The sequence below is a fragment of the Tamandua tetradactyla genome, chromosome 4 (genome assembly GCF_023851605.1).
Source record: "Tamandua tetradactyla isolate mTamTet1 chromosome 4, mTamTet1.pri, whole genome shotgun sequence".
NCBI classification, from domain to species: Eukaryota; Metazoa; Chordata; class Mammalia; order Pilosa; family Myrmecophagidae; genus Tamandua; species Tamandua tetradactyla.
The window spans coordinates 1816225-1885512 of record NC_135330.1 but is presented as its reverse complement, the minus strand read 5'-3'; the positions used below and the strand labels follow the sequence as shown (position 1 = coordinate 1885512).

General features: G+C 53.7%; 4 protein-coding genes and 1 long non-coding RNA gene across 6 annotated transcripts in view; 1 reads left to right on the top strand and 4 right to left on the bottom strand.

Annotated features, from left to right (window-relative positions):
- Positions 1-15761, bottom strand: part of LOC143680106 (uncharacterized) — a 15824-nt gene extending 63 nt beyond the window's left edge. The window contains 9 exon segments of the mRNA XM_077156731.1: positions 1-410; positions 412-517; positions 1208-1326; positions 4262-4439; positions 6065-6223; positions 7141-7259; positions 10360-10467; positions 15038-15652; positions 15712-15761. The exon segment at positions 1-410 is cut by the window's left edge and continues 63 nt beyond it. Coding sequence (XP_077012846.1) covers positions 341-410; positions 412-517; positions 1208-1326; positions 4262-4439; positions 6065-6223; positions 7141-7259; positions 10360-10467; positions 15038-15652; positions 15712-15761 — 1524 coding nt within the window. The 3' untranslated portion in view covers positions 1-340.
- A 2217-nt stretch (positions 15762-17978) lies between these two features.
- On the bottom strand, positions 17979-26504 carry LOC143678685 (uncharacterized). Its single transcript, XR_013173402.1, has 3 exons — positions 26193-26504; positions 20158-20310; positions 17979-18119 (listed from the first exon to the last, which is right to left on the bottom strand). It is a non-coding gene; the product is annotated as an uncharacterized LOC143678685 (long non-coding RNA).
- Positions 26505-26620: 116 nt separating this feature from the next.
- PGLYRP4 (peptidoglycan recognition protein 4) lies at positions 26621-34509 on the bottom strand. Its single transcript, XM_077155656.1, is given in 7 exon segments — positions 26621-27716; positions 27718-27823; positions 28852-28880; positions 28882-28968; positions 32320-32518; positions 32806-32958; positions 34229-34509. Coding segments are annotated over 7 exon segments (867 nt in total). The 5' UTR covers positions 34452-34509; the 3' UTR covers positions 26621-27646.
- Positions 34510-45072: 10563 nt separating this feature from the next.
- S100A9 (S100 calcium binding protein A9) lies at positions 45073-47685 on the top strand. 2 transcript variants are annotated; one of them, XM_077155654.1, is made up of 3 exons: positions 45073-45206; positions 45568-45735; positions 47323-47685. In XM_077155654.1, the coding sequence occupies exons 2-3, from the start codon at positions 45586-45588 to the stop codon at positions 47563-47565; spliced, it is 393 nt and encodes a 130-aa protein (XP_077011769.1). In that variant the 5' UTR covers positions 45073-45206; positions 45568-45585; the 3' UTR covers positions 47566-47685. The 2 variants fall into 2 exon arrangements, with proteins under 2 accessions (XP_077011769.1, XP_077011770.1); XM_077155655.1 differs by having other exon boundaries at positions 45080-45206; positions 45508-45735.
- An 11627-nt stretch (positions 47686-59312) lies between these two features.
- LOC143678682 (protein S100-A12-like) lies at positions 59313-60875 on the bottom strand. Its single transcript, XM_077155653.1, has 3 exons — positions 60774-60875; positions 60026-60183; positions 59313-59570 (listed from the first exon to the last, which is right to left on the bottom strand). Exons 2-3 carry the CDS (start codon positions 60161-60163, stop codon positions 59418-59420), a joined length of 291 nt encoding a protein of 96 aa, XP_077011768.1. The 5' UTR covers positions 60164-60183; positions 60774-60875; the 3' UTR covers positions 59313-59417.
- Between the last annotated feature and the right edge of the window lie 8413 nt (positions 60876-69288).

Here is a 69288-nt window from a genome sequence, read left to right as displayed (position 1 = left end):
GATCGGGGCCATGCGTGGGGGCTCGGGGCTCCGGGTAGAAAGCAGGGGAGGGGCCCCAGGCCGGGGCAATTGCAAAGGGAAAGAGAAGTGAAGTGGGACCAGCAGGGGCCCCCCTGGCCTAAGAGGTGGTGCCCAGGGGAGAGGAGGAAGAGGAGAGAGGAAGGCCCCAGGCTCAGAGGCTGTGGGTTTGGGGGCCACTGGAGGACGTGAGCAGGAGAGGATGTGACCATGGGACCCACGGGAAGGGGGACAGGACGGGGCTGGGGAGGGACCAGCAGGGGCTGGGCCAGAGCGGAGGGCAGGGCGCAGGGGGCCCGGCCGGGGAGCAGCAGAGGCCCCCTCAGGGTTTGAAATGCGGCCAGGTCCTGACGATGTTGTACAAAGCCTGCCCCGGGGACAGGGTGCTGCTTGTCGCTGTGTCCCTTCAGCAGGTAGCTGGGCGCCAGGTACCCCTCGTGCACGGCACACTGGATCAGGCTCTGGGCCGCCTCCAGCGCGGCAGCGTTCGGTGGGGTGCCTGCAGGACGCAGCCAGCCCGGCCGTCGTTAGGTCTGGGAGCCCCGAGATTCCAGTCTCTGTCCTCCTCCCCTCACCACCACAGCCCCCAATTCACACTAATGGTGGCAACCGGGCACAAGGAGAATGCAAGGTCGTCATGTCCCCTGATTCCTTTTTGCCCAGGTTTCTTCTAGAAAGTTGCAATCTGCTCTGGAAGAGAACCACAGCATGACACACCAGACCTCAGCAGACACAGCGTCCCCGGCTTGACCATCACATTGTCCTAACAGCAGGGGATGCTCCACGGCACTGTCGCCATGGTTACCAAGGACGGGGGGGGGGGGGGGGGGGGGGGGTGCATTTGCTGATTGGGTCAGAAGGGCACCAAGGTTTGCAAAAGATATTTGTTTTGTTTTGTTTTGTTTTCTCTCTTGCGTCATGTTTGTGCCTTGGTCGTGGATAGAAAGACAAATGGGGCTGGGTAGGGACGAGGGTGGATTTGGGATAAACATTCTGTCTGAGAGGAACCCCTGGCTATCCTCATCCTATAATGAGGGTCCAGTTTAAGGCTAAAACGTTCCACGGACACCTCTTAAAATGTGCCACACAGAGTGGCAGGCCCCACAACGTTGTCTCTCCCCACAAACTTCCCCATTTTCCATATAAAACTTCATCACTTAGAACCCTTCTGCCCACACTCACTCCTTACCTACAAAATTGCCTATGAAGGCGATTCCGAGGGCAATGTCGTTTTATCTATAGGTGTGAGAGCCTTGCACATGCCAGCCAACCCCTTCATATACGCCACCGTCCGGGCCAACGAGGAAGCTAGAGTTGGGCAGAGTGCGACAGAGTTGAGCACAGAAGTCACCACGGAACTCAGGATTTGCTTCGCTCACTCATCCTCTCATCCATCCACTGAACCTGCACCGAGAAAACACAAACTACAACGTCTGATCCCCAAAACTAAAGACAGTGACAAGCAGTTGTATCAGCACTTTCAATCCACGGCAGTACGCTCTGTCCCCACTGCACCACCAACCTGACCCCTCTGAGAGGACCGGTGATCTCCTCGACACCAAAGGACAGTGGACACTCTACTTCTGAGTTACGCTGACCTGCTGACATCTCTCTCTTGAAATGATCTCTCCTAGGCTTCCACAAGCCACGCTCTCCTGAGTTCCTCTTCTCTGGCTGCTTCTCCTTAGGCTTCACTGCCTCCCCAACTTCCTGGGCCCCTTCCGTAGATGGAGTGTTCCTTGGGACTCTGATTTAGGCCCTTCTCTCTTCCCACTAGACACATTCTCCTCGGACAAGCCATGCTTTCCTATGGTTTCATCTGCCACCCATAAAAGTCAACATGTCCAAAGCAACCCATCCACTTCCCCCAGTTTCCCCAGGCAGAAAACTGGGCATCTTCCTGAGCCTCTCTCCTTCCCCCACGCAGCCCCAGACTGCTTGTCCACTGGATCTCTACGGTAGCGTTTACGTTCCTCTGCTTCTCTCGATGCCAGCTGCCACTGCCCTGGTCAAAGCTGCCATCTTGTCTGAATCACTCACATAGCTCCCACACGTGCCTGGCCTCCTCCCTGCCCATCCCTGAAGCAGCAGTGTGACAGGGAGAATGATGGCCTCATAAGGAAGTCCAAGTCTCAATCCTGGAATTTTGAACAGGTTAGGTTGCATGGCAAGAAGGAATTAAAGCTGCAGATGGAATTCAGGTTGCTAATCAGCTGACCTTGAACTAAGGAGGCCGTCCTGGATTCCCGGGCAGGCCCAGCGTAATTGCAAGGGCCCTTATAAGTGGAAGAGGGAAGCAGAAGAGAGAAACAGAGAGTGGCAGTGTGAGAAGCACTAGACCCTCTGCTGCTGGCTCTGAAGAGGAAGGATTTGGTCATGAGTTAAGAACGCGGCAGCCCCTAAAAGCTGGAAGAAAGCAAGGAAGTGGATTAACCCCTGCAGCCTCCGAAAGGAACGCAGCATTGCTGACCCCTCGACGTTTAGCCCAGTGAGACCCATTTTGGACTTCTGATCTCCGGAACTGTAGCAGAATAAATGTGGGTCATCCTAAGCCACTAAATCTGTGGTAATTTGTTGCAGCAGCAAAGGAAACTAAGACAAGCAGCCAAAGTGGTTCAAAAAATACAAATTCTATCATATCAAATAAACTCCCCTTTAGCCTCCAGCCTTTCAAATGGCATCTGTCAGGATCCATTACCAAGTCCTTCATGACGTGACTCCTGCCCGTCTCTCCAGCCTCTCCTCACTGCTCCTCTCTTCCAGGAGGGCGTCTCTAGGTGTGAGATAAACCTCCTTCAATTCCTTGGAGGCCTTTGCTCTGTGTGGGGCCAGGCCTTGCCGTGTGCTGCTCCCATTTCCTATGGCACTCTTCCCCCGTCCTTGCCTGACTCACGCCCACTCCTTCTCTACGTCCCCACTCAGAGGTCCCCTGGAAGCCCGGATTCGAGGCTGCATTGTGCACACCGTGTACTTCCATCACATGACCCAACAGTCATTACTGCTTACTTGTCTTCCTCTCCCAATTCCACAAAGGGGCCTACCTACCTTGTCCAGCTCCAGGCACAGAGCAGATAGCCAATCAATACTGATTAAAAAGTTAAAAAAAAAAAAAACAGTGAGTGCTTTTTCCCGATGGCGGTGCACATCTGGGTTAGAGGGGACCCGCCACGGCGGGGGAGGGGACCCCATCCCAAGTTTCAAAAGTCAAGAAAAAGGATGAAGCCCCTAAAGACTAAATGAAGGACAACAGATACACCCTCAGCTACTGGCGTTTTCCATCTAGAGCTTACACATTTGAGGTCAGTTCTCTATTTTCTGCACTAGGTAACCATAGCGATGCTGGGGAAATCTTTCAAAGCCCTCAACAATGTCCTCTGTTTGCAAAAGCTGCTTTTAAAATGGGACTCAAGGGGAGAGAGGCAGCCAGCCCAGAAAGACACAGAATCGGAAGCAAATCCACCAGGGGTGCACGGGTGGTTCTGGGTAGAAGGCTCGCCTTCCAGGCGGGAGACCCGGGTTCGATTTCTGGACCATGCACCTCTCCCCCAAAAAAAAAATTCACTCAAGACTTTATAAAAGCATGGTGATTAAGATACAGATGGGTCATTGAAATGTGTCATCCTCTTTCTCCCACCAATTCTATAAGCATTACCAAGTACCGTCTGCTGGCCCTTTAGTGTAACAGGTTTCCTTGTTAGAATCTCGGCATAGACGGCACCAATGCGAATACTCTGAAAAGGTGCTGCTGCCCACTTAGAGATCAGACAAGTGAGGCTCAGAGAAACTGAAAGTTCCTGGATTTATAAAATGGGATGAGTAATTCCGAAAGTATAACAGGATGCTAACAGCAGAGAGCCAGTTTGGGCGAGGCAAGGTGCAGGCAGGGGCTGAGCTTCTGATTAGCTGGAAGAGATTGCATAAATAAAGCACCACCCTCTGGCTCATTCTCTAAGGTTCTCAGTGCCCTGCTCTTCCACTCCTGTCTAAAAGTCTTCTTTTCCGAGTCTCCCCCCCACCGCCCCCCACTTGTGGAAAATACACCCAGAAAGGATAGCGATCCCTTAGCTGTGCAGGGAAAGGACTCAACCTCGAGTCTTACCTGGAGAAAATGCCATGTCTTATGTCAAAGCCCGGGCATAAAGGAAGGGCCAGTGCCCACGGGTCCCTCCCCCAGTCCGACTTTCCACAGCCTGGTTTCTGTTCCTGAAGGAGAACGAGGGTCACGTTCCCCAGCTCCACCTACTGATATGCAATGTCGCAGAAGTTCTGCGTGTCCCAGAAGCGCGCCTGGCAGTCCATGGAGATGTTGTAGCTCATCCCAGCAGTGTGGATGACAATCACGTATCTGGCTGGGAGGACCATTTTAGGGCAGTGCGTCTCTCTGGCTTCCCACGTAGACCGAGGGATGATGTCGGGACAGGCTGTGGTGAGGTGAAAAAACAGGGAAATGGGAATTCACCTCTGCCCACGCGTGGCCAATCTCACAGCTGCAGGCTGGGTCTCTCATCAGTCTTTTCCCACCTCCCGGCACCCCCTGGCACAGCCCAACATGAGCTCGGCTGCGAGGCTCGGGGAACTTCCTGACGAGGCCCTGGTAACTGGAACCCCATGGAAGGGAAAAAATCCTGCGGGGATCACCATAAAAACCACCGTATGCGCAGAAGGGAGAGGGCTATCGGCCACACAGGCAGTCACTGTATCCAAAGGACAGACACCTGCACGTCTGAACACGCATCATGAGCGTGGGCAGGTGTGTGGACTTTTGTCACAAGGTCAGTATCACAATGCATCTGACCCCTGACCCTGAACTGATGGCATGAGTATTAAAACAATTTGAAATCTATAAAAAAAAAAAAAGTTACAAATATGAAGGAATTGTTGTTATTGGAAATGGTACCTGTCCAAAAGCAGAAAAACCTTTATCTGGAGATTCACAATTAAAAAAAAACAAATTTAAAAAAATCTGTGTATTCATGAAAAAGCTCAGTTTAGCAGAGGGTTAAATCACTGAAAGTGCTTATAAATTTTACCGATTTTAAGTTTCTGTTTGTTCACTCCAAAATTGTGCATGATTTTTTTACCCAACTTCTTAGAATAGTCACACTGACATCAACGTAATCTGTGAACAATTATACTCTGGCATGTAGCTATGCAGCACATTGGCTGATTTTTGCATTTAGAAAGGACGAGTACGCGTGTGAGTGTGTGCTCACATACTATATAGACATATGCAGATATGTACACCCAACCCCATTTTCACGCTTTACATGTCTCCACAGGCTTTTCAACATTTGACATCATACATATTTTGCTTATTGATTAGCTCATTTCCTACCTTTCCTCACCAGAATGTGAGTTTCACAAAGGAAGAGCGAGTTGTCTCTTTCATTCATGGCTGTATCTCCAGTGCCTAGAAGAGGCCTGGAACTTAAATAGTATTCAGTAAATATTTATTGATTGAGCGAAAATTTGCACACAAATAGATTTGTATTAACGGTAAGTCCAAGGCTACGTCCTTCTAGTGAGATGGAGGGGGGCCGGGAAGAAGCTCCATCACATAGTTCTAGGTCTCAGTTATGGCACGCGTGAGACAGGCTCCTGGTCTGAAGCAGCCAATGAAAGGCCAACAGGGAGAGCACGCTCCAGCACGCTCCAGCACATTCTAGCACGCTCCAGCACGCTCCAGCACCTTCCAGCACGCTCCAGCACGCTCCAGCATGCTCCAGCACATTCCAGCACGCTCCAGCACGCTCCAGCACGCCCCAGCACCTTCCAGCACGCTCCAGCATGCTCCAGCACGCTCCAGCACATTCCAGCACGCTCCAGCACGCTCCAGCACGCTCCAGCACCTTCCAGCACGCTCCAGCACGCTCCAGCACCTTCCAGCACGCTCCAGCACGCTCCAGCACGCTCCAGCACGCTCCAGCACCTTCCAGCACGCTCCAGCACGCTCCAGCACGTCCCAGCACATTCCAGCACGCTCCAGCACGTCCCAGCACGCTCCAGCATGCTTGGGGCGGTAACGAGAAGGAAGCCAAAGCGGGACTTGACTTTTCTTTGCACATCGTTGGCTGCGGAGGAGCCAGACAGATCTCACCTTTCAAGAGAAGTGGCTGAACGTACCTGGGTGACAGGTGACCCTTCTGGATGGCATAGGAGATCAGGCCTTCTGCAGCTGACAGGGCAGCAGGGCTGGGACGGCTGCCTAAACGAGGGTGGCATGGAACACAGGATGGTCAGGAGCGAACCCTGGCCTGGTCCAGGCACCCGGAGGGAAGACAGGATGTTCTGCCTGGTCCTGATTAACCGACGCATGGGAAGAGAAGAAACGGCGCAGCAGCCAGGACGCTGGGCCTAAGAGGCAGGGACCTCCTTGGACAAAGCCTTCGGCGGCCAAGTTTGGTGACCTCTTCCAAGCGCCAAATCAAGACTTTATTAATCCACTCCATCTTTAGATGGAAGGGTCGGGAAGCAACAAAAGGGACAGGCAGAGGGAGGCCCACCCGACCAAGTGGGCAATGGCATGGAGCAAAGGATGACAGTGTTTATTAAGCAGCTCCCATGAATCTCGGCAGGTGGGAAGTTCTTTAGGTCCATGAGCACGTTTGATTCTCACAGAAACCCTCTGAGGAAAGTGTTAGTACTACAACCTATTGGCAGAGGAAGGTACGTGTTGTAACTGGTATTTTTCAATTAGCCCCCAACTCCATTCCTATTTCTGTGCTCGTCTCCATTTCGCAGGGGTCTGCAGCCTGCAGACTACATTTCCAGACCGCCCTGCCTTCTGACTTCCGGCCGGGGTCTGTCCGAGGGAGAGCGGAAGAAGGCAGAAGCAAAGCTGCAGCGGCAGTCAGACGGCGGCGAGTGACGGCAGCAGCCGCAGGCGCGAGCTGGTCAGCGGTGGTGCTGGCCACACCGCGGGAGTGTGTCTGGACCAGAAAGGAGGAGGAAGAGAGAAAGAATGGGATGTCGCAGGAGCCCAGGGAGAAAGGAGCTTTGAGAGCAGTTCATCAGAGAAGACAGGCGTGCTACAGGCGGAAAGGACCAGGGTGTGGAGGTGAGGCACTGGAGAAAGGAGCACAGACCGCACCCCAGCAGAGGGCCAGCGGGGAGGGCACCCACCTAGCAAACCGCCGAAGAAAGCGATGCCCAGGGAGACGCTGTTGTAGCCTTGGGTGTGCCAGCCTTGCCCGCTCCAGCCAGTGCCTTCGTACACACCGCCATCGTCTCCAACCAGGAAGCTGCGGGGCCGGGACACCAGAGGGGAAGAGAGACCGGAGCTTCAGTAACACCAGTGGGTGAAAAAGGGACCTCAAGAGAAAAAGGACCTCACTTAAAGCTCATCGTGACTTAGCTTACGTGTGTTTCTCAGCACCTCACTTCAAAAATACTAATCTGATTCAAAATGGAAATAAAATGTGTGCATTTCAAGGACCTGAGCACATTCATTAGTTCAGCATTTTTCAAGAGCTTTAAAATTAAGTCTTCCTGTTTTTTTAATTTTAGCCTCAAGTACATAAGCAGGCTTTAAAGTAACCAATCGGAATTCGGGGATTCCTTAAGTATTGATATTTTTCTTCAGCTTCTCCCTAAGAATTTCCTTAATCTTTTTTTTTTTAGCATAGGCAGGTACCAGGAACCGAACCCGGGTCTCCGGCATGGCAGGTGAGAATCTTACCACTGAGCCACCGTCGCACCACCCTTTAATCTCTTCTTTATTACAGGAATTTAGTCTTCATTTTTATTGGTTTTTTAAACTAAAATTGATCCGTTCTTTTATTCTACCTCCTATTTTATTTCTGCTTCCTCATGACCTCTGTGTCCTGCTCTTCCTAATCAGGGTCTGCAGAACTGATGTTTTTCACAACTCTTGCCATAATCGGCTTTTTGGACTGTGTGTTTTCACAGCAAACTGAAAACAGAGTGTGCCCTTCCCTGGGGCTGCTCAGAGACCCTGAACTGAGCCAGGTCAGTCTCCCCCCGCCCTGCAGCAGGCCCAGCGACCCACGTGGGCGCCTCACTGCACCCGCCGTTATCCGTGGCTTTGTCGCCAGACTTCCAGCAGCATCTCTGGGGCTTCCGCAGCAGCCTCAGCGGACCCAGCGTGAACAGCTCCCTGCGGCCGCCGTCGGCCGCACACAAAGTGGAGGGTCACTGCAGACACCTGACCTACAGTTGCAGCAGCTGGAGGGGCTTAGAAATCCTGCAGCTGAAGGACACTAGCAGGTGGCAGGGACAGAGCTGGGGAGATTAATCCACAGGAGGCCAGGCAGACCCGGTCCCCAAGGGCGTGCGCGCTGCTCTGTAAGGGTTAGGGTTGGGCAAGGGTCAGGGTCTCCAGCTGCTGCTACATGTTTGTCCTTTTAACAAAATCAAAGGGGTGCGAGGGTGGGTCAGTGGTAGAGTTCTCGCCCTCTGTGCAGGAGACCCGGGTTTGGTTCCCGGCCCGTGCACTTCCGGAAGAAACATACACACAAGCAAACAAGCAAAAAAACAAACCAAAATTCAATTCAACAAATGGTGCTGCAATAAGGGGATACTCAGGTGGAAAAAGTGTGAAACGTGACCCCACCACACGGCATTCAAAAAAAAAAGAACAAAATAAAGACATAGAGTCTCTTCTCCGAACCAGAAATCACCTGTAGTCGGCTTTGGAATTCGGGAGGAAGTTCAGGGGGAAACATTGTGCATGTGTGCGTGCATGTGTGTGCATGTGCGTGCGTGTGTGCATGTGCGTGCGTGTGTCCTCACTGTTCCCTATCTGTCCTCATTATTCCTGAAAGAGGAGGCCTCTGAGCCCCTAACAATCCTCGGGGCGGCTACTCGGACAGTTACGGGAGGGAAGCAGCCTCTCCTCACCCCTGTTCACACGCGCCCCCCCATCTTACTGCCAAGGGGGCGCCTCAAGGTGGCAGGTGGGAAGCGTTCTCAGGTGAGGGGCCTGCGGGGAGTGGGCAGGTGGGCCTCAAGGGCAGGTGGCACGGTGTGGCTGTGCACAAGCTCACAGACCTCCTCCGACCGCGGCTTCTCCGCGCGTGAACAGGGTGTGACGTGCGCTTCTCCCGCCCACAGGGCGGGCCCTGGCCAGGCGCGGCTGCCTGGGCTGTCACAGGCCCTTCCTGGCTGGCCAGAGCCCCGGGCCCAGGAACGCACCGCGCAGGCCGCACAGATGCCCCTGATGGTCTCCCGAGGGTGGCGGGGGGGGGGGGGGGTGGCAGCATTTTTATTCATTAGAAAAGCCATATAAATTACATCTATAAAATGGAGGGACGGGAGAAACACCCCAGGGGGAGTCCGCCTGGGTGCGGGCTCCGGGCCCCGCCGGCCGCTCCCTTGAGGCCGCATCGCACAGGCCTCCGGCGCGGACGGAGCCGGACTGCCGTCCCTGCAGCCCCCGCCCGCAGGCGCGCTCCTCCCGGCACGCCAGGCCCGCCAGCTGCGCCGGGACCGCGTAGGCCACGGGCAGGGTCAGCCGGGCCGTGCAGTTCAGCGGCCTGGCCTCCCACGCCCTGCGGGACACGATGGCGGGAGCACCTGCAGGGGCACCAGGGGACGGCCTCAGCAGGCCCGGCCACCTCCGCCCCGGCAGGCTACCCCGCCGCCCTCGGTCCCCGGGGGCCTGCACCTCCCGCACCCCCTCCTCAGCACTGCAGCCCCACTGTGCGAAGCAATCCCCAGCGCAGGCTCTGCGTTCAGCCTGGGAAGCCAAGCTGCCTTGTCCCCCATGCTACGTCGCAGAAGACAGCACCACCCTCTCTGACCTGCTGCAAGCTCCTTTCCTTCAGAATGCCCGGCTTCCCCCACGCCCATCCCGCTGCCCTGAGCAGCCTCCTCTTGGCGCACCTAGCACAGATGCCTGAGGACTCATTTTCCTCGCTGCCATCTGTACTGGGTCTCTCTGCCTGTGCCCCTCGGGTCCCTGCTCCGAGGGGGGCAGCTCTGCGGCACCCCTGAAGCGAGGGGCGGCCGAGCCCCACAACCCACAGAAAGCCCCACGGGTGCTGGATACATGCGTCTCTCTTCTGGATCACAAAATCACCGAGGCCAGGGCTGCAAGTTCCCGCACAGGACTGCAGGCTGCCTGAGGGCAGGGCTGCCTTTAGCCTCACCCTAGGAACTCCCTGGGGTCTCACCCTCTTCCCAGAGGACATGTCTTTCTCCCCAGGCTTTCTCTCCTTGGAATCCAACTTTAGCTAAGGTCTCAGAACAATCCAGGGGAGGAGTTGTCCCGTGCACTTCAGGGATTCCACCCCACTCACTCCCAGCCAAGCCACAATGAATTTCTGAGAAATATTTCTGGCCATCTAAGAAACCCCAGTTTTTGCCCACAAATCTCCTCACCATTTCGATTCTTTCGGGCGAGTGAGGAGATGCTGGCAAACGGATCCAGGAGCTCCTCTGACAAGCCCCTGGCTTGGGTTCCATTCCAGGAGATGTGCCGGAAATCCCCTGCAAAGGGACACACCACTCAGAGCTGCAAATAGACATTCCAGCTAGTGCTGGGCTCAGAGAACGCCTGTACTCACATCCTCACAGGCACTGGGTGGACAGCCTCACCCCCACCCATGGCTCCTCTGCTCCCAAGGCCCCTAAATTTCCTCTAGGAGCCAGACAGAGAAGGACAGATGAGTCTGGCCTCAACTGCCTCTGCCTCCATGTCTGCCCCAGGAGGTCTTTATCCTCCCGCCCTCTCCCGTCCTTTACTCCAGGTGCACTGCAGTCCCTCTGCCCCCGCTCTGAGCAGCTCCACTCTTCCTGATTCATCCGTGCATCTGTTAGCAGAACCCTCCCCGGGCACCACGGGAAGGCCGCATTCAGAGATGGTCATCGTCTCGAGCAAACACTTTCACATTCTAAGCACCTACTGATGCCAGGCAAGGTCCTTGAAATAAGCAATACGCAGTCACCGTGGCTGTCCTCGCAAACGACAACAGCTACTTTGTACAGAATCTGCTGAGGCAGAGCCGCCATCCACATGCCCCCCCGGCCCCCACTCCTGTTCCCCCCGTATCGGAATCATGGGAGCAAAACACATCGGCAGCGGCTTGAGCCACGTCATCTCCCACCAGCCAGATCTACAGTTTGAGAAGCATTTTCAAGGCCCTACAGCAATTTTATGGGGTAAGCAAAGCAAAATAACTCCTCCCTCTATACGGATGGGAGGCAGCGGATCCGCGGAGCAGAGCCCCTGTGTGAGATGGAGCTGGGTTTCAGCCCTGGCCCTCTCGCACCGCACCCTGCAGCCTGTCCGTGTTGTCAGATGACCCCGCGCGAGTCACTGCCACAACCTGGCCTGTGTGACCACAGGGCTAGGTCACTGTGGGCCCCCAGTACAGGACAAGGACATTGAGGCCAAGGTGTGGCCGGCAGGCTGGGAGATGGCGTCAGGCCAGGGCCTGTCTCAGGGGTGGCCTGAGTGGACTGTGAAGAGGAGACACAGGCGTGGGCAGGACTGGTGAGAGGGGAGGACGATTTACAGATAAAATCTCAGAGGGACAGGAAGGCCACCAGGAGGCAGGCAGAGGCAACGCAGAGTGCGCCCAGGGCACGTTCAGGGCAAGAAAAAACTCAGGGCCTCTCCTGGGCAAGTCACTTCACCTGTCGGCGCCTCAGTTTCCCCATTTGCAAAATGAAGGCAAACTATGTGTCCCCTAACCTGTGATTTCTCCAACACAAGCCCTTGGGATTTCAGTGGAATTAGCTCTCAGTAATAGAGGGCAGAGAAAAGGGTACATTACATGACACTTTCAGAACAGCGCCTATGCCTGTAAGACAACTCAGAAAACATGTCTGGCATTTAAGAATACAAAGAAAGTCAATTCGACAGCATTTATTTACTGAGCATTTCCTGTGTGCCTGGTCCTCTGTATGGAACCAGAAGCAATAGATGATGCAGAGAAAGGACATTCCTGCCTGAAGGAATCTGCTCTTATTTACCAAGGCAGGCCCAGGTACTGGCTTTATCTCTGGCTGGTTCAATGGTAGGGATGAGGATAATTAAATGCAGCTGCAGTTTGTCTGACCCTCATGACTCAGGCCCTGAGCTAACACTCATTACCTAATTCAACCCTCAAGAGCAATACCAGGAAATGAGCTTCATCATCCTCATAGCGCACAGGGAAACCCGAAATGTCACACCTTGTTGAGAACCACAGCAGATGGCAGGCAGGGGAGCGAGCCCAGGTCTCTAGGGCTGCAAATAGCACAGCACATTTGCTCTAACAAAAAGCGGCCATCGGGAGGATTTGTTTTCCCACCTGAGGACACTCTTCTGTGGCTCACCAGAAGCACATCTAATACCCAGGGAAGGGAAACTCACTCCAGGACCCCAGACCCAGAGCCGAGAGGACAAGAAGCCACGGCAGCATTTTCACGTGGTCCCGGGGTGCCAACGAGGAAAGTCTGGACTGAGGACCTGGGAGAGACATCACCTATTAACACGGCTGCACTCACGCTTCAGGTGGAGCACCCACCTGTCTGCACCCGCCCACCTGTGCTGCTCCCTCCCCACCAGTGCTGCACCCTCCCACCTGTGTGCTGCACCCTCCCCACCTGTCTGCACCCACCCAGCTGTGCTGCACCATCCCCACAGTGCGCTGCACCCTCCCCACCTGTGCTGCACCATCCCACCTGTGCTGCGCCCTTCCCACCTGTGCTGCACCCTCCCCACCTGTGCTGCACCCTCCCACCTGTGCTGCACCCTCCCCACCTGTGCTGCACCCTCCCACCTGTGCTGCACCATCCCCAGTGCGCTGCACCTTCCCCACCTGTGCTGCACCCTCCCACCTGTGCTGCACCCTCCCCACCTCTGCTGCACCCTACCTACCTCTGCTGCACCCTACCTGTGCTGCGCCCTTCCCACCTGTGCTGCACCCTCCCACCTGTACTGCACCCGCCCAGCTGTGCTGCAACTTCCCCACAGTGCACTGCACCCTCCCACCTGTGCTGCACCCTCCCCACAGTGCGCTGCACCCTCCCCACCTGTGCTGCACCCTCCCACCTGTGCTGCACCCTCCCCACCTGTGCCGCACCCTCCCACCTGTGCCGCACCCTCCCACCTATGCTGCACCCTCCCACCTATGCTGCACCCTCCCACCTATGCTGCACCCTCCCCACCTGTGCTGCACCATCCCACCTGTGCTGCACCCTCCCACCTGTGTGCTGCACCCGCCCAGCTATGCGCTGCACCCATCTGCCTCCCTGCTGGAAGGAAGCCCACCCTGGGCCAGAGTCTTGCTTAGCCTTCTCAGGGTCTCCAGCACAGGGCCTGGCCCTCAGAGGTGCTCAATGACTGTGGGACACTAACATCTCTGTCTGGCCAAGCACCCTCGCTGCCCCGGGCAGTTCCGGGCCCCCTGGGAGCTGAGTTCCTCAGTTCCTGGGAGGAGCTCAGTACGTGCTCTTATGCCTCCCCAAGTGCATAATAACAATAACAACTTCTAAAATCTTTGAATCACTCTTATGAATAAACTCTGTGAAGATATTTTCAGATTTAATCCTGCAATTTTGTATTTAACCCTTTCAGATTTCCTATAAGATCAATATTCTTAACCCTATTTTAGTAGGTGAGAAAGCTGAGGCTCAGAAGTAGTGAACTGCAGAGAAGGGCAGCTCAGGGCTCCCCCCAGCACTACATGAGAGGGCAGGGCAAGGCAGGAGACAGGAGGGGGGGGGCGGGGGTTGGTCATGAGAACAACTCGCTGCCCCTCCTGGGCAAGTCACTTCACCTGCCAGGGCCTCAGTTTCCCACTGGCAAAATGAAGGCTAAACTATGGGTCACTGGTTCGTCTCCCAACCCCGTAAAGACCCCTGGCGGATGCTTAATTAACTGCTCCTTGAGTGAGAATAACAGCAATAGCAAGTTATCGCTTCCTGACGCATTCTAGTTCCAGCGACTTGCCGCGGATTCCGCAGACGTTTGACCGAGCACCCTCCCAACGGCCTACAGCCATCCTCATCATCGGGAAACGGCCTCAGAGAGTCCAAGGATTCGCCTAAAGTTAACCAGCCAGCAAGCGCAGAGCTGAATTCCTACCCAGGTCCGCCAACCCCAGAGCCTCGGTCTGGAGCTGTTCCACGAGCTGCGGGAGCCCCTGCTACTGGGTTCTCAGGGCAGGCCCAGGAGGCTCGCTTCAAGGGTCTTTAAGGTCCCTTCCAGCTCCAAGAACCTTTGCTGCTTTTTTGTAGAGAAAATGAAATGCTCATTCATGCATCAACTCAAAGGGGATGTTGACCAGACTATGGACTTCCACCCACCCCCCCCCCCCACCCCGTTATCCCTCTGAGGACCTGCAGCGGGAGGCTGAGATCCGACGGCGAGGCGGTCCTCAGCAGTCCCCAGATGGAAATGTTTAGAACCTCAAGCTTAAGACTGGGAATATGGAAGCTTCATGGATCTACACAAGCCATGTCTTGGTGAATAAATTCCAGGATTCAGGGAATCTGCACACTAAAGATAAATGAGGGCAGGCACCTAAAAACACATGGGAAACTGCCCAGCCACCCTGTTAGCCAAAGAGAGGTAGGATTAACTTGACCAAGCCTGCAACCCTGGGCTGGTCTGCACAGAAGGAACTGCGTCCTTCCGGGCTGCGTGGAACCAGCCAGCCAGCGAGTTTGGACGCTGCCACCTGAGCGTTACTTCCCCAGCTCCCAGCGTCCCACCCACCAAGGTCTGGGCCCACCCACCTGCACGCCAGGGAGTCCCCGACAGTTTCCCACCCTCGGCTCCACGCACACGGGAGTTGGCAGGCAGGGCTGTGGCCGAGTCTCTGCCCCGTCAGGGATTCGGGGACAGGCAAACGTGGAAGGAATCGGAGAGAGGGAGCCCCAGAGCCCACCAGCTTGGCAAACGTACCCCGAGTGGCGGAACTAAACACACGCGGAGGAGCTCAGAGAAAGCTTCATGTGGCGCCCGGAGGGGACCTGGGGAAGCGTCCCTGCCGCGGGATCATTTTAACCCGGAAGAGCCCGGTCCCCGGGCGGAGGCTTCTCGGGCGTCCCCCTCGTCGGGACGTACCTGCGGAGGCGGCGCGGGCGGGCGGGCAGGGTGCGGGGCTCTCCCGGCCCGAGACGAGGGCAGAGCCCGATCGTCCGCGAGCCACCAGGAGGGGCTGGCGGGGACCGGGGCGCCCGCTGGCTGAGCCCGCAGCGCCCGGAGGATACTCGGGGACCCGCCTTCCCCGCGCCCCGCCCTGGGGACGAGCCGGGAACCTCCCCCCGGAGAGGACGCGCGGGCCCGGCACCCCCACAGCTCCTCCCTCGGCCCCCAAAGTCGGCCCGGGGGGCGCGGGGGTGCCGGGCGCCGACCCCCGGTACTGCGCGCTGGGACAGCTGCTCCGGGCGGCTGAAGGCTGCGGTGGACGCCCGGCCTCCGCCGGCCCCCGCGGCCCCCACGGGAGCAGGGTGGAGGCAGAGCCCCAGCGGGGCCCGTTCCCGGGGCGCAGGCCCGGCGCGTCCCCCCTGGAACCTCTGCAGCGCCTGCCCTTCCTGAGCTGCCCCGTCGCAGGCCCCTTGGGAAGCTCCGGACCACGGCCCCTTCCCGCCCCGCAGGGCCGCAGCCGTCAGCTCTGTGCGCCCAGAATGCATGTACCTTTCCCGGAAGATTTTCACGTCAAAGCTCCCCAGGAATGTTCTGCCAAGGATACAAGCGGAAATGCTTGGACCAGAGGTCCTGAAAAGCACGTCGCCCACTTGAGAGGCTGCTTGAAAACGCCCCCCCGCCCCAGGACCTGGTCATCCATCCCCAGGCCTGTTGGCGTCTGAAGGAGACATGAGCCATCCGTCCGGTGGGGTGAGGGGTCTTGGGCAAAGGCCTCAGAAAGGAGAGCAGGGAGAGCTGGGGGCAGGAACAGAAACAACCTCATACATTTTCCTAAACCATGGTGATTCCTTCATGTCTGGAAATTTTATTTATGGCTCTGATTTTTTTTCCCATCATGATCGAGCAGTGGAATCCTTAAACTGAGAAGAGCTTGTGGACTCGTCTTTGGAACAGCACGTTAGGGAGAGCTGAGACGCCTGTACCTCACTCTGAAACACAGACTTGGAAGAGAAGAAATCCAAGTAATGAAAGGGGGTGGAAGCAGCCCAAGAGGAAGTAGAGCCCTGTGGTCCCCAACTAGAGACTCAGGGGCTCCTGGGGATTAGCTTGTAGAAAACTTGAGGGAGGGCTGCTGCTGCCCTTTCGGTGTTTTTGAAAGAATCGGGATAGATGGTGGTGTTCTCGTTTGCTAGCTGCCGGAATGCAACACACCAGAGACGGATTGGCTTTTAATAAAAGGGGATTTATTTTGTTGGCTCTTCAGAGGAAAGGCAGCTAACTTTCCACTGAGGTTCTTTCTTACGTGGGAAGGCACAGGATGGTCTCTGCTGGCCTTCTCTCCAGGCCCCTGGGTTCCAACAACTTTCCCCGGGGTGATTTTTTTCTGCATCTCCAAAGGCCCGGGCTGAGCTGCTAGTGCTGAGATGAGGAATGCCAAGCTGCTTGGCTGTGCTACGTTGCAATCTCTCATTTAAGCACCAGCCAATTAAGTCAAACGTCACTCATTACAGCAGACACGCCTCCTAGCCAACTGCAGATGTAATTGGCAACAGATGAGGTTCACGTACCATTGGCTCGTGTCCGCAGCAACAAGACTAGGTATGCTCACCTGGCCAAGTTGACAACTGAATCTAACCAACACAGGGATGGAGTAGTGGAAGAGGGAAGTCACGAGCGTGGAGTTGGGATGTGAGTAGCGGACTAGTTCCTGATCTGTGCTATGTTACATGGGTGTTCAGTTTGTAATGGCTCATTGAGCTATGCATTTATCATCTTTGCACTTCTCTATATGTGTGTATAACACCCATTGTTAAACAGATAAAAACAGAAGAACCCATGTCACCCCCATATCTTGAGTTGTCATGGATATTAAAATATTGGAAAATACCAGAATAGGGTTACAAATGTTTGTAACATATTTAAGTGCTCCTATTTTTTAAATTAATGCTTTCAAAAGAGACTGTAACCTAGAAATTAGGATTTAAGGGATGATTATGGTTGCTGAGCTATATAGATATTCCTTTTTGCTTTCTGGCATATAGGATTAGACAGACAGAAATACCTGAAATCTCTGAATCTAGCCACCTTGATCTCCCATAATGACTGTGCAGTCTTTATTTTGTGCACTCGTGATCATAAAAACCTTGTGACCTTCACGGGTACCCATTTACCCAGTTTTTCAACTTTAGAATCTTGTGATCAAAGAAAGCCCCTAATGTTTATTTATTAACGAAGGGTCGTGGGGCAGCCCAGAACTAACCCACCCAAAGTCCAAAGATATCTTGATAATCAAGATTGGATCTAACCTAAGCGGGTTCGCCTGACACGTGCAGTTGCTTGAACATAAACCTGTAAGTCACCTAGACCTCATTATAACACCAAAAATCATGCCCATCATCACACTAAGGCTGCCGTTTCCTCACATATGTTCTGGACTAAGCAAGTGATGATCTGAGCACACTTAACAGTTAGATTCCCCTCTAATGACATCGTCAGGAGCTAGTCCTCATAACAAGAAAAAAATGGAAAAACTGAAAATGAACAACCCTTCTTAGATCCATCAGAGAATCCATCAGAAAATAGCAAAGGTGTTGGGGATTGTGCAGCCAGTAGGTCAGGGTTACAAAGTCCCCTTGTAAGGGGATCTGGGAGGGAAAGAGGAAATGAGGCAGGAGTTGGGATGCATCCCAGAAGAGGTTGGTCACAATTGTTCAACCCGTTAGGCAGGGTGTTCAGAGTACAAGGAGAGGCGAGAAGGAAACTTGGCATCTTCTGCTGGTGGGACAGCAGAAAAACATGGAGTCAGAGAAAGTCTCTGGAATCAGAAGGCTGGAGCCAAGAGGCCCAGGGAGCCACGGAGCCCAACGCAGCAGCTGGGAACTCACAGGGTCTTAGACCCACAGACAGGGCCGGAAGGTAGCACAGGTGTAATGATCCTGGGAGAACAAGTGTGAACTGAGGCAACCAGAAGGCAGGAGTGACGCCGGACAACGTCGGGAGTTCCTGGAGAAACCAAGTGCTCAACCACGGGCTGGTGCTGTGAGGGTTCCTGACTCAGCTGCAGGAAAGAATTCAAGGACCAGTCAGTGTGTACAGCCAGACGGGGTAATGAGCTGCGTGCTGGAGAGCCCGGGACTCCAGTGGAGGGTGAGACCTCGATCAGAATCTAATGCTGTGAACGTCCGTAACTCGGCGGCGGGAAGGGACTTGCAGACTAGGCGGCGTGTACAGCCAGAGAACCAAAACTGGGCAAAGTGCACAGCTCAAAACTTTAATGCAGAGTGAAAGTACACGCTCAAAGGGGGAGTTAGCATGGATTTCTCCAAAGGAGGAGAAGCCTCTGAGGCTGAGATTTCTGCCCTGGAAGGACTTGGGGGGCCCTTCCCCCTCTGGTCATGCTAATAGAGGGCTGATGAGCTGCAATCTTCATTGATTCTCTTCAGCCGCGACGTGAGTGAGGGCTAGGTGTGAGCGCAGAAGGAACTTTTTGCTATGGGTGTTGGTGTCACTTCCCCCTCTCTAACCTGCCTGGTTAGCACCCACCTTACAGGCCTTCTGGTCTTCCCTTAAAGGATAAGAACACAGAAGCCCAGAGCCCAGAGCGCAGACCTTGCTCTTTTAAGGCCACCCATCAAGCGTGGCAAAACCAGGACCAGAACCCAGGTTTCAGCCTCATCATCCAGTGGACACTCCCGCCATGGCCTAAAAGAGTGTGGAATTTGGGACAGTCACACTGTGAACCTCTGTGACAGCCCCAGCCCAGAGAGTGGCAAGGGGCATGGGGAACAGCTGGGAATGGAGAAAGTACTCCAAGGGGCAGCAGCAAGAGGGGCTGTAAAGAAGGCGGGGGGCACAGGCCCACTCCGGACGCTGGCGATGGGGAAGTAGCTGTTCCCTGATGGTGTTTATGAGCTTGCATGTTGAAGGAGAGAAAACCTAGCGTTTTTCTCCCTGTGTCACCCTCTCAGAGTCACTGTCCAGCCAGAACCAGAGTCAGGACCATTGTCCCCCCTTCAGCCCTTAGCAGGGACTCTGACCCTTTCGTGGCATGTTATTTCCCTGAGGAGAAGTTCCTACCCTTTAGTCAAGCCAAGAATAGCCTTCCCTGGTCAGACCCTCAGCTGCCTAGCCCCGGCCTCGGGGGGAATGATCAGCTGCCCATTTGTGGGTCTCAAAATGGAAGACCCACGGGCCGCCCTCATGCCCTCCACTCTGCAGAACTTCCCTAGTAAAATATGAGTCCCTGGCTAGCTGCCCATTTTCCCTCCACACCCCAAACATTTCCTCCCCCCTCTCCTCCCCTCTGCTCCCCTGCCCCTGTGTCAGCTTCGGCCTGAAGCATAGCACCTTGTCATCAGTTAGAGGCCGTGTGGAGAGCCCAGGGCGAACAGAGTCAGTGTCCATTCTCCGTCTGTCCAGTGCCTGCCTGTTCACAAAGCACTCCTCCAGCATGTTCTGTCGGTCAGGCACTGCCCAGCGCCGTGCTGGACATCGAGGGAAGAGGCGTGGACGAGGCCCTGACCCCAAGGAGCTCATCATCCGGGGGAGCCTAGAGATGTCCCCAGCCCTAAAGCAGGGTGAGACGCTCCGCCTGCCCATGAACCAGTGTGTGGTTGAGTGCGAGGCTGCGGAGAGAAACCCAGAGGGAACTCAGCCATGGTTAGGGCCCAGGAGGGAAGGAGAGGAGGTTGAGGGCCAGGACATCTCAGAGGGGACAGAATGTGCACTGGGCTCCAGTGATGATACTTACTGTGCAACTACTATGCACCAGGCACTAGCTAAGTGTGCAAAATCCAGAGATAAAGAAGACAGGGTCCTGCCACCAAGAAGCTCATGGCCGACAGGAGATAAGACCTATAAAGCTACCAACCACCACCCAGCACAGACACGTTTAATTAGACCTGCATTCTCTTTTCTTATTCTTGCTTATCATTTCAAGGAACTGCAAAGATTTTCAAACTATGGAGATTTTACATAAAAGCTCAGATTTCTTAGAAATATCAGGAGATTCAGCAACTGGCCCACATTCCAATGTGGCAATATTCAACCAGTGCTGTGTTGAAAATGGCTGGGCCTTAGACAAGATGTCAGCTCACCATTTGCCACAGTCCCCACCACTCTCTATTGCCCCGACACTGAGGCCAAGTCAGCACCGCGATGATTCCACTTTGTGCCATTCATGACCGCAGGTCCAGCACGCTTCGCTTGTTTTCACGGGGCCTGCAGGTGTTGTTTCTGCAGTCCCTGCTCTAGAGTTAAAAAAAAAAAAAAAAAAGAAAGAAAGAAAGAAAAGGAAAAGCTTTAAAAGAGACACCTACCCAGACCGCCTGAGGGCACATTTAACTATTTGGCGTGGTCTGGTCTCCATTTGCTAGAACAATCAAACGTGGAATCTATTAGGGAACTGGCTTGAGGTTTCCAGTCCCATGTTCTTAGGCTACGTCTCTACCATTTGTTCACTCATGAAATCATTCACTCGGCAGGTGCTTGGACCTACTGTGCGTTTGGTCTGTACCAGGCATTGCGTTGACCAACCAGGAGTGGAAGTTGTGGCCAGAGAGGCAAGGCGTGCACTCGCTGTCCCCGGACGCCAGTCGTCCACCCGCCCCCCACCCCATCTCATGCAGCACCCACCACATGCTGTGTCTCACTCATAACTGACCTGCCAATGAAGGAAAAAGTAACTCATTTTAATAGGTAGATGTTTGCCAAGAACTTTCCAAATGTCAGGCAATATTCTAAGGGCTTTATATAATTCCTATTATAATATTATATAACACAAGGATATTATAATCCTTGTGTTACAGAAAAGGAAACTGAGGCACAGAGACTTTCAGAGACAGTGCAAGGTCACACAGAGTAAACGGTGAAGATATGAACAGTCTGAGCTCTTTACCACTGGGCTCAGGGCCGAAGGCAAGGCACTGCCGGTGAGTGCCCGGGGCTCTCAGAGGGCAGGGAAGTTGGCGAGGATGACACAGAAAGGAGAGGTCAGGGCTCAAAGGACCAGGAGAGGTACGGACAGAAAAAGGGCCTTTTCTAAGAAAAGGGCGTGAGTTAGTGGGAAGCACTGGGTTTGGGGTATGATGTATACAGTGGGTGCTTAATAAATGTTCCCAAGAGACACTTTCGTAAAGGACTGGTAAGAGCACACATGCATTTTCTCTGGGTCTTTACCGTAGGGCAGGCATGCAAGGGTGCTGTGAGGCAAATGGGAATACAGCAAACCTTCCCAGAGAACCCCAAACAAAACCATCACACGCTGCCCTTGCGATGCCTCCAGAGCTCCACGCAACCCACCCCACCTCCGGCCCCGAACCCCTGCGGCCCCACGAATTCTCTGATCTGTTCTCCGCCCTCACACCCCGTCCTCCTGGAAATCCTCCGACAGGGCCTGCTCCTCCGGCCCTAGGGCTTCTTCCCTGACCCTTTCCCCTGCCTGGAAAAGGACATGCTCTTCCTTCAGCCCCCACAGGGCTCACTTCCTCACCCCCTCCAGTTTGGGCTCATGTGTCACCTTTTGGTGGGGACCCCCGGACCGGCCTCCTCGCCGCTACAGCCATGCCCTCGGATTCTTGCCTTTCTGTTTTTTCTACAGCTAAGCGTCACACCTGTTTGTCCAAGCATAGATTTTTGCCTGTCTTATTCCAATGATGTGTCCCAAACTTAAAAAATACTGTTTGAAATAATGAAATATTATAAACAAAGCATTTGGGTAAATAATCTTACTATACTTTTTCATCCAGTTTCTCCAGCTATTCTCCTTTCCTGGCTGCCCATCTACCAGCCGAGCACCCCTCCTCACCCGAGGCTGTTCGCCTCAGCAGCCCCTTCCCACCCTCAGGCCCGGCCGCAGAGACCAGCTCACCGGCACCCCATGGGGGACGGCTCCAGCACCCCAATCTTTCCTTCTGCTGCTGTTCCCTGAACTGCCTTCGGTCAATACCGCTGGGAACCAGGGCCACTGCTTGTACCCTGAGAGCGTTTCAGAGACGGACAACTCCAACGTCACTGCAGCATTCATTCATTCAACAAGCTTGTGTCAGTCTATACAAAATACCAATGACCTGTGACACCATATGTTGGTAGCTGGGATACACTGGAGTGCAAAACATAACAGTACCTGCCCTCTAGAGTCCTACAGTCTACAGGGAACCACAGCCATGAAACAAATAACAAATAGAAACACAAACAAGGGGAGAGAAACAAACAATGATATGTGCTGGGTGAGAAAGAAAAGGGCAGGCACTGAGACTGTGGGAGAGTGGGGAACAGCATTTCAGGCAGAGGGAACAGCATGTGAGAAGACCCTGAGGTCCACAGCTCATGGCCGTTAGATCCTGGTCCCCACCCCCACCCTCAACCTAGCACTCTGCCCCTAAATCTGTCTCGCACCTCATGGAGGGGACAGGAACCTGTGGATCCCTTCTCTCTCAGCAGGCCTATGGCCTCCGCAAATGAAAGCTATTTATCACTTTATAACAAATTACTCCAAAACTCAGCAGCTTACAACCACAAATATGGGCTGCCTCACGTGTCTATAGCTCAGGAACCTGGAGAGCTTAGCTCCGTGTCCAGGCCTGTCACAGCTGCCCTCAAGGTGGTAACCCACACCTCAAGTCTGAAAGGGGGGCCTGCCTCCAGGCTCACTCTGGTGGCTCTTGCCCAGATTCCATTCCTCCTGGGCTGTGGCCTGAGGATGTCGGCTCCTCACCGGCTTTCGGCCTGAAGCTGCCCTCAGTTCCTTGGCCCATGGGCCCCTCCACAGCCCAGCTCACGTGTGGCAGCCAGCTTCATCGGAGCGAAGGAGAAAGCGGATGACGGGGTGCAAAGCAGGCAGAAGACGCCGCCTCTTTGTAACCTAAGCTCAGGGACATCATATCACTTTGGCCCGCTGGAAGACAGTCCTGACGTCCCCCCGCCCCCATCCCCGCACGCGGGAGGAAGGGGTTACACAGGAGCGAGCACCAGGACGCAGGAATCATGGGGGCCATTCCAGAAGTCCACCATGGGCTCCCTGTAGGAAGGAAACGTGGCCGCCCTTAGCTTCTTCAGTTCGAGGCACATTTTGGTACTTCTTTTTTTCTGACATATCTCTAAATTGTAAATCCTTCCTCTCTTCGGCCCCCCCAGCCCCAGGCATTATTGCCTCCAGGTGAAAGGTGAGCAAATTGAAGGTTTGAACATGTGATCTTGGCCTGGTTTGCTTGAAGAACTAAACCAAAATTTCCCCCGATTTTTGACAGTGGCACATTTTAACTTCCAAAAAAATGCCATCATCGGCCCACCTTGGAGAGTTTTTGTGAGTTAATTGGGTGCATGTAGACTTTCTGGCATGTACTTTCCAATAAATACTGTCTAAAACTCCTGCAGAGGAGATTTTAGTGAAGAACTTGAAAGAAGAGAGAGACGCCCAAGATTAGTGCCCCCGGTCCATCTGGACGCACTCTTCTTTTACTGGCCTGTGATTTTTACCTTCTAACATACTGAATATTTACTCATTTATTATCTCTAATTGCTATTGTCTCTCTCCTCCCAGTCCATGAGGGCAGGGAGTCATCGGGGTTTTTTCACTTATTTATCCAAAGTGCCTAGAACGGAGCTTGCACACAGAAGGCACTCGATAAACATTTATTGAAGGTAGAAAAGCCATTCAAATCTTCTGATGACGCAAAGCAGAGGGTGGGGCAAGCAGTGACTGCGCGAGAATGACACAGTCAAACTGAAGACGATTGCAGTCGACTGGAAACACCAACGAACAGGACACAGAACAAACCGACGTCTTGCCCCAGAGTAAAAGAGTGGGCCTGGGCCGGCCTGCCGGGTGCAATATGGGTTAATGGATGTTGTTGTAGAAATAAAACTGGCTTCTGAGTTTTAATTACCACTTGGTTAGAGGAACTAATTGTGAGACGGGCCTCGTAGCCTTCGGCAGAACTGCCCTCCTGGTTGTTGTCGCTACTGTTTTTGCAAATGTGAATTCAGAAGTATTCCAGACGCAAGGCACGAGCTTTCCTGTCACTTTAAGTGGGACACTTAAATTAATTAGTTGATTAACACTTTGCTAATTGGAACATATTTGGGAATATAATGTCTTTGCCTAAGATTTAGTGTGTGCTCATTTAATAAGTGAGAAGCGGACGATTCCATCTGTTCTCAACACAGCAGCCAGTGTCCCTTCTGGAGCCTAAGTGAGGTCACGTCTCCTCTGCCCAACACCCTCCACTCCGCGCTCAGAGCAGAAGCTGAGGCAGCACGTCACCGCCACGCGGCCAGGCCCGGCCCCTCGCCTCTCGGTTCCCGTCCCCGCCGCCCTCCCCTTTCCTCCCCTGCTTCAGCCAGCCTTGCCCACACCTGCCAGCGCCTGCACACCTGCCTGCACACCTGCCAGCACCTGCCTGCACCTGCACACCTGCCTGCACACCTACCTGCACACCTGTCTGCACACCTGCCTGCGCCCGCACACCTGTCTGCACACCTGCCTGCGCCCGCACACCTGCCTGCACCCGCACACCTGCCTGCACCCGCACCCCTGCCCGCACACCTGCCTGCACACCTGCCTGCGCCCGCACACCTGCCCACACACCTGCCTGCACACCTGCCTGCACACCTACCTGAACACCTGCCAGCACGCCTGCCTGCACCCACACACCTGCCTGTGCCCGCAAACCTGCCTGCACACCTGCCTGCGCCCACACACCTGCCCACACCCCTGCCTGCACCCACATCCCTGCCTGCACCCGCAAACGGCCTTTGCCCCGGCTGGTTCCCCTCCTTGGAATTCCTCTCCCCTAGGTCCACACTTGTGACAAACTACCGCAGCCTCTTCAAGATCTTGCCTGAATATTACCTTTGCATCAAGGCCCGTTCTGATGACAATGTCTAAATACAGGCCCCGCCCCTGTTGCTAACCCTCTCTCTGCTCTATTTCCCTTTTTCTCAGTAGCGCTTTTTATCTTCCAGCGGCGTATATAGTTTTATGTTCATTATTGTCGCCCTCTCCTACCAGGATGTTCTCTCCGTGAGGGCAGGCACCTTTCTCTGCTCTGCTCTGCCACAAATCTCAAGTGCTTTAAACAGCATCTGGCTCTTCGTTTCCCAGACTACGCACCACCCCACCCACCCCCCGAAAATACTGGTCTCTGGCTCATAGTTGGTGCTCAATAAATACTTTGCGATGAATAAGTGGTGGCGGTGATTCCCACGAAGACTGGGATTTTTCCCTCTGTGACCAACGTCCCCAGACCCGTGGAGGGAAAAGCTCTCGCCCGCCAGGCTCAGCGCCTTCCTCTCTGCTCCCCCGGCCCACCTGGCCCAGCCTTTACCCCTCCACTCCGCCCCAACAGCCTGTCCAGGTGATGGAACGAGCGGGAGGGAAGCAGGCCCTGGGGGCTCAGAGCTGGGTGGAGAAAGGCAGGGGAAAGGACAAAGCCCCAAAGAGGCACCTGGGGGAGGGACATGTCCCGTCTTGTCTGCAGAAGGAGGAGGTATTCAGGAAGAGCCACGGAAACCAATCAGGCGCAAAGGGGGGGCTCGGGGTGAATCTGGGGGAGAGGGAAGGGGGTGGGGGGCCTGGAAGGCAGCACAGGGTGTAGAGGCACGCGGTTCTCAGCCTGCAGGTGGGGGAAGGAGGTGGGTCTGATCCAGATGGGTTGCCAAGCTCGGCTACTGTGCTGAGACGTTAGCTCTCAGCACGAAAGACGGAGCCCTAGATGTGTCCCAACATTCAGGATCAAAGTGTCGCTTTAGAATTTTAGTGTCTTTAGGTTTTGAAACACTGTGTGACCTGGGTGAGTCCCTCGATATCTCTGAGCCCGAGTTTTTGGAGAAAAAAAAGAAAAGAAATTTGAATTTGATCCACATTTTTTCATTTGGACCTTTGTGATGTATTTTGTGTTTCGTTGTGTTTTGCGGGGTGCATGGCCCGGGAATCAAACTGGGGTCCCCTGCATGGAAGGCGAGCATTCTACCACTGAGCCACCTGCACAACCCCTTGTAATATATTTTTTGAAGAAGAAGCACTTTTCTCTGTATTGTCTGCATGATTTTTCTGTAAACCTACAACTTCTCCAATTAACAAAGAAAGAAGACAATAGTAGAAAAGTAGGAAGGAAGGAAGAAATAAACTTACACCTGCCCATGGTTTCGGAAGTCCATTAGACGCCAGGACCCAGGCCCTCCCGGGCAGCCTTCCTCGAGGGCGCTCCCTCCCGCCTGCGCCGCCGCCCCTCCAGCTCCCGGCGCCCGGGACCCCTCACCCCAGCCTGGGCCAGAGCCCACGGAAAGAGAGAAATAATAATCCATGATTGTCGAGTGCCTGCTTTTTCAAAGCCCTCTTCATTTCCACCTCAGGCAATCCCCCAAAGCCCCCATAAAAAGGATGGGCCTTGGGACTGAGCCCGCGCAATCCCTGCGGGCTGCCGGGAGCTGGAGGGCTTCCCTCCGGCTCGGATCCCTCCGCTGTGTGCTCACAGGCACGCGGCTCTCGCGAGAACGAGAACGAGAACGAGAACCGTCAGTGGGACGGCCGAGGAGGAAGCGCTGAGATCGCACCTCAAGGAAGAGGATGTTGGGGTGTCTCTAGGGTGGAGCTGGCTGGAGGGCGGGGAGAAGCCCGTTGACCCTGGAACCAGGAGGAGACGAGAAGGCCCTTGGGCCGGAGTCGGGGCTGGGGCCAGGGGGGGCCTCGTCCTCGCGGCTGTTCGGGAATCCAGGCCCCCTCCGCGTCCCCCTCGACAGGAAGCGCGTTCGGCCCCTTTCAGACGCGGGGGGATCACTTCCACCCGGCAGCTCCTGTGCACACAGCCCTGGGGGGCTGCAGGAGCTCAGGGATCTGCATCGGGGCTCTGCAAGGATGGGGGTGGGGGAGCGACAGACCGAGAGGCCCAGCCCTCCCTGCAGACAGGCCGGAGCCAGCCCCCAGCCTGGGACAGGAAGGGGGAGGACGCTGCGGGGGGCGGGGACTGTGCAGGCAGGCGCCCCCAAAGCGGCTGATGGGGCCCACGTGAGAGGGGAACAGCGTGTGACCCACTCATTCCTCGCAGCATTCGCTCCCTCAACAAGCACCCGTAGACCCGCTGCAGTCCAGACACTGCGGGCGTCCTGAGGGTGCGGAGATGAGGAAAGGCAGCCCCTACCCTCAGGGCAGCCCCACCAGGAGAGCTCACGGTGCACAAACAATTGCAGCCCCTTAAATAAGGGCTGAGTCCAAACATGCACCAACGTGAGCAGGGAGGAGGCACTGGGCGTCTCCCCCGGGACGCGATGTGGATCGGGGCCATGCGTGGGGGCTCGGGGCTCCGGGTAGAAAGCAGGGGAGGGGCCCCAGGCCGGGGCAATTGCAAAGGGAAAGAGAAGTGAAGTGGGACCAGCAGGGGCCCCCCTGGCCTAAGAGGTGGTGCCCAGGGGAGAGGAGGAAGAGGAGAGAGGAAGGCCCCAGGCTCCGAGGCTGTGGGTTTGGGGGCCACTGGAGGACGTGAGCAGGAGAGGATGTGACCATGGGACCCACGGGAAGGGGGACAGGACGGGGCTGGGGAGGGGCCAGCAGGGCGCAGGGGGCCCAGCCAGGGAGCAGCAGAGGCCCCCTCAGGGTTTGAAATGCGGCCAGGTCCTGACGATGTTGTACAAAGCCTGCCCCGGGGACAGGGTGCTGCTCGTCGCTGTGTCCTTTCAGCAGGTAGCTGGGCGCCAGGTACCCCTCGTGCACGGCACACTGGATCAGGCTCTGGGCCGCCTCCAGCGCGGCAGCGTTCGGTGGGGTGCCTGCAGGACGCAGCCAGCCCGGCCGTCAGGGCACCCCAGAGGGGCAAAGCCCTGGGTGCGACCTACACCCACCAGCATCGCCACCACCACCAGTAAGCTACTATGTCCCACTGCTGGCAGCCACCCCACAGACAGACAGAGAGCCAAGCCATCGAGACCTTAGATTCCCCAGCAGCAAAATTCTTCTGACAAATTAAAAAATAAAATTAAAATGAATAAAAGAAGCCTTTTACAGCATCCCAGTAGAAACAAGAATTAAATGTGGAGAACCTTGGGTAAAGCATAGGATCACTCCAGGGATATGCAAATATTTAGCCTGGCAGTTCTCAACCAAGGGCAGTTGAACCCCTCAGGAGAGATCTGATACTGTCTAGAGGCATTGTGAGTTGTCATCCCTCATCTAATGTGCAGGACAGCTCCCCACAGATAACACAAAACTATCCACCCCCAAATGCCAGCAGTGCAGGGGGTGAAAACCCTGGCTTAGGCACCAGCGTGGCTCCTGCGCCCGGCCCACGTCCACGCCAGGCCTGGTGCCCCAGCCCCGTGCTTGAGAAGGTCACCGGGTCACCTCACCCTCACCCCAGGCCCGTGTTAGGTTCAGCCTGAACCTGCCCCAGGGGCATGGTCTCCTTTTCCCAGACACAGAACGAAAGGCTCTGGAGTCTAAACAAACTCTGCGCAATGACCATCTGCAGCCTGCCTCTTGAAGTGGCGTTTCTGGCTTTCCCTGGCCTGGTACAGAAGGCGGGGTGACCCCACTGCTGCCATGGAAACCAAGAGCTGCTGCAAAGGTCTTTCCCCCTTGCTCCACACTACCTCTGGGACCAGACCCATTGGGCTGGGTGGGACAGGTGGATTTGGGGTGCACATTCTGTCTGGGGTCACCTCTGGTCACACTCAGCTTAGTCAAATATCAAATTTGGAGCCTGGCAAATCCAGCAGTACAGGTCCTAAAACAACGCTTGTGTGTCCCTTTGTCTGCCCCGCACGGCGCACCGGCCCCACCGCCCCAAGCAGCCGCTCACCTGTGAAGGTGCCCATGAAGGCGATGCCCGGCGATGTCATTGTAGCCGGGTGTGTGGGAGCCTTGGACAGTCCAGCCCACCCCTTCATAAATAGCACCATCCTGGCCCACGAGGAAGCTGGAAAGCTGCAGGAGAGATGGAGGTGAATGTGAACGGGAGGTGTTCTGGGAACCAGGAACTGTTTCATCGTTCGTTCTCGCATGTGCTCGTGTCTTTACCCATCAGTATCTGTTGGTGCCAAGCACCGAGTTTCAGAGACAACGAAGATGGGGTCCTCGCCAGCGGTGGGCTGGAAGACCAGCTCTCAGGCGAAGAGGAGCCCTGAGTTATGGCACCTGCTGATTTCTGTGGTGTAAATACTCCCACCGTGGCCCATTTCAAGCCACCAATGGTTTAACTACGAGCTTGAAAGCATCCCTAGTATCTAGCAGTTGGTTCTCCGGAGCTGGTCCTTGCTGACGAGTGGCTCCAGCTCGCCCCTGCCACCCACAGGTGGCTCTTCTGTCTGCGCAGAAAACAGTGACAGCTTCTGTCCCTACACGCTGGCGTCACCACCTCGCCGATGGCCAGCGACCTCTTCACTACTAAACACAAGCAACGCTTTTACATCCTCACCTTACTTGACCTCTGTGCACTCGACCCTGTGGATCCTTCTCACCTTTTCCAGACGGTCTCTTCCTTCGTCATCCACCCGCCGCCCTCTCCGGGCTTACTTCCTCTCTGGCTGCTGCACCTCATCTTTCCGCAAACTTTCATCCAGTGTGGGGCTCCCCAGGACTCTGTCCTAAGCCTTCTCCTCAGCCCTCTTGGCGCTCTCCCAGCACTAATCCATCCACCTCCTCGGCTCCTGCTGCCGTCTGCTGCCAGTTGGACTGTGAGTCTTCAAAAGGGCTGCTGTAGCCCTAACCCGGGTCCTTCAGAATGTGCTCTGACTTGGAAAACGGGCCATGCAGGTGAAAACAGTTCAATTAAAATGAGATCATACTGCATCAGAGTGGCCCTAATCCAATACGAGTGGTGTCCTTACAAGAAGAGAGAAACGTGGAAAACACAGACAGACCCAGGAGAGGAGAGCGCCGCGTGCAGACGGAGAGAGGTTCTAGGTCTGCAGCCGCTCACCAAGGACTAGCGAAGGGGGCAGGCACACCATCGAGAGCTAGGAGGATGCAGGGAAGGACTCGCCCTCGCAGGTGTCAGCGGCATCGTGGCCCTTCTCACACCTTGATTTCAGGCTTCTAGTCTCCAGGACTGTGAGAGAAGAAACTTCTGTTGATTTAAGCTACCTGGTGTGCAGTTAATTAGTTAACGGCAGCCTGAGAAGACTGATACACCATCTGTGAGGGTCCAGCTACTCACAGCTGGGCCCGGCTTTTTCCGTCCTGTCCCCTTTCTAGGTTCCCTGTTTTGGAGAAAGGCCCACCTCACCCACCCAACCACTGGCTCCAGACAGGAATATGGGCTTCAGCCCACTCACCGCATCTGCTTATTAGCCGACACTTACCAGCCATCTCCCAACCAGTCCTGTGCTCCACCCTGCAGCAGAGTCGGCACCGCCCAACCTCCATGTGCCTCTTACAGTCCTCCTCTCCTCCCGATGACAGCTGCCCCACGCAGGCCAGGCACCATCCCCTGGCACCCGGGTTGTGGCACTGTCTTCAGCTGGATCTCACTGCCACTGTCTTTCCCTTTCTCAGGCAGCAGGGAGAGCAGTCTTTCTAAAACTCAAATCCTATCCTATCAGGACCCTGTTTCAGTCCCTTCCAAGGGCAGCACAGAGTCACAGCCCCGTAACTTAAGTTACAGCGTGCTTCCCAGTATGGCCCCATTTGCCCTCCCAGCCTCCTCTCTCCTCACACCCCTCTTCGGCCTTTGTTTTCATCACACTGAACGTCTTTCAGCTCCTCAGAAGCACCGCGGTGAGGCTGGAACCCTCTGCCTCCGATATCCCACCTCTGTCTGACGAGCACCCGCACGCCTTTCAGACCCGCTAGGGTCCTCCAAAGAGCTCCCTTCACCCCTGTCCCCCGCAACCTGAGCAGGCGAGCCGCCTCCAGCCGGTGACCTGGGCGCCCTCTACCACACTGCCTGTTACCAGGATCTATTCGCTCGATTGCCTTTCTCCCTCACTAGAGCAGAAGCGCCACGAAGGCAAGTGCCCGTCCGCCACAGCTGACGGTGTCTCCAGAGCCCTGCCTGGTGGCTGGCACGGAGTGGGCACTCGTGTTTTCCATGGACTATACTGTGGAAGCGAGTGAGTGCTCAGTCCCGCCTGCAGTCCGTCCCCAGGTAAGGAGATGGCACGGTTGTGAAAGTCAGGCTGGAGGATGATGTGAGAAAAAGGTCAAAAGTCAAGGGATGGGGACCCTCTGAAGCTGGAATGGGGAAAAGAAAAGGACTGTCCCTCAACATCTATCATTTTCCGGTTTAGGATTTCCAAATTTATCGTTAATTTTCTAGTATCTGCTCTAGTTAAAGAGAGCAATGCTGTGATTAACTCTGCATGACAGGACCTAGCAAATCACTTTATAGATCTTGAGGGAAAATTGTTCTCCTATCTTAGACAGGTTCTACTAAAATAGAGATGGAGAGAAGAGAGGCCCTCACCCAGAAGCATAAGCCAAGTAGTGATAAATCCGTCCACCCCGGGCCACGCACTCAGCCTTGCAGATCACACCCTGCACAAAGGGGTCTGGACGAGGGGCAAGAGGTACCTACACTCCGGCCAGTTGCACTCGTGAAGCCATGAGTGTCCCTAGAGGAAAGGGCTCCTTTCTTGACATGGGCGAATATGCTCTATGGCCTAGTGATGGCCCTTCCTGAGAGCTTCGATTCAGGGTGGTGATTTCTGATGGGGTAGTAGATGGAGTCTGACTCCAGATCTCTTAGCACGAGCGCTAAACGCATCCTTCAACAAGTTTCTACCCTTCTTTTAGGTCAAGGTGTTCTCTGCTAAAGAATCACAGGCCCTGGACTAGAACATCCAAAAGGCAGCATCATTCTCCACCTTCAGACAGGAAACAGAGTCTCCCGTGAAGACAGACAGTTTTGGGGCCAGAGGAAGGGTAGTTACATAACAGGAAGGGAGCGAGCTTCAGGTTGGGGCCAAGTTGAAAGCTGGCACCTCAGCCCCTGAGTCGTGGGGAAGCCACTCCGTAAAGAAGTCGCAGTCTTTCAACTCTCTTTTCTACAGGCTTCCCAACCTTGCATGCATGCTGCTTCCTCTACTATCTGTTCAGCAGAATCTTGGCCTTCACTCAAGTACAAGTTTTGAGACCCTGCTCGGGGGAGTGCCCGCTCCCTCGGCTATGTCCGACATAAACCACCCAAGGTTGTGTGAGGAGTCAATACGGGCATCACAAAGTCTTGTGGCAAGCGCTCCTGGGTGTTATTTCCCTCTCCCCCTCCCTCCCACAGTTCAGTTTCTGCCCCCGAGAGAAAAGAAGTCTGCATGTCCTCAGGACCACTTACTTATAGCCAATGTCACAGGAGCCAACTCTGTCCTGCAGGAGGGAATGGATATCTCGGACCAGCAGGCGGCACTCCTCAGACAGCGTGCAGGTCCTCCCGGCCGTGTGGATGATGATGACGTACTTGGCAGGGCGGTCCATCCTGGGGCAGCGGACCCTCCCAGCATACCAAGCAGCGCGTGGGACAATGTCGGGGCAGGCTGTGGTGAGGGAGGACGCGTGGACGTGGGAGATCCACTCGCCCACCCATCTGTCCACACCTCACTGCTGCAGGTTGACATAACCCTCAGCAACCTCCCGTCATCCCCACCAGTCCCTGGGCGCCCTGCCCCAGCTGTGCCCAGCCCTCTCAGAAGGGAGTCAAGGAGCAGAGACCAAAGAGCTACGAGTTCCGACAACAACCAGCAAACCCAAAGGATAGGGAGTGTTGATCCGAGGGAACGCGGCCATTTTATTCCAAGGACAAAGCAGGGGTCGGAGGGCTTACCTTTCTTCAGAGTTGCCTTCCGCGGAGGCAGCAGGCCCTTCTCGCCTTTCACAAGAAACGGCTGGATAAACCTGGGTGACAAGTGGCCCTTCTGGATGGCGTAGGCGATCAGACCTTCCATGGCAGACAGGGCGGCAGGGCTGGGACTGCGGCCTGCAGAGACACACTCTGTGAGAACCCTCGATCCGGCCTGAGTTTCAGGGGAGCTGTGAGGGGAGGACGAGAGGCTGTGCCAGCCCCCACACAGATGTGGAAGGTAATAAAGGGGAGCAGGCTCACGCCCCAGGTCAGAGAGCCCAAAGGTCAAGGGTCCACCCAGACTGAGCTCTCATCAGCCCGGGATGAGACTTCATTCAGCCTCTCCCTCTCTCGTGGAAGAGCTGAGCGGCAGCAGCACCCAGGAGCATCTACCTGGCCAGGCCACGGTTTCCTACTGATAAGGACCCCAGCTTCACTCTTCCAGGCATAAGCCAGCTCTTTATCCGCATTAACTCAGCCAGCCCTCACCGCACGCCTCTGCACTTGACCTCAGTATTTGCCCCATTATTCATGAAAAGGAACTTGAGTCTCCAAGCAGTTAAGTAACTTGCTCAACATCCTACAGCTAGTAAGTGGATGCCTGGGTCACAACGAGTGGCCATGAAAAGGAAACCAGGCTGACGGTAAAGAGCCCGCCAGTGTGGTGGGAGACGCCGCTGAGTTACAAATAGAAGATGCGGGGTTGTGTTCCGATTCCTCTCCTCTCAGCTGTGTCTCCTTGTGTCATTTACCCAGGCCGCACCTGTGTCTAAGAATGCATTTGCTAACTCCCCTCACATCTCGGTGTATGTCTGGGCTACCTCAGGTGGGAGGAAAAGATGAGAAACCAGATGTGCAAGAACTGTGCTGCCGCCAAAGGGTGCACGGATGCAATGGGACGGCCTTAGAGCGCGGACGGCAGGGTTTGGGGTGGGCAGAGACTAGAGGAATGTGGAAGGGATGTCAGAGACTGGAGGCCATAGAACGGTTCACACAAAATTACACAGAAGATCTGAAGTGTAACAGGATGGAAGGAAGCCGTATCTGACAGGAAGGTGGAAAGGACAGTCTGGCACTACAGCAATGCCAGGGCTAGAGCAGAGCGGGTGGTAGGCGCCGATATAGACGTGAGAGCTGAAGGCAGGATCCTGCCGAGACAAGAGCTGGCGGAGAAGAGGGCTACAGACAGAAGGTTGGACCCCGTCTGCACCATGAGATGGCCAGAAGAGGAGCCTGTAGGGGAGGCTGGGCGGGAAGTCAGGGCAGCACAAGGAGCACGGGTAGAATGGCACGTCCTGGAAGACAGAGTGGCTCGCCGGACATGACGCTAACGGGTGGAAAGGCAGGGGAGTGAGATAAAGAGTGGGACCAAGAATGTAGATACTTCTTTGGAGAATGTAGATACCTTCCTCGGGGCCAAAAAAGGGAAAGCCCAGGGAGACACTGTTGTAGCCTTGGGTGTGCCAGCCTTGCACGCTCCAGCCAGTGCCTTCGTACACGCCGCCATCGTCTCCAACCAGGAAGCTGCAGTGGAGGAAACGCAGGTCAATGGCTGGCTCTGCGGCAGTCCAGTGTCCAGTGAGAGGAAACCACTGACCCATCCTAAAGAGGCAGAAGCGCTCAAGCATTATTCACAGAAAGGAGTTTGCATGGACTGCTCCCAGAGGACAGAGCAAGTGCATTGCGTTAGTCCTTAGAATTCAGATGGACCCTCTCCCTCTCTCTACCGCCCTCATTCTTCAGACAAATCGCCCTCATGCTTCGGAGGCAGAGAGGCCCTGGAGCCTCCGCAATAACTAACACAGACCAAACCACACCACGCAAGATTCTCCTCCATGTCCACACTCTGTGGCTCTCCTCCACTGCCTGCGTGACCTCCACCCACGCTGCTCATCGGTTTCTCACTGCCAAGGTCACTGGCCTAGGTGGACGTCTCGTGAAGCAGCACCCGAGACAGGGACCTGGAAGCAGCAGCTTATCTGAAAGGGGGTCCCAGAAGCCAGGGTGAGGGAGCAAGGAGAGTGGAAACGGAAGGAGGAAACCCAGCAAAGCATGCAGAGCTTGGCTGGCTCGGTCTCCCCAGAGAAACTGCAGATGCATCTCAGAATTGCATCTCAGAAGGACTCGCGGCTGAGGGAGTTACCCACCAAGTCCGATCTCCCAGGGGACATTAACTCTCTCTCAACATCAGGGACTTGGTGAAAAGCCTTAAAGCAGAAGAGAGAGAGATGCGGTGGGCCCTGGAAGTGGGAAAGCATCACCATGCCTTGTCCACAGCCAAGGTACAGGGTGGACTTCAGGGACCACTAGGATAACAGATGGACAGTCGCCTCACCAAGCCGTATACGTGTGCTGGGGTGGAGCATGCCATGGCACAGAAAGGGTTTGAAGCCAGTTTGGCCTCCACAACTGCGCAGCTGTGTGACTGAGGAAAGCAAACATCCTCCCTCCCTTCGGGCCTCTTGGCCGCAGCCTGGACGTAGTTATAGGGGTCCCCCAGCCACACGGAGTTCTCGGGAGCACGTGGGCTAAAGCACGTGAAGGCACCTCTGACCTGGCAGGTGCTGGGTGAGCCAACTGTGGAAGAGGGTGACCCTGCAGCTGTCACTTAACCTCCCTCACTGCCTTTTTTTTTTTTTTTTTTTTTTAAAGACAGAGAGAAGGAAGGAAGGATAGAAGGAAGGAAGGAAGGAAGAAAGGGAAACATTTTCAAACATTCTCCTGTTTTATTGTATTTTGTTTTTCCGTTTTTTGTTACATGGGCTCTGGCCGGGAATCGAACCGAGGTCCTCCGGCATAGCAGGCAAGCACTTTGCCCGCTGAGCCACCGCGGCCCGCCCCCTCACTGCCTTTTGAGAGACCTCAGAGATGGACAGGTCATAGACAATCCTGGAGGGTTCGGAATTTATTTTTTTAGAACCATGCTGTTCACCCTAAAACCACAAGTCAGAACTGAGGAAAGCAGAGATGGGAAGGGATGCGCAGCCCCGAGGCCTCCAGCCCCCGGCCCGCCTCTTACTTGTAGGCCACGTCGCACCAGCCGTTGCTGCGGACGTGATGGACCTGCAGCGCCCGCAGCCTCTGGTGGCAGGGGGGCCGGGCGTGACACTGCAGGCCAGGGATGTAGTGCGTGACAAGGAAACCCACCAGCCGGGCCAGCTGGGTGCTGCAGCCAGCGGCTTCCGCCCCCCACTCCCTGCGAGACACCATGGTGGAGACACCTGTGGGGAGCCACGGACACCCTCCAACGCACCCCGCCCGTCTGTGGGGTGTCCACCCGCCACGCCTTCAGCAGGCGCACCCGCCCCACCCACCTCCACATCCCACTTCACCTACACTCACCCCAAAATGGGGTCTGCACCCTAGACGCTTTGCTCCCAGCTGTCACTCCCTCCCTGCTGTGCTGCAGCCCCCACCCCCTTCCGAGAGCATCTCACCTCCCCCCGGGGAGGCCCTGAGCAGCCTCTCTACGTTCCCACCCCAGCCACAGTGTGGCTGTACGGCCCTGAGAAGCACTCGGGGCATAGGAGCCCCCAGGCCTCTCACCACGGCTTACCCAGCTCTCGGTCCCCACTAGGCTGGGAAACATTGCCAAGCAGGTTCAGAACCCCTGTGAAATGCCTTTAACCTGTGCTGCATTCCAGGGAGAATCACCTGCAAAAGAACATCCCACTTGGCTTCGGTCCTCAGAGAAGCCACTCCAGCCATCAAAGCGTCACCTGCTCCGGCCAGCAATAGCCACCTCCACGCCACGGCCTCTCTACCGTCCCCAACAGCGAGTGCCTCTAGGAAGGCCCCCGTGTTGACCAGAGAACCACCTCCTAGCAGTATAGGGCACGGCTTCCTCAACGCCAACTCCAGATAGCCATCCGGGTGCACAGGTAACCCGCCGAGGGCAGGGAGTCCAAAATACTGTCCTTTCCCCATTTACACACAAATGGGGCAAAGCAACCCAAAAACTATCCAGGAGCTTCGAAACCACCAAGTCCTCCCCTGTGCGAACTCTGTACTTAATGGAGGCTGTGGGGCCGAGGGCAAAGGATGAGAATCATCTGCAGGGACCAACTCAGTGATGCCAGGATTCATTGGGAGGCATCTCCTGTGCCAGGGCTGCTGTGCGAGGAACCGTGGGCCGGGCTCGACTGCCAGGCCAGCCCCCCAGGAACTTCCTCTCATTGACAAGCACAGACCAAGGCATAGATTGGACTCTGATTGATGTGATGATAAGGGAGATAGAATCAGCCTCTCCCTACCTGCACTCTAAGCCCTTCACATGCGTTTCCTCATTTAATCCCCCCCCCCCATCAGTTGAGGAGATCATACAGTTCATCTTAATTTTTCTGGTGGGGAAAGCAAGGTCTCAAGGAACTGAATAGCTTGCTTAAAATGACAGCTAGAGGCAAGGCAAAGATTTGAACCCAGATCAATGGACTCAAGTTTTCCTTCTCCCCAAGGGAGGGTGAGCATCGAAAGGAAGTCTGAAGAACAGCCGGCCCCAGCTGCGGGGGCAGAGGGAACGGAAACACCCCAGGCCGCGAGACCCGGCGCGGAGAGGACGAGAAGCCAGGGCGGCATCTTCGCGCGGTCGCGGGCGCCGCCTGTGCAGACACGCGCGCAATGGCAGGGCTCGTGACGCCCGCCTGGACAGAAGGCGGCTCATCCCGGAGAGGCGGAGCGAGGCGCGCAAACTCCGAGGCAGGGTCTGCTGTGGACAGCCCCTCCCCAGGAGGGCAGCGGGTCCCGGTCCCAGGGCCGAGGAATCCTGCCGACCTAACTCCCTGTGGAAGAGCCCCGACCCCGGGCGGAGGCTACTCGGGCGTCACCCCCGTCGGGACGTACCTGCGGAGGCGGCGCGGGCGGGCGGGCAGGGTGCGGGGCAATCCCGGCCCGAGACGAGGGCAGAGCCCGACCCTCCGCGAGCCACCAGGAGGGGCTGGCTGAGCCCGCAGCGCCCGGAGGGACTCGGGGACCCGCCTTCCCCGCGCCCCGCGCCCCGCCCTGGGGACAGCCGGGAACCTCCCCCCGGAGAGGACGCGCGGGCTCGGCGCCCCCACAGCTCCTCCCTCGGCCCCCAAAGCCGGCCCGGGGGACGCGGGGGTGCCGGATGCTGACCCCCGGGACTGCGCGCTGGGACAGCTGCTCCGGGCGGCTGAAGGCTGCGGTGGACGCTCGGCCTCCGCCCCACGGCCAGCGCCGGCCCCCGCGGCCCCCAGGGGAGCAGGGTGGAGGCAGAGCCCCGGCGGGCCTGTTCTGACCTGCAGACCCCGGCGCCACCGTCCTCCCTCCCCCACGCCCTCTCCTCAGCAGCTTGCCGGCACCCTGGAAGGAAGCCCCCCAAACCGAGAATCCCGGCCCCTCGGCCCTCCCGGCTGCCGGCTGGCTGACCGTGACACACACACACACACACACACACGCGCGCGCACACACACACACACACGCTCCACAGTCTCAGCTCTGGTCTCCCGGAGGCTTGAACCTTCATTAGGAAGCTCCACATGACACTTTCCAAGAAGGCAGTCGAGGTGTGACCCCCCCTGCCTGCAACACCACCATTGGCAAATGGACTCTTTCTGAGGAAAGGCCCCAAACCAGGACAGTCGCCCTTACTGGGGCAGCACTCTCAACCTCAGGCCTGAAGTCCTCAGAAAAGCAGGAAAACATTCCTGAAGGGCCCCTTGAGTGCTCGCTGGCCCCCTGCCTCTGCAGCTGTGGTCCACCCCAGGCCCTGGGGGCAGGGTGAAGGACAGGCTACTCACCTGGCCCTGCTTGGGGAGGTGTGCGTGAAGGCAGCCCCAGAGGCGTAGATGCAGGAGATGAGGAACTGTGGCCTCGGGGCCAATGCAGCATCGGTTTCCCTAAACCTTGGAGACCCCTCAAGCTTCCATGCCTCTGGCTGTCTCCTGCTCAGGACAAGTCGTAAAGCTCTAGAAGGGTCCATGGGTTTGCTGCAGGGCATCAAGTCAGCAAGCGGAGGAGACTAGGATGTCTCTTTAGCCAGGACTGGGGGTGGGAAGCCCCGGAACAGAGTGAGGGGTGGCTGCCCAAAAGAGGAAAGGAAGCAGGCGGGCCTGGGCCCCATCCAGGGACCAATAAATTCTCAGGGATTATCAGGCTGAGGGGCTCCCAGAAGCAAACCGTTATTCTGGACAAGGGCATCAGGCAGGGGGAAGAGTACAGTGTCCGTTCTCTCTCTCTCTCTCTCTCTCTGGTTCTGAGTATTTAGGACTAAAACCCCCACAGGACCCATTAACTCTGAGTGGCCTGGCCCTTGTCAACGTCCCTACCCCGTCTCTCCTCATTCTGCCTGCGTGGCCTCTTCCCGCTATACCAGTCTCCAAGCACTTCCCTGCCACAGGGCCTTTGCACATGCTGCTCTCTCTTTCTGAGCGACCTCCACCTCACTCTTCACCTGGGCCCAGAGCCTCCACATCCCCCTGGCTCCCAGAGAGGCCTCTGTGACTCGTACAGCCTCTACTTGTCCTTCATATGACTAATCATAAATTGTAATGTCATGATTATCATCTCCACGGGGGCAACCTCCAAGTCTGTATCTTCACCTGTCCCAGAGCCTGGCATAACAAAGCACACCGAAAAGAATGTAGAAAGAAGGAAAGAAAAAAGGCAGGTAGGCAGGTGCACTTCCAGTAAAAGGTTACCTAAGGCAGAGGTTCTCAAAGAGTGATCCAGGGAAACGTGGGGGTTCCTAAGACCCTTCAAAGGGTCCATGGAATGACTGTTTCCAGAATAATATATCCTGGGCTCTACAGGAAACCTACCACACACCAGGACTCTCCTCGCCCTCCTCGCTGTGCTGATGCTGCACTGGTCACACAGAAATGATGGTAGGTAAAACTGCCAGTGACTCAGCATGAGTCAGGGCAGCAGCGCCAAACTGTGCTGTTCACCATGGAGTCTTCACCAAACAAGTTTCACGTAAGAACATTCTCCATGAAGCAGGGAAAATTGGCAATTTAATCTGTTTCAACCCTGGTCATCTCAAGTAAAAGCACCTGTGTGATTGAGCTGTGAGCTGAAACTACCTTTTTCATGGAACACTATTTTTACTTGAAAGAACAGATAACAGACCCTAGGGAGAGTCAGACTTGGGTATGTGGCAGGCATTTTCATGAACATGAAAAAAGAGAGCCTTTTACTTCAAGGAGAACAACTGACAGCATTTGTTACCAGAATAAGATTGGAGATTTCAAGTAGAAATTACAATTTTGGAAAATTTGTGTCTTCCAACACGACTTTGACAGCTGTTCAGTACTCACAAAATTTTCTGAAGAGATTGGAGGTATCAGCAAATATCAGTAATATCGGCAAATCTGATTTTTACTATATATTGGATAAGGAAATGTGTCAACATTAGAAAGATCTGTGTAATGCAATTTTAGATTGCTAATGATGCCAGAGTGCAATAAACCAGAAATGGGTTGGTTTTTATCAAGGGGATTTATAAAGTTAGAATTTACAGTTCTAAGGCCATAAAAATGCCCAAACTAAGGCATCCAGAGGATACTTTAACTCTGAAGAAAAGGCCAATGGCATGCGGGGTTTCTCTGTTGCATGGGGAGGCACATGGTGGCATCTCCTGGCTTTGGCATCTGTTTTCAATGGGCTCCCCCGGGGGTATCTTCTTTTTACATCTCCAGAGGTCTCTGTGTCAACTCTGAACTTTTCCAAAATAGTTCCCTCCCTCCTAAAGGAAATCCAATAAGTGGATTAAGACCCACTTTGAATGGGTGGAGACGCATCTCCATGGAAACCACCTCATCAAAAGGTCCCACCCACAGTTGGGTAGGTCACATCTCCACGAAAACAACTTCATCAAAAAGATCCCACCCAAACAGATCTGCCCCCAGAAGACTGGATTAGGATGGAAAGAACATGGCTTTTCTGGGGTACAATAACAGCTTCAACTGAGCACATGCACTGAGCGATATTTTCCAAATGCCCAACCTATGAAGTTGCAAAATTATGATTTGGGTAAAATAAAATCCATGCAAAGTTCAAGATAGAATGATAGACTCTAATGTAACAGGGTACAAAGAATTCATTGAAATGATTTTAGATTTCACATTTCAACTAACCTTTGAGAAACTACACTTGTTCTGTTGTGTGTAGTATCAGGGAAAAACCAGTATCCCCCAAATGACCAATCCATGAAGTTGCAAAATCATTATTGAGTAAGAAAAATCCATGCAGAGTTCATTAGAATCTATGCTAATGTGACAGTGTTCAAGGAATTCATCGATACGGTTTTAAATTTTACATTGTGAAACTACCACTTGTTGTGTTTGTGTATAGTAACAAACAATAATATCCAAAATTATTTTTCAGTCCATTAACGTATCCTGCCCCTTTTCAACTACCAGATTTTCTTCATAATTTCAACCAAAACAAGACATAGCAACACACTGAGTGCAGAAGTAGATAGAAAAATCAGTTGTCTTTAACTTATAAAGAGATTTGAAAAAAATGTAAAAAGATGCCTCTCCTCACTTTTTTTTTTTGGAAAATTGTTTTTCACTAAGAGATGTGTTACTGTGCAATGAGTTTATCATTGCTATTTTAATGAATTAGCAAATATTTTAAGTTTTTGCTTTAATTCCTAATATTTTAAATGCTGATAGATTTAACCGACGTAAATAAAAGCTCTCTGGGATGTTCAGTCATTTTTAAGAGTGCGCAGAGGTCCTGAGAAGGAAAAGCTTGCGGTCCGGGGCGATGTCCCTGCCCTGCAGCAGGCCGGCCACAAGGGGGCAGCAGAGCCCGCGCGCTCGTCCGCTGGGCCGCGCCGGCTCCCCGCGCCCCAGCTCGGCCCGGCGCTTCCCTCCTACCCGCCCGGCGTCCTCGGGACGCGGCCCTGCTCGCTCACAGGAGATAACCAACCCTAACCTGAGCAGAGTGTCTGCCCAAGCCGAGTCGGTCACTCGTTGTATCCTGCACGCGTGCATCCGGCGTGTGCGTGTGCAGCTCACCCTCTAGGGATGAGCCCCGCAGGAGCCCGGCTCCCGACAGGTTGACAGCAGCGCGGGGAGGCCCCGCAGAGCCGCGATGGCGATGCCGCGTGGCGCCGCGGGCGGGAGCCCTGTCTGCTGGTGGAGCTGTGCACGCCGGAGGGATTGCTGGGGGGCGGGGAGAAGCCGGGCCGGAGACGCCGAGGGGCCCCCAGGAGGGCGTGGGGCGCAGAGGGTTGATGAGGACAGAGGGCAGGTTCAGCTGGAGACGCGCGGGGAGGGAGCTGGAGTTTCCCTGAAAGGCGGAGGCAGGCGGGCACGTGCGAAGGTGGGGCGGCGGGGCTGCAGGGCTGCAGGCAGGGCTGCTGGGGGCTCCCTGCGGCGGCCACCAGGGAAGGGGCTGCTTCGAGCAGCGTGTCCACGGGCCTGGACCACGGGGATGCAAGATGGTGGCCGGGGCTGGGCATGGGCTGAAAGCAAAGGCCAGAGGACAGTAGTCAGAGGACACCCGTGGGGCTGAGCGCACCAGACCTGGACGGTGGTGGGCCTTGCCCCTGCTCTGGCCCCCTCAGCCCAGCATTTCCTTTCACGCTCATTTCTTCACTTATCCGTGAATGAATGAATGTTTATGGATACAACGACTGTTAATCTAATGCTACCTGAGCCAGGCCCTTGCTCAGTCCTAGGGAAACAGAGGCTGATCAGACAGCATCCCTGCCCTCGAGGGGTCACAGCAGCGTGGAGGAGACAGAAGTGGAGGGGAGAGTTCCATGGCAGAGCAGGTGGCATGGTGTCTGCCAGCAGTCACGCTGCGTTCAGCACACACTGCTTCCTTGTTAATGTTTTCCTTTTTCTTTAAAATTAGGTGACGGCTTTTATCAACAGGAGTTTTCACATCAAACTTCAGATTCTGGAGATGCAGCAGGAGCCGTCCACTTTCTAAGTGCCGCTGTCACTTCGTTAAAAACACGCCCGTTTGTCACAGACTCCACCCCTCCCTAGTGCCTCCCCCCACGGAGACCCCACGTCAGGTTGTGAGTCCTCCTCGGTGCTGCGGGTGTTGGCTGCCCAACCTGCTCTGCTCGTCTTCTCGATGGACCCTGTTCCTACCAGTGTTAACTGAGGTTGCTGGGGCAGCCTGAAGGGTGCATTAATGGAGGCAGCAGAAGGAGCTGCGGGAACTGGCAGGCGAGGCACGGGCTGCCCCAGCCAGGACGGCCTACGGCCAGTCCCATGACAGCCTGGGGAGAAAGGCCACGGGATCTGCTGCTCACTGGTCGAACTTCCGTGAAGGAAGGAAGTTCCTTCCTTCGAAGGATCGAGAGGTGACTGCAGGAGTGGACAACAGGTGCCTCACTCACTCCTTCAGTCACGCCCTCAGCAAGCATCCACTGACCACTTGTGCGTGTGGCCATGGGCAGGGCCCAGTTCTTACCTGCCAAGAGTTTAAAATGTAATTAGGTAGATGGGACATGAGATTGTGTCTCTCCATGAATGGTGACTCATTTACCAGGCCTTTCCAGCACCTAGCAGCCATGTCTGGTGCTCAACCAGTATTTGTTGGATGAAGGAATAAAAAGGTAACGAATAATAAAAAGATCTAATAAAAATAAGAGATCTTATTTTAACTGAGCTCTTCCCAAGGGCCAGGCACTGTTCTAATCACTCTATGTATGCTATCGTAACTCATGCTCATAACACAGATAAGGATAGTGAAGCACAGAGAAGTTGAGCATATTACCTAAGGTCACACAGCCAGTTGGAGCCCGTAACCACTGCTTCCTTGTGCCGCCCCAGCAGTGCGATGCAGGATGTGCCCAGCGCGGAGGTGTGGCTCACAGGGGCTGCCTCTGAGGGCAGCGGGGCCTGGAGGAGCTGGGGCAGTGAAGAAAGGCTGTGTGGAGAAACTCAGGTAAAAGGATGTGCCGAAGTTGATGAGAAGCATCTTCCTTGATGAGACAAAGAGGCAGGGAGGACAAGGGAGTAAGGGAAAAGTACCATGGACAGTCCTCCATGCACCTTCCCAGGACACTGGGTGGGCACGGTAAGGACGCCTCGCCGCTCAGCACGTGTGCATGTCCACATGCCGCGTCCGTGAGTAAGAGCCTTCTCTGGAGAGGCCACACCAGTTACCAGACTTTGGCAAAATATGTAAATTACTTTACTCCATGAAGGGAAATGTTGAGAGTAAGACGTGACAAAGGGAAAAAAGAAATGCCCCGGAATGTAGGGAAGGGAGAGATCGTTTCCCCAGTGGGGAAACAGAGCAGACTTCCTGGGTGAGGCCGCACGGGGATGCAGAGTTCACCCTGGGGCATCCTGGAGGGGCACGCCTGGCGAGAGCGCCAAGGGCAGAGTCCTGGGGGTGGCAAGGTGGGAGATGGGCCCTGTGTGCCCGTGGCTGGGGGGAGCTGTGTCCATATTTGGGGCCAGGGGGCTGGCCAGACCTGCAGGCCATTCTCCGAGGGCCCTGGGCACGGTACCGAGCCATCTCGGCGTTCTTGCAGGGACAGCGGGAGCCACGGGAGGTCTGCAGGGAAGGAGGGGCACATCTTGTCCGCTAAGGGGCTGCCTAAAGATCACTGCCTTCTAAGGAGCTTGTGTTCTCACATGGCGGGACCCCATGGCAAGAGCAGGATTTAGAAGCAGACGATGAGAAGTGCTAGAAACACATTCGTCCTAAGACGCTTCAGCTGCAAGAGGAAGGGCTAATCGGAATCATCCTCACCCAGGAACCAGGACACCTGGTTGGTCCTGCTGGGTCTCCAGCCAGCTGTGTGCCTTTGGTCAGGTCCCTCTCTGGGCACCAACCTCCTCATCTGCAAGGCAAGGGGCTTGACCCCCTAGAGGGCCTCCTGACCCTGAAAACCTGTGACTCCAAGGCCTTGATCACAGTGGCAGGCGAGTGGAAGGGAAGGCTCAGGCCCTGCCTCTTGAGCTGAACAGAATGGACAGGCTGCCCAGAGGGGACGCAGAGTCAGGGTGCCTGGTGCGTCCTCAGCCTAGCAGCCGTCGGCCGTCCCAGGTGGGACAGCGCCCCCAATCTCCAAGCTCCAAGGAGGCAGCTGCAGAGTGAGGGGTGCCAGGGGAGAGGCAGCTGGCTCCGCGCCCACTCTCCGGGCAAGAGCAGGGCACTGGGGAGGTGGGGTGAACCAACCCAGCCACTTCCTCCCAAACCAGCTCCGGGCCAGGGTTGGGAATTTCACAAAAAGGCAAAAGGAGCTGTGTGAACACTTCCTGTCCCACCCCAGCCCCCAGTCGGGTTTCCTGGCAGGGACAGCCCAGGCCAGTGTTGCCACACTGCTCACCTGTGAGGCAATCACCCCCAAGAGCAGGCTGAGCGGCCCAGCCAGGGGCTGCCTATAAATCTCCGGCCTGCGCTGCTCTGCCCAAGACCTTCTGTTTGGCTCCTCCGCTTTGGTAAGTGAGCTGCCGGCTTCCCCTGGCAGGAGCCTGCCTGCCCATTCTTTCTTTTCTCCCCCAACTCAACTTCCTTGCAAACCCTCCTCCTAGAAGCCCTCCTTGGTTGACCCCACCCACTTTAAAGGTTCCTCCACATTTTCTCGATGTCATGCTCTGCCTGAACCTCCTGCCCTCCAATGTTCTGCTTTCTGGCATTCCCCAGTGTGTGACAGACGGGGGCAAAACTGTCTCCCACTCAAGTCACAGCCCACGCATTCTCTTTGCTTTGTGTGTTTCTCCCCTTCCTTCTCACGAGCAGCCGGTCAGGGAGGCTGGCAGCCTCTTCTTCTAAGCGCCCCAGCCCTTGCTTCTCCTTCAGTCAGCAGAGTGTGTGAAGATGGCAGGTGAGCAGTCCACGTTTGAGAAAAGCCTAGACACCATCATCAACACGTTCCACGAGTACTCGGTGCGACATGGGAATCCAGACACCCTTAGCCAGAAGGAATTCAAGCAGCTGGCGAAGAAGGAGCTGGCGAACTTCCTCAAGGTAGGACGGGCTCCCGGGCAGACGTTTGGGCTCCCGGGTTAGGGAGAGCGCTGTCGGAAGAGGCGCTCAGAGTCCAACAGCGTCAGGAGAGCCTGGCACGCCGGGTATTGCTGCACTGCCGTGCGCAGGCCTGTCCCGGGCACTGGGATGTGGCGGCAGGCCGGACAGAGCCTGCCCCCTGCCCTCAGGGAGGCACAGCCCTTGGGGGAGGCGGCCAGCAACCACACGGACAGACAAATCGCCAGGACAGCTCAGCTACCAGTCGTAAGGGCGTCGAAGGGAAGGCCTTTATGAGCCAGGGAGCGGGGAGCAAGGTGGCCTGGGGTAGACCAGAAAGACCACCTTGTGGGGTGAGAGTTGAGCTGAGACCCGACTGTGGAGGGTGATCCATGGCAGGAAGCTGGGGGGGCTCAAAGCCTGGGGTGGGAAGCTGGCTCGGGAGACAGTGAGGGCTTCTGAATGCTAAGGTTCTGGGGTGGGGACAAAAGTGGGTGGGAGGGGCCATCCCGGCTGGCCCATAGAATGCCCCTAGCAAATGTCAGCAGGTCTTTTGTTCTCCTGCTCCGGCAGTGATCACACAGCTCTAGGGAAAGGACTCATTCCACCAGCCCTTTGCTTTCCTTCTCAAATTTGGGGAAACAGAGGCATGGCCTGGGAGGGCTGGGACACCGGGTCCCGTGTCCAGCTCTGTCCCGGAGGTAAAGGGGCACTGACAGCTCCCACGGGGCAGCTCTCAGCTTCAGGGTGCTGGGCTTAGCCAGGGGGGCGTGGGTCCCTCAGACACAGGCAGTTCTCCTCCATGAGCCCCCCACCCACTCCGCCCTGCAGAAGTAGTGACAGGCCATGGGGGGAGGGGCCTTCACTGACCTGTCAAGGCAAAAGCACAGAAAAGCAGGGTATGCCGAAGTGCTACAGTGGCGCGAGGCACCTGCGGCCCGGCCCTCCTGCGTGGTGGCTGGGCTGGAGCTGGAGCCCAGCACCTCCGCGTCCCCTTTCTCCTGCCGCCCAGGGACCTGTCACCTCCCGGCACCTCCCCTCGTGTATTTTATCTCTGCTGCTCTCTGCCCACCCCACTCCCCCCTACAGTGCTTCCCTGCCCTGTAGATGGAAATGGGGTTCACTGATTAATTACCTTGAAGGGGAGTGGTGGGGAAGGAGGGAGGAAAGCAGGCTGTCTGTAGGGTCAGAGCTGAGTCTGAGTGTCCTCTCTTCTGCTCCAAGCCTTGTGAATCTGGGGAAAAGTTAACCTTTATAAGGCTTGGCTTCTCACGTCTTCCTCCAGAAGGTTGCTCGTTCTAGCTGTTAGAGCCGCTCCAAGGGCCATCAAGGTGACGTTTCCATTCTCCCCAGCTGTGTGGCCTTGGGTCATGCCCTCGCCTCAGTTTCCCTTGCCAGTCCCTGGGTCATCGGGCGCTCAGGGACGCCTCGGGGTGTGCAGCCCCGGCCCAGCGCCTGCCCCACGGGGCCCTCAGCACAGCGGCCGCCCTGACTGTCTGGGTGTCCGGGGCGTTTGTCCTGACGGTCTCCACGGGCCCCGGGCCGGGTGGCTGTGGGGACGTGTCCTGACGGTGCCCGCGTCCTCCACAGAAGGAGAATAAGGACAAGTCTGTCATCGAGCACATCATGGAAGACCTGGACACAAATGTGGACAAGGAGCTGTCCTTCGAGGAGTACGCCATCCTCATCGCGAGGCTGACCAACGCCTCCCACGAGGAGTTGCACAAGGGCGACCACGGCCCCGGCCACCACCACGGGCAGGGCCTAGGGTGCAACAAGGGCCAGGGCCAGGGCCACGGCCACAGCCACGGGGGCCACGGCCACAGCCACTGAGCTCAGCCCAGGCCCGACCCGGGGGAGGGGGCGGCTGCAGCCCCCAGGGCGCGGGCACTGCCAGCCTCGCCCTCCCACGTGCCCAACCCCGAGTGCACAATAAAGTCTGGTTCCTGCCCACGCCCCGCCTGCTCCTTGCACGCCCACCCCCGCCGCCAACCTTGGCCCGTCCCCTCGCTGACCACACGGTGGGACACGGGCATGCGGGGGGGTCTTTAATGAGTGACTTCAGTCCCCCGCCCGCTCCCTCACCTCCTGCTCAGGCCCCACTGCTCAGGCGCCCAGTTGTCCCCCCTACAGCCCAACAGGTCCCAGTGGCCTTTGTCACCCCTGAAGGCGAGAGGGGAGGCGCCCTCTCCTCCCACCCGCCCACTCCCTCCCCCATTGAGGCTTCCAGGCCTGATCCCAGGCGGGCGAGTCCGGGGACAAATACCAGCAAAGGGTCGGGGCGGAGGGCACAGGGACAAATGAGGTGATCACCAGGGACCCGTCAGGGTCTAAGGGAGCAGTGGGGGCCCTGGGCGCCGGGGGCGGGAGGGGAGAGGGGCTCCGGGGGTGTTTAAACCGGGGAGACCAGCCACCTCCCGCCCCACACACGCAGGGGTCCCAAGCCCACCGGTGCCAAGCACAGCCTCCCCTCTGCAAGCTCCGCGGCCAGGCCTGAGCACCAGGTTCCCCAGGCTGTACCACCCCCCCTCCACCAGCCACCTCAACTACAGCTTCAGAGACATTCCAGGGACTCGTCTGCCTTCACTCCCTGCCCTGTGGCCTGAGAGTGTCTTCACGAGGTCCCTTCCCGAGGTTATGACCAGAAACCAGAGTCCAAATCATGGTCCCTGCCCCAGTCCTTTGAGCAGAGGGAAGAGGCAGAGGAGGGACTGCAGAGTCCAAGGAACATTAGCTGTCATCTAGTCTCCCACTTTATGGAGAAACCAAGGCATAGGCCAGCTGGGTGGTAGAGCCAGGGTCAAAATAACACAGCGAGAGAAAAGGGCTTGAATCCCAGGAACGGATCTGCCCAGCTCCTTCCCTGCTGCTGAGAAGGAAGGAAGGGAGAGTGCAGGGTCAGGTTTCAGCTCCCCCAGCGCTTGCTGGCTCACGCCCAACAGGACGTGTGTGTGTGTGTGTGTGTGTGTGTGTGTGTGTGTGTGTGTGTGTGTGTGTAAAAAAAGAGACTTATTTTACGGAATCTGCTCACACAGTTGTGGGGACTGGCAAGTCCAAAATCGGTAGGGCAGACCAGGTAACAGGACATTCGGATAAGAGCTGATGTTGAAGTTCTGAGTCCAAAACCCAAAAGGGAGGCCAGCAGGCTGGAAGCAGTAAACGCTGTGACGTTAAGGCAGAGTGTCTTCTTCTCAAAACCTCGGTTCTTTTCTCTTAAGAAAAGAACCACCCGATGGATGAGAACCACCCTCACTCCAAAGGGTCGTCTCCTTTACTTCCAGTCGATTAACGGCAGAGCTAACCACATCTGCACCACACCTTCGCAGCAGCATCTAGGACCCAACCTCCTCAAACGAACACACAGGAGCAGCCATCACAGCAGGCCTGGCTTCGATGACCAGCTTTGCCAGGATGAGAAGCTTCGGTAGCGCAGTTGCTCCCCCACTCCCTCCACCCACTGCTGCTTCCACAATACGCCATAAATATCTGTTTATGACTCTACCTCCTCGTCTGCACTGCAAACTCCATGAGGGAAAAGCCCAGGGCACCTGTCGTGTTCTCTGCTTTATTCCCAGCACCTAGAATAGTACCTGATACATACTAGGTACTCAACAAATACCGGGGCAGAATTTCTTACATGCTCCTTGTTTTCTTCTCAGTGGGAGGTGTTAGGGGAGAGGGAGCAGGACTTCTGGATTATCATCACAGGGTTTCAAGGCAGATGGCAGGGTTAAGAATTTTATGGGACTCTGAAGTCTCCTAGCCTGCTTTGTTCAACATGACAAGTTCTGCCTCTACCTGTCTCACACTGGATGTCTCCATTCGAAGAAATGGATCTGTTTTGAAAAATGCTTGAACATTACTGTTCTGGCCCAATCTGCCCCTTTCCCCACGTTTGACTCATTCTCTCCAAGATCCTTGTCAAGGGGATGACCCTACCCTACTTTAACTCCTCCAGGAAAGGGGAGTGTCCTCCTTTGGCATCCACGCTTAGAAAGTCTGTCATTATAATGAGCCAAAATCTATCTCCTCATGTCTTCTAGGTATTCGCTGTAGCTCCTCTCCCACGCCTTTGGTGCACAGAATAAATCTTAACCCCTTACCATCCTTCCTTCCATCCATCCACCCACCCACCCATCCACCTACTCAAACACGTTCCCTAAATACATGCAGACTTTGTCCAGCCTCTGCATGTTGCACCAGGAATACTCTTACCGTCCTGCCATCTTTAGTGGACACTGGATGCTCCGTGAAGGCTCAGAGCCAGTGTTACAAGCTCTGTGAAGACCTCTCCAGCCAGCCTTCCTTCTCACATGTGTAGGGATTTCCTCCTCCACGCCCCAGAGGATTCTCTCATACTAACATGGTTTTATTTTTTAATTAAAGAAGTTGTAGGTTTATTTTTAAATCATGCATAAAATACAAAGTTCCCATACAGCACCCCGTTATTAAACCTTGCATGAGTGTGGTACATTTCCTACAATTCACGAAGGAACATTTTATAATTATACTATTGACTCCAGTCCATCATTTACAGTAGAGGTCCCTTTTTGTATTCATAGTCCTATGTCTTATTATTATTATTTTATTCTAGTAATGTGTATCCAACGTAGAATTTCCCCCTTTTGGCCACATTCACATGCACAGTTCAGTGCTGTTAATCATGTTCGCAACTCCACCTTCCATTACCAAGCCTCTGTGGGGAACCCAAATAGGAACACTCCGCAATTGAAGCATTAACTCCTCCTACTCCCACGCTTTGAGTTACACTTCAAATGCTGAATTGTGGCGTGTCTGGGTGTTGGACTGGGACCTCCTGAAGACAGGCCATGTGGCTGATCTGCGCTGTGGCCATGTGTCCCAAGGTCGCAGGGACAGGGTCTCGGTGAGCATCTCTAGGTGAAGGGAGGATGGTCCAAGGACTCCGTGGAGCTGGCCTGGAGGTTGGAGCAGAAGTGAGTCCTTTAAGAGGATGGCAGGAGCTTGGGTGACGGGAGGATGAGGTGGAGACAGCCTGAGGAATCGAGGGGGTGGTATATGAGCTGTCTGGGGACTTGGAGGCACTGCGAGGGCAGAGCTGATGAGCATCAAGGCGGGAGTAAGGACAGAATTTCTTAAATGCCAAAAGCTCTTCCCTTTGCCTTAACGCTCTACTCACTCACTCAGAGCATAGAGAGGTGGTGCTAGACACCAGGAAGAGGTCTGACCACAAGCCACTTTCACAAGGACCTGTGGGCTTTCCTTTAAAGACCATTTAACAGAGTTGGTGAAGGTTGACTTAGCAGCTTCCATCCCATTCCAAAAGCCTGGTTCTGTGAAGTGGAGGGAAGCAGACTTCTTTCCTCAGACACAGAACCAGAGTTTCAGGCTCAAGGTAGGAGTTCTGCTTAAGGTGAGAATTGGTGGCCACTTCTATGATTAATGAATACTTCTATGATTAATGAATTCTCCTTTGGGGAAGTATGAACTTTGGGGAATTCCCTGGCATCCTAGGATGAAAGGCCCGGAGAGGGCCCGTCATCAGATATTCTTGTAAGAGGAGTCACCATCCAGACTGGGTGTTGGCAGTGGAGCCCAAGTGTCTGGGTGTTTTTCCTGAAGGGACACGGAACAGGCAGCCGTCACCCAGGCTGCTGGGCTCCTCCAGATGGTAATAGCTCCCTGCAGGTGCTCTGCAGCCTGGTGCTGTGATATGGCTCCAGAATTTGGAGTAGAAATGAATTCATTTATCCACTTATTTGCTTGTCCACTCAATCACTCAACACTGCGGTGTCCTGTATGTTGGGCACTGAATAATGTTCTCAGAGGCCCAGCAATAAATAAAGCTTGACCTCGCCATTAAGGAGCTTTCAGACAAGCGAGGACATATGATTGCTCCTCAAATTATGCTCATATGAAAAACAGAATAAAAGAGGTATAAAAGTCAATGAGGTTTTGAGGGGAGCGTAACACCCTCAGCCGAGGATGTCTCCTCTAGTGGTCATGTAAGAGAAGTCTCAAGGCTGGTAGCTGTAGCCTTGCAAACATGAAGGTGCCTCCGAAAGAAGAAACCAGGAATGCCAAGGGAGGTGGACAGACGCGGGGCTTGACCAGGGGTGAGGTGAGCTGGGGGTGTGAAGGCGAGAGGTGGAAGACACAGGGGAGAGCAGGGAAGCAGCTGGATTCCAGGCCAAGAGCTTACATTGTATTCAGTAGAAGAGCGGAGGGCCTTAGGGAGGGAAATGCTGTCATCGCACTCATAGTTTAGGAAAGGCTTCTGGGCGTGAGGGCGGCAGCCACAATGGCCCAGGTGAGGGGCAAGGAGAACCTGAAATGGTACTTCCCAGAAAAGAATAATCCAGCCAGAGCCTCAAACTATCCCAGGTTGCATCTCAACTGGGCAAGGCAATCGTGCAACCCTTGCAGGATAAAGGGGATAGTTTTGTGTTGTTTCCCAAGACCCTGCCAGGAAGGAAGGCCTCAGCTTTCACCAGCCTGGTGAGGAAACCTTACCCAACCCTGACACAAGCCCTGCTCTGAAGCAAACACCGAATCCAACCTCAATGCTCTGCCCCCCTCCCTGCAGCAGTTGATGAAAACCTGTATTTTGGAAAGTCCTTTGTCATCGATTTTGACATTCCAATTACCAAAGTGACAACAAGACTGAAACAGCTGGTTGCCCAAGTCCCGTCCCCTCCACACTCAGGACTAAAACAGTTCATCCGTCCCAGTGCCACAGGGGCTCCCTGGCCAGGTTGGACCCCATCTTCTATCTTCAGAGACCTCCTCCAATAGGCAAGGAATGGGGAAACAAGATTCCACTGGAGGACCAGCTGCCCCCTCTCTGTGAGCACCCCAAGTTTCTCTTTCCCTATGAGCTGTCCCATTTTTTGTCTCATGTACTCAGAATTGTCACCTCAGATTGCACCATGAAGAAAGGGATTGTTGCCAAGACCTAAGAAGAGGAGAAAAGAGGAAGGACCTTTCCTGGGGCAGGTGGGCTCAGGCAGCCTTGCCTCCATTGAGTCTATTTCTCTCCATTGCTCCTCCCTCGCCTCTCTCTCTCCCCCCACTTCAGTCTTGGTCAGTCCTCTCTCTTTTTTCTCTGTATCCTGTCTACATTTTTGCTCTGAGATTTTTCCTCACTTGCAGCTTTTCACCCTTCTGTTCTCTATGGTGAGAGTACACCCGCATAGCTGGGGGTGCCTTCAGGGTGGAGAACACTTATGAGAAGTTACTAGGAGTCATAGCCAACCAGGGATGACTTCCCCCAAACAGAAGATGTTCCCCTTCCAAGACTCCTTACCAGTGGAAGGGAAAACAGTTGAAAGACCCTGGGTATTGAACCTGAAGACGAGAGGCGGGGTCCTGATAAAGACTGTTAGATATTGCACAGATCTGGAGAGAAGCGTTCACTCCTTAGCAGGCCTCCAGAGTCCCTTCCAATGTGCTCATTTTCCCCTCCCACTGTCACCAGCACCTACATCACACTTGCATTTGTATCAGCTATTCATTTCCCTCGCTTACAACAGCAACTCGATTCAACAAACCCAACGACAAATCTTTTTACTTATCCATGTACTTGGTTGAATAGCCCCTGTGCGCAGGACATTTCTAGAGGTGCTGAGTAAAAAATACGTGTCAAGTCCCTGCTCATTTTGGAGCTCATATCTAGAGGAGAGTCAGACAAGACAAAAATACATTTGTGAAGTCAAGACATAAAGAACCCAGGTAATTTCAGATGGTGGTGAGTTCTCCAAAGGAAACAGAAGAGGGTCGTGTGATGTAGAGTGAGTACCAGGGGAGGTGGGAAACCAGGCCCCAGCAAAACAGAGGCCAGGATGGAATGGAGACTTGAATGCCTAGAAACCATTTCTATGAAGATTTTATTCTAAATGTGTTGGGAAACGTTTGGAGGGCTTTAATCAGGTTAAGTGACTTGATGTGAGGCATGTTTGGAGGGGAACATTCCGGCAGCTGTGTGGAAGATGGATGGGACATCTAGAATAGAGGAGCGGGGCAGCTAGGAGGGCTGTGGGAATTCCTTGAGCCTGGCCTCTGTGTCAGGTGCTGAGCTAGCTTCTTGCCAGCGAGCAGCCCTTGGTCTAGCAGGAACAACAGACACCAAACAGATATCTGCAACGTAATGCGGTGGGCAAAAGACAGGCGAAGGCAGGGGAAGGGCCCGAGTGGGCCCGAGAGCACAGAAGAGGTGCTTTGCTGCCAGCCTTCCGTGTCGGGGCGGAGGGACGGGCCCAGGGAAGTTCTTCCGACGAATGCCTGAGCTGAGTTCTGAAAGAACTTGCCCAGAACTGTGTTAGGTAATGAGAGAAATCAGAGGAACATAACAAGTCACAGTACTTCCCCTCCAGATTTTTACAGCCTAGTTTCCTCTTTTAAAGGTGGAGGCTTTTTGTGTTAGCCAAGTCTAACTCATGAGCCCTCGTCCCCCTCCCTCGCGTCAGGGGCTTCTGGGCTCCATCCTGTAGAACCGGCTCCTTCCCCTGCCTTGGAAAGTCCTCGGGTGCAAGCTCTGCCTTGGCTTGGCTTGAGTGTGGCCAGCTGCTTTCCTCAAATGTCGTCCTGAAGAGCAGCAGACTGCTCACATACGACCCAAGAGAGGGTCGCTGAAGTCCCCCTTCGCAGGTTAACACTCCTGCCCGGAGCTCTCAGACTGGTGGTGCCGGCGGGAGCTCGACAGAGTATGAGACAGGCAAGTTGGTCCCAGAGCCACAGAATTCTCAAACTGAAAGAGACCTAAAACCTGCTGTCAACTGCAGGGTAGAAATAGGTCAAGGGGACGTGAGGGGTTGGGGTCCTTTGAGAATGTACCAATGAGGTGGGCCTTGGCAGCTAAGGAAAATTCTAAAGCCAGAGAAAGACCATGCAGCCTGCTGTCTAGAACAGAGTAGATGCTTTTAAAGTGCCTGTGAACTTTTTTTTAGGTTTTAAAAAAAGATAACCTCAACATACATGGTTGTGCTGTTGGCCAAAACAGAATCAGGACTGAGAATAGGAAACAAGAGTTTGTTTGGGGGGGCTAATGTTGAATTATGCTTAGCATGAAAGAAAGACTCATGAGCAAAGGAAACAGCAAAAATATATATATGCCTAAACAATAATTCATAACATGGCTGTGAAGTTAAATAAAAATTAAGAGAATCCTTTGTAAAAAAAAATGTATTGGAGGTACAATGAATGAATTATTTATAACCTGGGAGAAAACGATTATGGATGAAGGGAAGAAAGTGCACTTTAGGAAAGAGCAGCAGGAGCAAAACCTGAGAAACCCCAAAGTTCATGTGGAAAACGGAGAAAGTGCTGGAGGGGCTGGAGAATAAGGGCCCACGGAGGGTAGATGGGGGGGCTGGTGGTGAGATGCTGCAGGGGGCAGAGATCCGATCACTGAGATTCTGTGCTCATTGGATATTTTACGATATGCATCATAGTCCTGGAATCTCACCTAGCCCAAACACCCACTTTACAGATGAAAATACTGACGCTCAGAGAAGGGAAATCACTTGCCCAAATTCACTGAGCCAGGTAACAGTTTAACTCGACTCATTAGATTTAAAGTTCAGAGCTCTTTTCATTGTCCTTTAAGTACCTCTCATTGATGGAATTTAACCGAGTTACAGTTACAGTGACCATTACAATTTTTCAAAATATGATGTAGTTTAATTTGTTTTGAAACAAAATCATGGGTGGTGAACGCTTTCACACTGGCAAATATGCTGGATATTAGGGGTGGTAGGGTTAGCTGGTTGTTTTTATTAGTTATACAGGTTTTGATACTATGGATAACAAAAGTGGTCACAGAGATACGTGAGTTCGTTAACTGAGGGCCCAGTTTGCAGAATGACAAGCTCCATCCGGTTTAAAGACCTTTAAAGAAATGCATTGCCCAATCGCCCTCAGCCACTTATCTAGGACTGGTCATCTCTGCCCAAGCTGCACTCCAAACTAACCTCAATCTTTCCTTTGTTTTAAAATGCCCATTACCCTCTGTGACTGCAACAGAAAGTGGGTCAGCTGCAACCACCACTGCTGTGTAAATTAACATCTCAGTGCTGCGTATTGAGTGCTCACACCACATCAGGCTCTGTGCTGGGCGCTTGGTGTGTGCCACTAGAGTATCTATTGCTCACAATTCTGGGAGAGGGTTGCTACTGTCATCTCCCCTTGATCGATGGGGAAACAGGTTCAGAGATTTGGAGTAACTTTCTCAAGTTCTCCCAAATGAAAAATGGTAAGACTAGGATTTGAGCCCAGAAATATAACTTCAATCTTCATATTATTTACCACTACCCTTTCCTACCCTGAAACACCTCCTTTCCTACCTCCCCATTCAGTCATACTGTTCTTCAGGATCCTACAGTAACTTTTCCACCATCTGATCGGTGTACCTCAAAACGTTAGAACTGGGCGATGCCTCAGCAGTCTCCTCTAAAGCCCCACTGTGACAGAGAGGAAGGACAGGCCTAGAGACGTGAAGTGACGGTCCAAGATCATGTGGTAAGCCAGCATGCTTTCCCTGGATGCTCCCAACTCCCATTCAAACCTGGTGATGGAAGCAGTGTCAAGACGTCTTCTCCAGAGAAACAGAACGAGTAGGATATGTATATATATTTATTTTATTTTAAGAGATTCATTTTAAGGAATTGACACATACCATCATGGCAGCTGACAAACCCAAAATCTGTAAGGCAGGCCAGCAGCCTGGAAACTCTGGCAGAATTTGATGCTGCAGTCTTGAGGTAGAATTTCTTCTTACCAGGGAAAACTCACTTTTTGATCTTAAGAGCTTCAACTGATTGGATGGGGCCCACCCACATTACCAAAAGGAAATTCCTTTACTTACAGTTCACTACATCTACTAATACCAATACCTAGATTAGTGTTTGATAAATGGGTACTATACTAAATACGATACTAAGCCTAGCCAAGTTAACCCAGAAATCTAACCATCACTGAAAACTCCCCAGGTCGGGCCATCCCAAGACCTCTCCTCTGAGTCCTAGATTCCTTTTGCTGTTGCTTCTCCACCCTGTCTTGTCCCCTCCTGTCTGAACTTCGCTGACACAGATGCAGGAGTCTCCTGTGGTGAGCGGTCAGCAAAACTTCACCCCTGGGCCTCGTGCTCAGTACTTGTCACTTACTGGCCTCCGTCCTGAATCCCAGCTGCCCACCCATCATTGCCACAGGGCTGCAACTGAATAAGCCAAAAGCCAAACCCACCTAACCACTCCCGCAAAGACAGCTCTTCTCACTCGTCCTTCAACTTTTCATACCTGAGCTCCAGCATGTTAACTAAACTTTCTTAAATTCCTACTCAAACACTGCCCTTCTATTCCTGCTGCAGGAAAGGAGCCAGAGGGAGCAGTCAACAGAGGGTATGCCAGAGCCCAGGGCTTGCTCTGGCTCCTGTTTCTGTGGGTGTCCCGACATCCCCAATAAACTGATTATGATCCCCGGAGAGGGGGTGGTTGGCATCTGAGTTCACCCGCCGACTGGCACGGACTTGACTCAGCACTGAGCAGAGTTTGGAGGGCAAGGAAGCCCTCTGTGACTTCTGCTGAATCGGATTGAATTGCGGCTCATGCCAAGGAATGTTCACCCCAGCTCCGTCCCTTTGGGAGGTTGTCCCTTCCCCCGAGGCCGTGCACCTCCCCGGGCCCATTTATAGGGACTGAAACCCACAGCCCTGTTGATTTTCATCCATTCATTAATTGAAGAACTATGTATCAAGCACCTACCACGTGCCGAGCTCCGGCTCTCAAGCAGCCTCGTCCGCGGGAGGAGACAGATGTGAGATGAGCAGTCACGTCCACAGCCACGGAGTCGCGCAGGAGCAAAGGGCACTAAAGGGGCGACCGCGGTCCTGGGGAGCATTTAACAAAGAACCTGGCCTAGACCCTGCGCAGGGCTCAGGCCGGAGAAGGCGCCCTGTCCTTGCTCTACGTTGTCAGAGCATAATCACCTCCGCTTCTTCTCAGCTTCCTCGGGATCTCCGCAGCCGCCGCCCCTCGCGCTCCTTTGATGGAACCGAAGGGAGATGCACGGGCACGGAAATCCTGCATCACTTTCCCCCGTTCAGAATTTTACCTTGAATTCCATGACCACCAAGGTTTTACTCCTCCAGGAGGCCTTGCCGAGTCTTTCAAGCTGAGCTGCCCTTCTCTTCTCCCACAAGGCCCTCGCTTACTTCTGCCGCAAGGCACAAAGCACTGCCTGGTGAGTTCCGCTGAGGCTCCCCCCATCCCCCACCCCCAGTAAGAGCTTCTCCAAGCGAGGACTTTGTCAACCATCTCTACACTCCCGGCATTCTGTCCAAAGTCTCCAAAGTCTTCAGAGTAACCTTGATTTTTCATTTCCTACCTACACAACATCCTCAGTCAGAGCCTGTCCCCCCTCCACCTTTACCCCCTCCCCAGGCCCAATCACGTCTCCAGTGATGGCTCTCCAGGGGCTTACGCTGGCCGGAAGGGTCGCCATGAACCACGGGTGACCGTGGAGCCCTGGGGATGTGGCCAGTCGTCATGAGCTGTGAGTACAAGATGTGCCTTGGATCGCAGAGGCCGAGAATGACAGCAGCCAAGCAATGTAAGAACTCGCAATAATAGCTGTTCTACGGCTGAGATAATAGTACTGAGGATGTGTTGGCGTCAATGATGAATTTTACTACAGTTGACTTCATCTGTTTCTTTTCACTTTTTTTAAGGACTGCTAGTAAACTTTAAATTACGTGGTGGTCCACATTCTATTTGAACAGCGCTGGTGTGGGGACTCTCTCCTCAGCTGGTTTCCTTGCCCCCCCCCCACGGTTGCCGCCCCCTTCCGTCTGTTCTCCAAAAGGCATCCAAGCAGTCCTTTAGAAACATAATCAACTCACTCCATGCTCTGACTCCCCACCTGACTCCCTGGCATACTCAGAATAAAGTCCAAAGCGGGTTCCCTGCCCCCCTGACCGCCCCAGGCTGGAAGCCCCTCCTCCTGTCACCTCCATGCCACACCTCCCACGCTCAGCCTCAGCCACCCATTCCAGGCAGTTGGTTTTTGGGCTGCTCTTTATGCAGGCTAAGCAGACACCTGCCTCAGGCTCTTAGTCTCCCTCTGCCTGAAACTCTTGGCCCCTAGATACCTGCAGCTGCACTCCTTTATTTCTTTCAGGTTTCTGCTCATATGCATTCTCTAACCATCCCATCTAAACCATCTCTCCCACCCCAGCCCTACCTCACATCATTGGTTTTCTTCATATCATTTGTAATACCTTGGTAGGTATTCCAGGGTACATTTTTGTTTGTCTGGGTAGTTGTTTATTTTCTCTCTCCCACCCTAATCCCCCAAAAATGCAAGCTTCCAGAGGCAGGGACATTATCTCTTTGGTCTCTGGCTATTGTAGGCACTCAGTGAATGGTTGTTAATTGGATAGTTGAATTAACAAATAGCGGATGTTCAATAAATATGAGATGAACACGTGAACGAATGGTGTTGGGGGTCTATGGGATCTGAATGAGGGTGTCCGAATAGCAGGGGTGAAGCAAGATCAAGTTTTAGGGCTATGCACATGGAGAGAAAAAAGGAGTGCAGACACAGTTAAGAACTTTTGAGAAGTACATTTATTCTCTCTCATTTCCCTCAGGCAAGACTGAGCTTTGGTGAGGGGAAGGAGGGGTCATCTTGGAAACGATGCTGGAGACAAGTTCTCAGGCATTTTCATGTTCTTTGTGCATGTTTTCGTGTGCGGTCACAAGCACTTGGGTTATCAGGGCCATGATTTCCTCAAATGTGAGCTGTCCATTTTTATCAGTGTCCAGATCATGGAAGATTTTGTCAATGGCACCTTGATCTTTGGTATTCTAAGAAAAAGGGATAGCAGAGAAAGTAAGCTCAGAATCCCCAAATATCTTTCCCCTCCAGGACAATAACTCATCAGCCAAAACTGTGGGGGGAAAACCAACAGGACAAGACAGAGGAAGGAGAGAAACAACTGTCATGAACCGTCCTGGAACCACACCAGACTGGACCCGGAGGCTGCTCTGGGTCCCAAGTAGTCCAGCTCCTCCCCCTCCCTCCACATCATATACGAGGAAACAAAACGACGGAGAGGGGAATTTGTCACAGTCTAAGGTGACAAAGTGAGTCATTGAGCAGGGAGGTGAGGCGCCTGTCCCACAGCAGGGGAGGACATCCTTGGGAGGTCGGACCGAAGGTCTACCTCCCCTCCCCACCCACAGACCTTGTCCCGCCATCATCCTTCTGGCCTCGATGCAGGGGAGGGGAGCCAGCTGGAGGTGACGGGGGCACCACCCACCTTAAGAGTGTTTGGGAGCTCCTTTGTGATCATCCGTTTCAGCTCACTCTTGGAAAGGGTGTCATAATGCCCCACCCGCACTGAGTAGTGGTGGAAGACATTGATGATTCCTTCCAGATGATCTTCCAGCTTAGTCATCTTCCCGACCTCAAGTTAATCTGCAAGAGGTCAAAGGAGACCTTCAGGTGGTCCCTCCCCTCCACCCTCCAACCTCTACTTTCTCCTCTTGCTATGAGTCAGGGGTTTAGAAAAGGCCATAGCTTCTCAGAGATCTTTTTGTGGGCTCCCTGCTCTGTGTTTGATCCATGGTGAATATTTCATTTGCGGGTAGGGCAGGGAAGAGAACATACAGAATCATCTGAAGTTTAAAAGAACCAGCCTGAATTGCCCCTGGTGTCCCATGCCACCCCACCCACCAGGGAGGGCTATTAGCAGGGTGTTACTCACTCAAGTTCACCCAGGAAAGGTTCTGCGCTTGACCAGCTATTTGCTTCCCCCCGGTCCTGGTACTTTCCCACACATCCCTTACAGACATCCACCCCTCCACCCATCTTAGCTATCCTAGATCCTATGGCTGGGCTGACCTAGCACTGCAAGAGCTGGTCTACTTGAGTCCAAACTGCCGTCTGCCCAGAGGTGTTCAGGCAAGCAGAGGGTCTCGGTGTCCCACAGCCTGCAGAGTATTTGCCGCCTGTAACCCCACAACCTGTGGACCGCCTGAGGACCCAGCCAAGGAAGGAGCACTCACCCCTCAATGCACAGGAGCAGGGAGCTGGAGCAAGGAACCAGCACTGGTGAGGAACACGGGGCCAGGGAGGTTTTTATCATGCACTCAGGCTTCCCCTTTGACCTCAAGTGAAGAAATCTTCTCTGTGATTGATCATGAGGAAATAGATGCACCGCGCTCTGTTGCTCAAGAGAAGCTTCACACCTACAGCTTTGCCAGCCAAACAAGCAGTTGCAGGCGCACCAACCCCTTTGCCCCGCCAGCCACGAGCAGCTGCCACCCCACCTCATCAGCCCTCCTCCATCCGTGCCCGGCACATTCCTCGGCCTGGGGCCCTTGGGTACAGCTCAGTCTTCTGGCCATGAACGTGGGGCTGAGGCACCAAGTTTCCCTCCCCGGCTGGCTCCTGCCTGGGCGGGGAAGGAGAGGGGAGAGGCATTTGTTCAGTGTTTGTTACAACAAAAATGATAATAATAAATAGAGCAAGAAAAATGAATGTAAAATCTTAGAACAGAAAGAAAGGACATTAGGTAAACACTAAGGAAATGTGAAGAAACTATGGACTTTAATTAATAATAAGGTATCAATATTGGTTCATTAATTGTAACAAATGGGTCATACTAATGTAAGATGCTAATGTAGAGGAGACGATGTGGAGTTATATTTCAGTTTTTCTGAAAATCTAAACTGTTCTAAAAATAGTCTTTAAAAAGAAAAGAGAAGTGAGTGTGTTTTGTGCGCTCACAACAGGCTTTTCACGACCCTCAAAGCAACCCTGTGAGTGAAGTGCTGTGAGTAGCTCCTTTTGGCAGACGAAGAAATGAGTCTAGAGGCAAGGTAATTTCTCTAGGTAGCAAACCCAAATTTGCATGCCTTCCAAACCTCCCCTGTTATTGTAATATTTTCCCTGAAATGAGAATAATCTCCTTCTTTTTTTTTTTTTTGTACATAAAAATAATACGGGCTCATATGTTTTTTTAAAAAGACAGCATGAATGATTTCTGGTACATGCATGCAATCATATATCAGATCTTGATCTTTTTTTTCCTGGTTTTTTCTCTTAATGCAATCAATTCTTTGATGCATTTTTTAAGGTCTTTCCTCAACCAGGGAAGTCAGTGTGTGCCGGCCCTGGGCCAGGCGGGGGGGAGAGGTCAGCACAGGTGAAGCTTTGTGTCGCTGCTCTCCCAGGATTTAGGATGGAATGGGGAGACACTTTCCCAAATAATTCACAGAGAATTCATTGCACATGAAGGGGAGAAAGAGTGCTGACGGTCACCCTGGGCTCCACGCCCTAGGAAGCATGGGGAGGGCTTGGCCCCCATGCCGCTGAGACTCAACTGAGAGAATGGGTGATGAGGAGCTTCAGAGCAGTGAGATTTACTTTTTTATTATTATTGTTTTTTAATGTTCTGCCTCCATCACCCAGCGCAGATGAGAGAGTGGATTGTTCCCAGACGTGAGCATCGGCAGTCTCCTGGTGGCCTGGCTACTGGAGATACCGTGGGCGCCTAGAGGTCACGGAGGTTTTTCCCCATTGCATCCTGACATTTGGTCCCCAGTCCCGGGGCCGTCCACTGGAGTCCTGTCACCCCACCCGAGCATCCGTGCCCACCCACGCGGCTGCAGTGGGAGCAGATGAAGACAATTACTCAGGAAGACACAAAAGGAGAGAGCAACCCAGTTCCCTCTGCGTGTGCTAGTGGCGTGTGCGCACGTGTCAGGGGGAGCCCCACAGCCTTTGATTCTACTCAAAATTACACTGTTGGATCTGCGGTCAATTGTTTCTTCGGGAGAGATTGACTAGGAATGATTCTGTGTGCTTTTACTCGAAGGCCTGACAAGTCTGCTTCCCGGATCCCACCCAGAGGGTGGTGGGGAAGGGGTCTCGGAAGTGCCCTTTGGCATCCCCCACCTGCTGGGACTTGGCTGCGGACACTCAGATCGACCCCTGAGCTGGGGCCAGTCAGGGTTGATGCCGCGGCCGGCACTGGCCGCCTGGAGAAAGAGGTTGGAAGCCAACCAGACAATTGCTAGAAGCTTCAGGGGAGAAGGTGGACTTGTAGATTGCTATTTACAAACAAGATTACACCTTTTACAGGAACCACTGGGCAGAGTCAAGTAGGGCCAAGATGACTCGGTTTCCTGTTGCCCCAGCTGCAAAAGGAGAACAAGGCAGCGGGAAGTTGAGAAATAAGTAGTTCAGCAGGAAACCTCATGCAACGTTTGTGTCCACACGGGGTCCTTGGCTCGCGGATTGAGGCAGATCCGGCCAATGAGATTTCCGGGGCCTGTCAGGATGACCTGTCCAAAATCCTGGCTCTTGACCCAGACAGGGCGAGGCTCCCAGGGATTGTGACAGAGTCCTTTAGGATCTCTCCTCGGGGAGAAGGGTTTGGGCTTGGGTGATTGGTCTCTAACAACTGAGCAAAAGAGCTATCCCCCTGGGAAAGCCTTTCCCTTACAGAGCTCCACCAGGGGCCAGCAACGCTTGGTGGGTCCAGATGCCAACCCATCTCAGTGCCTCTTGACTGGGGGATTCAGTCTAAATTCATATGGCTGGAAACGGGAGAGGAAGCTGCCAGCATTACCTGGGCTCCTGCTGCGTGTCGGTGTAAAAAAACCCACAAATCTGGAAAAAGACAAAATGGTGATGGCTTATACTTTTTGTCTCATTCTAGAGTCTACTTGAATAAAAGCAGGTCCTTGCTGCTTGTTAATCTTCCATCATTTGACACTTGGGGAAATATAACATGGTATATTTGATTAAAAAATCATAACAGATAAAGAAATAGACAGTTTATATCCACTCAATAAAGTAATAGGATTTTATAGCTGGTAGAGAAGTTAACTCCAAAACTGCTATGATTTTTATCACTGCTGAAAGTTTAAAAAACCTTGTATCCAATTTAACACTCTTACTTAAATATTTCTTTGCTGAGTCTCTTTATATTCTTCAAATATTTTTCAAAGCAGCTTTCAAATTTTCCTTCCAGTTTCTCTCATTAATGAATTAAAAACTTTGACATTGGCTCACCATGTTTGTTAATCATTTAGCTCTTTATCATCAGAAATCATTGTTAGATTATCTCATTTATTTCTCACACCAATCTGGTGAAAGAGGTAATTACTACAGGTCTTATTTTTATTGTGTTTTGCTTTATTGTGTTTTGCAGAAATTGTGTTTTTTACCAATTAAGGTTTGCAGTAATACTGTGTTGATGCCATTTCTCCAACAGCGTGTGCTCTTTTCATGTCTCTGTGTCACATTTTGATATTTTATCACAATATTTCTAATGTGTTCATTATTATTATATCTGGTATATGGTCTGTGATCAGTGATCTTTGATGTTACATTGTAATTGTTTTAGAGCACCCCAAACCACACCTATCTAAGACGTCAGACTTAATAAAAGTTGTGTTTGTCCTGAGTGCTCACCATCTCTCTCTCTCCCCCGGGCGTCCCTATTCCCTGAGACACAGCAATGCTGAAATTAACAGTGGCCTCTAAGTGTTCAAGTGAAGGGAGGAGTGACCCCTCTGTCACTTTAAATCAAAAGCTAGAAATGAGTAAGCTTAGGGAGAAGGCGTGTTGGAAGCTGAACGTTGAGATGGGACTAAAGCTAAGCCTCTGGGTCCAGAGTTGTGAACGCAAAGGGAAAGTTCTGGGAGAAAATTAAAAATGCTACTCCAGTGAACACGCAAATGACAAGAAAGCAAATCAGCCTTATTGCAGATAAGGAGAATTTTTGGTGGTCTGGATAGAAAATCAAACCAGCCACGACATTCCCTTAAGCCAGAGCCTAATTCAAGTCGAGGCCCTTCTCCAACTCTGTGAAGACTGAGAGAGGTGAGGAAGCTGCAGAAGGGAAGTTTGGAAGCAGCAGAGGTTACCACGCTGGGCTTAAGGAGAGGAGCTGTCCCCACAACATAAAAGCGTCTTGTGAAGCAGCAAGTGCCGACATAGAACTTGCCCTGAGTTGTCGGAGATGGCCTAAATCAAATCATCGATGAAGGTGATCACTCCCAACAACAGACTTTCAACATAGAGGAAACCGCCTCCTATTGGAAAAGATGCCATCCAGGCCTTCCCTACCTGAGAGAAGGAATGCCCACCTTCGCAGCTTTAAGGGACGGGCTGGCTCTCCTGTTTGGAGCTAGTGCAGCTGGTGACTTTAAGCCAAAGCCAATGCTTACCTTCCTTTCCAATCACTCTAGAGCCCTTACGAACTGCGCTAAATGGACTCTGCCTGTGGTTTAGAGATGGAGCAATGAAACCTGAATGACAGCACATCTGTTGACAATATGGTTTACTGAATATTTTAAGCCCACTGTTGAGAACGACTGCTCAGAAAAAAAGATCCTTATAAAAATGTTACTGCTCATTGACAATGCGCCTCATTTCCCAGGAGCTCTGAGGAAGATATACAATGAGATGAATGCTATTTTCACACATGGTAACACAGCATCTGCAGCCCATGGATCAAGGAGTAATTTCGACTTGCAGGTATTATTACTCAAGAAATATCTTTCAAAAGGTTAGAGCTGCCACAGATGGTGGTTTCGCTGATAGACCCGGGCAAAGTGAATTGGAAACCTTCTGGAAAGGATCCACCGTTCTAGATCCCACTGAAAGCATCATGATTCATGGCAAGAAGTTGAAGTACCACCTTCAGCAGGCGTGTGGGAGAAGTTGAGTCCAACCCTCAAGGGTGGCTTTGAGGGGTTCCGACTTCAGTGGAGGAAGTAACTGCAGAGCTTGTGGGAATAGCAAGAGATCTAGAAGTAGAAGCCGTGTCTGAAGATGGGACCGAATTATTGCAGTCTTATGATAAAACTTTCTAATGGAGAGTTGCTTCTTATGGATAAGCAAAGAAAGTGGTTTCATGAGATGGAATCTACACCTGGTGAGGATGCTGTGAACGTTGTTGAAATTACAAAGATGGTTTTAGAATATTTCTGAGGTATGCCTGTATATCCATTTTGCATATGAGGAGACTTAGAGAGGTTAAGAAACTTGACAAGATTTACTAATCTGGCAAATGGAAGAGCTTGGATTAGATTCCAGTCTCTCTAGGTGAGAGACCCTGATGAAGAGGTGAAAGAGACCTTTCTGGCCTCTTTCTCCCCTCCCTGCATGGCCTGTGTTGTCCAGAGGCAAAAAGTGGGGAGAGCAGATGCCAGAATGAACTTCCTTCTCGGGCTCCTTTCCTCCACCCAGGATTTCACCAGACATGCCCCCGGGCCTGAACTCCTGGTAGATTTTTCCCTGATGTAAGCAATCCTCTAGACAGGAGAGCAAGAGGACTGGCATTTTGATTTCCTTAAGCTCTGAGGGTTTGTCCCAGTAGCACGTACTCAGGGTGGAATGGTCTTCTTTCCTGTCTTAGAAGCTAGGAAGTTCCCTTGTGAACAGATCACCAAATTGCAAAAGCATGGCTTGAACTGGCTACCAAGGTCAGAGCAGAGACCTTTAGCAACTCTTTCAAATGCTCTGTACCCATCCCCCTTTTGGTGGATGGGAGCCTCCTTCTCCCCCGAATGGGCCTGATTAGCTACAGACATCATGGCGGTATCCTGCAGCCAAGGCCTCTAGGATGGCTTTTCGCCTTGTTTAAGTTAAGCCTGAAAATGAAACACTCTGGAATACGTCCCTGATTTGGCCCTAGAGACCTCTCTGATAAAGTGGATCTCTGAAAACCTAATAATAAATATCTTATTTGTTATAAGACAATACAAATAAACGGGAGGTAAAGGTGGCTCTGGTGCCTTTGCCATTTCACATGACGACCCCGTGGGACCCTCCTGTGCGCCTTTCATTGCCTCCTTCGTTCGTCCTTCTGAATAACCGCCACTCCTGCAGATTATTTTGACAGTGTGCCCCAGCCAAGCTGGAAAAGTTCGGCTTCCTCATTTGGGACTACAATGCAATTTCTGGAAAGCACACTTCCTTGCAGATACCTCTTGGTTTTGCCTGCAGGTTGAATGGCCTTTTCCACAGCCCCCCCCTGACATACAGACTCTGCAGAGATGTCAGATAACCTGAGACCCCCTCTCTAAGAAAAGGCTCAGATAGAACTTGACAGCCTGAGAACTTTAAAAATAATTCCTTATGTGTTTCCCTTTTCTGTTATCTATTCTAGGTATCAGGGAATTAACTTTTTGGCAAACCCAGAAAAAAATGCTTTATTTGCTTTTTCTCCTGCCAGCTGCCAACCACTCCCTGCTGTCCAGAGCTGTGAAAGCATGCTGCAGGAATCCTCCAAGCTCAGCCCATCCAGCACTGGCTTTTCATAATCAGCACCACATCCATTCTGGTAAACCAAACTTTAAACACAATTATTAGCTACTGTCACAATTCCCCAATTCTTGGGGAATCAGTCGATCCATGATGCAGATGAGAATCTTCCAAGGAATCCCAAAATGCAACAGGAATGATTTGACTAATTAATTATAGTTGCATGTCTCTTATTTCTCCAAAGATCTGCCCACACTCCCACATGCCTCTTCCGAGTCAGAGGCTTGCTCAGGCCGCTGGGGTCTGGGGTCAGTCTTGCTCCCGTGAGCCAGGGGACAGGCAGTAGCAGCCTCTTCTGTTCGCTGCAGACCTGCTGATGGGGACCGTCTGAACCATTCTGAAGATGCCTCCCCACCAAGCTGCTTCCGTGTCCTTGAGCCCCAGCTCCCCATCCCCCGCCCCAGTGGGGCCCCGTTTTGCCCTTTTTCATTCCTACTGGGACACCCAAGCACTGACGTTCGAGACACGCAGGGAAAGTGTGTTTGAGGGAGTCTGTGGGGCAGCTGTCTGCTGTCCCTGAAGCAGAACTCTCCTGTGCCACTGGCCTCCCCTTTCCCTCACAGGTACTTCTCCTGCCTAGGAACCTGGGTGGGGCCCGAGACCGGCCTTACCTCGTATCTCCAGGACATTTCTTCACCTCATATTGGCCAACTCTACCAGGGGTTAGAGCACAAGCAACCCCACACCATTGCCCAACCCAGCAAAATGCAATGACTTCACGACAACTCTCTCTCTAAAGAAACAACTCCCAGCTGGTCAAGCATCCTATTGATACCTGCCACTGGAGGGTCCCTGATAGACAGCCCGCCTTGCCCAAAATTGTCTATGCAGTCCCTTTTCAAAGGACAGTCAGCTTTCCCACAATTCTGTCCCTCAGAACAAGGCATGGTGTGCCTTTCGGGAAACCCGTTCACTTTGAGGGTGGATTCTCCTGGGGGGACCTGATAAGGGGTGAATTTCCTTCCAGCTCTCTCAGGGCAGTAACTCCTTATGTTCATACACAAACCCCAACGCCTGCCGCTTCCAAGCTGGGGACGTGTCCGCGCGGTCTGGGGAAGACTCTGCCCCGCCAGGCGGGACTGGGGTGCAGCAGCTGTTCTAGGATTACAGGCAGAGGCAGGAGGGTGCGGATTTGGATGGCGGCTGGGGCTGGCTCCCCAGACCATGTCTTCAGCCTGCCTTTGTCATCCATAGGACCTGTGGAGACCCCATGCTGGAGCTCCCCCAGGGTGGGCAGGGGTGGTGGCCCATGCTCCCTGCTGGGGAAACCGGTTCTCTTCCCTTCCTTGTTCTCTGCGGTGGGGCACAGGTTGGGAGCTATGGAAGCCAGCACGGACTGCTTTCCTTTGGACCCTTTTGGGGGGCCTTGGGCGAGGTGCCTGGCGTGGACAGAGCTGGCTCCCTTCCTCCTGCCGAGCTCTCATCTCCAACCCCCCATTATTATTATTTTTACAACAGTTAATGATAGTGACACTGCACCTTTCATGGCTGAAAACCAGCAGTAGGATGAGTTTCGCAACTTTTTTGGGGGGGGGGCGGGGCAGGGAGGTCTTTGAAACCTTTCAAGAATCTGCTGAAAGCCGTGGACGGATGTACTCATGCACATAAACTCAAAGTACGTGTTTGGTTTCAATTCCATACAGACATGCAGAGACAGGCCAAGTTAAGGGCCTTGGTTCAGTGACTCCGGTGCCAGCTTCCCACCCCTTCTCCCCCACTGAAACCCCCGCCCCACCTGAGTGGGGACAGCAGAAAATATCCCAGGCACAGCATGGAAACCCAGTTTAGGGACTGGGTTCTGGTGAGAGGTGCCAGTTTGTCTGCTACCCTCCCCATTTCACCAGACCTCGGAAAAATCCACAGAGGGAATGGTCGAGAAATTGTTTTAGATAATGCATTATCAGAGTACAGACCCCACAAGGCAGCATTTGAGTAAGTTGTTCTTTGAAGTTTTATTAATATATTGTCCTACCTGCCCATTCTTTTATTATTTAGTTGAGTTGGGAGGTTGGAGGGAGAGGAGGAAGGAAAGCTTCCAAAATCCCTAAGAACAAAATCCAAATGTGGGGCCAGGGAGCTGCTTCTCAGAGTGTCTGGTGCAGGACTCCGAGTCCCCACTGCACTCGTAAGCTGCGCACAGAGTGCCCCTTTCCTCCCTCTCACCCCTCTTCTCTCTCACACACACACTCCTGCATATCATCCCCTAATTCCCCCAAAGTCCCATCTTGGGCACTCAGA

Coding starts and splice junctions, on each gene's coding strand:
- S100A9 (XM_077155654.1), top strand. CDS start 45,586: ATGGCAGGTGAGCAGTCCACGTTTGAGAAAAGCCTAGACACCATCATC. Junction 45,736..47,322: donor AGCTGGCGAACTTCCTCAAG/GTAGGACGGGCT, acceptor CGTCCTCCACAG/AAGGAGAATAAGGACAAGTC.
- LOC143678682 (XM_077155653.1), bottom strand. CDS start 60,163: ATGACTAAGCTGGAAGATCATCTGGAAGGAATCATCAATGTCTTCCAC. Junction 59,571..60,025: donor AGCTCCCAAACACTCTTAAG/GTGGGTGGTGCC, acceptor CCTTTTTCTTAG/AATACCAAAGATCAAGGTGC.